This window comes from Arachis hypogaea, chromosome 11 (genome assembly GCF_003086295.3).
Source record: "Arachis hypogaea cultivar Tifrunner chromosome 11, arahy.Tifrunner.gnm2.J5K5, whole genome shotgun sequence".
In the NCBI taxonomy this organism is placed as follows: domain Eukaryota; kingdom Viridiplantae; phylum Streptophyta; class Magnoliopsida; order Fabales; family Fabaceae; genus Arachis; species Arachis hypogaea.
The window spans coordinates 94,979,839-95,051,927 of record NC_092046.1 but is presented as its reverse complement, the minus strand read 5'-3'; the positions used below and the strand labels follow the sequence as shown (position 1 = coordinate 95,051,927).

General features: G+C 38.9%; 3 non-coding genes across 3 annotated transcripts; 2 read left to right on the top strand and 1 right to left on the bottom strand.

Annotated features, from left to right (window-relative positions):
- Positions 1-17,979: 17,979 nt before the first annotated feature.
- LOC112725877 (small nucleolar RNA R71) lies at positions 17,980-18,087 on the top strand. The gene has a single exon (XR_003164958.1). It is a non-coding gene; the product is annotated as a small nucleolar RNA R71 (small nucleolar RNA).
- A 27,912-nt stretch (positions 18,088-45,999) lies between these two features.
- On the top strand, positions 46,000-46,103 carry LOC112725415 (small nucleolar RNA R71). Its single transcript, XR_003164526.1, has one exon. It is a non-coding gene; the product is annotated as a small nucleolar RNA R71 (small nucleolar RNA).
- A 17,061-nt stretch (positions 46,104-63,164) lies between these two features.
- On the bottom strand, positions 63,165-63,272 carry LOC112725213 (small nucleolar RNA R71). The gene has a single exon (XR_003164336.1). It is a non-coding gene; the product is annotated as a small nucleolar RNA R71 (small nucleolar RNA).
- Between the last annotated feature and the right edge of the window lie 8,817 nt (positions 63,273-72,089).

The window sequence follows — 72,089 nt, the reverse complement described above, 5'->3', positions numbered from 1 at the left end:
TGAAATGTAAAATTCATTAATCTAAACTTCAAGTAACACAGAATTGCAATTTGAACAAAGTAACTTAAACAAAAAGGAAATGAAAGTAAAAGTGCTTTAATTAAAGAGGAAATTGAGAGTACTTACAATTGAAGAAGTAAATTCAAAATCAAAGCTTGCTATAAAATGCTACAATGGAAATTGATAAACCCTAAGAGAGCTTTCTACTCCACACTACTCCTACTCCTATGGAAGCTTCCTAATACTAAGAAAAACTAAACTAAAAGCTAATGTAAGCTCTTATGTTGATATGTGTTGATTCTCCCCTCATATAGCACTTCAAAATCAGTATCCAAGCCTTCCAAAATGGCCCAAAAGGCCTCAGAATTTGAGAAGCACGTGCATCATTAATGAAATCATGTGTTGGGACCTGTGCAGACGCACAGATGCGTGCGTTCGCACAATTGGCTTAATGCTGACCTGTGCGTACGCACAGGTGCGTGCATATGCACACATGGAAATTCTCGGTTGTGTGTGCTTTTCCATGTTTTCTTCATGTTTTCTCCCTTGTGCATGCTTTCTTCCACTTTTGGCTATCCATTCTTGCCTCCAAGGCCTGAACTCACTCACAAACCATATCACAGCATCGAATGACATAAAAGTGGGATTAAAAATCACTAATCTAAGCATTAAAATGCATGTTTTCACATTTAGAATCAAATTAGGGATCAAACACAAAAGTATGCTATTTGAGTGCTTAAGTGTGAGTTCATGTGCTAGAATCCATCCAAATTAAGCCAAAATACATCAAAAAATATGGACTCATCAGAGATATATGGAACATTTTACAACTTTAAGACATAAATGAAAATGATCATGCAATAAGAACAAGAGAACAGACAATACAACATAACAAAAAACAGAAAAATAACATAAGAAAAGAAGATTAAGAGAACGAATCCACCTTTAATGGTGGCGGCTAGTGCTCCTCCTTGAGGATCCAATGTAGTGCTTGATCTCTTCAATGTCACTCCTTTGTCTTTGTTGTTCTTCCCTCATAGCCCTTTGGTCTTCTCTAATTTCATTTGAGGATGGTGGAACGCTCTTGATGCTCCAACCTTAATTGCTCCATATTAGAGCTCAATTCTCCCATGAAAGTATTTAGTTGATCCCAAAACTTTTGGTGGGGGAGGGGAATACATCCTTGAGGCATCTCTAACATGCTCCATCCTTCTTTTAGTGATGGGCTTGTCCACTTTCTATGACAAGTCCAGCTGAATTGCATAGGGAACACATGAGTTCCTCTTCTATTAGGTTTCACCTGTCTTTAGTATCATACTTAAGAGTGGTAGGAGTCATAAAGTAAAGCTTTTACAACACCAAACTTAAGAGTTTTGCTCATCCTCGAGCAAATATGACCAATGGGGAAGATGCTATGGGACCCACTGGTCCTGAGAGGCTAGGAATTTAAGAATCCCTGCCCTCTACATTGGCGTTGAACGCCCAGCCAGTGCTCCCTGCACTGGCTGGGCGTTCAACGCCAGTAACACTCCATCCAGAGTGTTCTATTTTCACTGCTTAACATTTCTGTCTCTGTTTTGACTACTGCATATGATCATGACCCTACAGAAAATAACTAGAAAAACAAAATTACATTAAAGAAAACATAAATAATAACTATGGTTGGGTTGCGTGGTGCATGGCAGAAGTTAACCAATTAAGAGATTTCAAATAAGAGAATAGCGTTGCATGTATAGCTCTTAACCAGCTAAGATCTGCCTCACCAATTTAAAAAGGGTTGTCACAAGTTTTAGAAATAGAAATACTGGGAGTATGAGTCCCAGGTCGTCTCCCAACGAGTTGCAGGAAAGAGTGCTAATTTATTAATCAGAAAATTCCCAGAAAGTTTGAGTTTTGATAATGAATAACTAAATTAATTGAGAATTAAAGTAATAAAAATAAACTAAGAATAATTATTGATATTCCAAATAAAAGGCCTTGACTGGGGGAATAATTAAGTGGAAGTTCTATCCTTGTTGGAATCTTCTCAAGTGTAGTGTAAAGAGGTTGTTGTTCTCACTTGGTTAACCCTTACTGAATAAAGGAAAGAATAATGATTAAACCAACTTTTACCGGCAAATCCTAGTCCTCTCCCCTGGGAAGGTCCAGCGTTAGCAGATACAGAATTAGCCAACAACGTCCAACTTAACTAGGCACTTGAGAATTCTAACTCAAGTGTCTCCTCTTAATCAATCCCCATGTCAAGTAGAGGATCTACTCCATTGACATGAAATTAATAATCATAAAAATATAAGGAGATATAATTAAATAAAATAAAATAGAGAATTAAAATTAATTAAAAATAAAAATAACTCTATATATTAATAAACTCAAAATGTAACATACTTATTTTAATAGAGTCAATAATCAACTGAAAAGAGTAAAGAATAAGGAAACAAACTAAAGTAGTATCTTTACGGAGGTAATAGCTCTTCAACATTCACAATCCAAAGCAAAAGCATAAACTATCATTGTAACACTAATCTAGATTCAGATCTAAAACTAAAGTAATCCTAATGTGATGAATCTGAATGTGTGTGGATGTGTGTTGAGTCTCTGCATGTTCCCTCGCTTTATTCTGTGTTTCTGGGCCAAAAATTAAGTTAAAATGCGGCCCAAAATCGCCCCCAGCGTATTCTGTAATTTCTGCAGATCGCGCAGGTCACGCGTATGCATCGTCTACGCGTTCGCGTCGTTCAACGATTTTCCTTGTCACGCGTTCGCGTTGTCCACGCGTTCGCGTTGTTCACACGTTCACGTCATTCGTGCAGATTCCAATCCACGCGTTTGCGTCAGGCACGCATTTGCGTCGCTGCGATTTCTTCTTTTCGCGCGCTAGCATGGGCCATGGGCTCGCGTCATTGTTCGCTGGTCATCTCCTTGGTTTCTTGTGTTCCTTCCATTTTTGCAAGCTTCCTCTCTATTCTCTAAGCCATTCCTGCCCTCTGAGGCCTGAAACACTAAACACACGGATCACGGCATCGAATGGTATAAAAGAGGATAAAAATACATAATTAAAAGATCTCTAAGAAGCAAGTTTTCAACCATGGAACAATTTTGGGAAGGAATTGTAAATACATGCTAATCATATGAATAAGTGGGTAAAGACTTGATAAAACCACACAATTAAACACAATATAAATCATAAAATAATGGTTTATCAACCTCCCCATACTTAAACATTAGCATGTCCTCATGCTTAGTTGAAGGAGATAAAATAAATGAGTAGGGAAATGCAAAACTCATGAAATGCAATGCAACCTATATATATGAATGCGACTATATGATTCTTGTTTACTTGGTTAAAATAAATAAGCTCTTCAAGATTAACATAAATTTAATTTTTACTAACTCAATTTATATAGTAAAAACAGGTAACATTGTAAGAAGACAGCTCATGAAAGTAGGGAACATAGAATTAAGCATTGAACCCTCACTGATGGTGTATGTGCACTCTAGTCTCTCAAGTGTATAGGGTAATCACTCTACTCTTCTCTAATCATGCTTTCTAAATTTTGTTCTTCACCTAACCAATCAACAATATTTAATGTACCAATGCAAATATCATGAGGTTTTTTCAAGGTTGTAATGGGGCTAAGATAAGGGTAAGGGTATATATATATATATATGGCTAAGTGAGCTATTGAATTGAATCTTTGACTAGTCTAAGCTTTTGCCTAACATACATATACTCTATATAACTCTAGAATCATTCCTAGTTACCCAAAAATTTCCCATTTTGCATTACATACTCATGCATCAACTTTCTTTTAATTTTTATCACATATGCATTGATCTTTGAACTTAACTTAATTTGGAATTGGGGTAATTTTGTCCCCTTATATATTTATTTATTGAATATTTTTGGAAATTTTTTTTAAACATGAAAATAAACATAGCTTATCAATGCACATGAAATTTTAATTTTTCTAGTTTCACATGAGTAGGTACCCAAATTCGCATTATTTTTTCATGACACATTCCCTTATTAACCCTTGTTTCCACAATTCTCCCATACTTAATTAACACACAATTTCTATCTTAAGCTAACCAAAGATTCAATTGGGATATTTAATTATTTTTCCGCTTAAGGCTAGTAATGTGGTAAAATATAGAACAGATGGGATAAAAAGGCTCAAAATGGCAAACAAAGGTAATTTAAAGGGTAGGCTTATTTGGGATAAGTGAGCTAAAATCAAATAATGGCCTCAATCATATGCATGCATATAACATATTAAACATTGGACATATAGGATGAAACAAGATAAAGATTACAATCATAGAGAAGTAAACACACAAGATTAAAATATTTATGGTTAAATAATGTAACCATATAATTAAGCTCAAATCTCACAGGTTGTGTGTTCTTAGCTTTTTAAACTATGTTCCAAATACAACTTCAAACAAATTTAATCACAAAAGTTTTGATTTAAGTTAGTGAAATTTTTCAAAAATAGGGTCTTAGAAGAAACTTATTATCTTCAATCAAGTAGAACATGCATTCAAATAACCTATTTCTATGCAATCTATCCTATTATGGACAAAAGAAAAATTAACTAAATATCCTATTTTATTGGTGTTTAGGGAAGAGAATTTACCTCCGAAAGTCAGGTACTGACCGACCTCCCCACACTTAAGGCTTTGCAATGTCCTCGGTGCCATCTGTCAGGAACAAAGGGGGGCTGGTAGCAGTATCTCCACCATCGGGACTGTCATGGCTCCCTGTGCTGGTAAATGAAGTGGAGTCCGGGGTGTTTGGGTCTTTGCCAGGTCTGTAGTTTCCCATAAATAGCTCCTTAAGGTATGTGAATTGGTGCTGGTTACGGCGCTCTCTTAGCTTTGCTTTGTGTTCCTACCGATCCAACCTTCCAAATATTTGATGGAGCAGTTGGTTTGTTGTAGGTGCTTGTGGTATGGAAAAAGAGGGGATGTCTTCTGCTGGTTCTGTGCTTCGGTTGATAGTGGCTACTGGAGGTCTGATATATTTCCCGTTAGGGATGTGTTGATCATCCCGTGGAAGCATGGCTTTGGTGTTCCCAGCTCTATAGGAGACTCCAGCTGCTGAGACGAGATCTGAAACCAAGGCGGGAAAAGGTAAGTTGCCCGCTATCTGTACGTGTCCCATAGCACCCTGAATGTGTCTTGGTAAGTTTATCCATGTCCGCAGTGAAGGAGGACTCATCAGTGCTCGGAAAGACGTAATGGGACATAATCTGTGCCCATACTCGAGCCTCCAAGGTAAGTACTGAAGCCGATATCCCTTTAGGTTGGGATGGATGGTACCCGTAGATCCATCTGCTGCCAGGTTGTGCGATAACTCTGAGAACGGCGTTCCAGTCAAATTGGTATGTCTGGCGCTTGAGTGAGGCTTCTTGGAATGCGTCCAATCCTTCTGGAGTAGGGGGAAGGTCTAAAGCTTGTTGAATGGCCTCTTCAGTTATGGGTACTTGCTTCTGACGGACATAAACAGACTGCATGGTTGGCATGTGAAAGTTGGAGTAGAATTCTACTACCCATGATAGGTTAACCTGCTGTGGCTGTCTCCATAGGAATTCCCATTGTCTTCGCTCAATGTGGGGCTCAACAAATTCAACAATTTAGGTAGGGAGGATAAGAAGATACTCATTGTTATAATTCCTTGCTGCCAGGATGGGGAACATCTGCTCACAGTAGCGGTTAGTGAACCGCGCAGTGTCCTTTGCTGGGAAGGCTTTTTCTTTTTCATCGACCTTAATGATCCTCTTGATTCGTTTTGTTGAGGGTGTCACCACTGTTGAAGATGGCTCTGCCACTAATGCTCTTTTTGTTCCTCTCCTTGCTGGTGGTTTGGGAGTAGCTTTCTCTTTACCTTTCTTGGTGGCCATCCTGAAAAAGGAAAAAGAAAGTAATATGTAAGACTAAGGGTTCGAGCAAGGGAGCGAACATTAAGGATGGTAATCAATGCACAAAAAAGAAGGATGTCGTTAACACATGGTCTAGACTGCATGTGAAAAGTTCATCAAAGGTAATATTACAAGTGCATGTGATGGCAATTAAATGCAAGATGTTTATTGGCATGCTGGCAAAGGCATGAGTAGCATAGATCAAACATTCAATGTCCAAGTTAGATTACCAAGTCTTTCAAACTAATAATCTGTTTTTATTAACAATCATATTTAATTAATAAAATAGAAAAGGGGTTTTGTGAAAAATAGGCATTAAAGTAGTAGAATAGAATAAATTAAAATAATGCACAATGCCATACGGGCTTTTTCACAAACACTTGGCATGCATGTTGAATATGTTATTGAAAGTAGTAAATTTGAACATGCAAGCAATCCTTATTAAAAGTGATATATAATTATCAAACAATTCCACAATAATTCACAAGCAAAATATAAAAGATAATAATCACCTAGTTAACTATCAAACACCAATTAAAAGAATAAAAAGAAAAGAAAAGAAAGAAAAGGAAAAATATAGATCATGAAAGTGAAAAGAAAAATAAAACATAAATAAAAGAAAAGTAAAAAGTAAAGAAAGAAAGAAAAGAACCTTGATAATGGATGTGAAAAATAAGGGAGGAGAAAGTAAAAAGTGATAATGATTAGAGAAGGAAGACAGGGGAAGAAAGAAATAATAAGGGAAAAGAAAAATTAGGAATTGGGGAAGAAAAGATAAGATATTTTTGGCTGATCTAGATAATCTATGCGCCGCATGTGACGCGGACGCGTGGTGTGCGATTTTTGTCAAGTGACACGAACGCGTGGGTCACGTGGTCGCGTGACTTTATTTGTGTGCATGGCGCGAGAGCAGCTGCGCGTTCGTGCAAGTCTCTGTCTCAAACTCATTTTGCCAAAATTTTTGGGTGACGCGATCGCGTGGGTGACGCGATCACGTGAATGGCCATATTTGGAGGATGACGCGGCCGCGTGGGGCACGCGGTCGCGTGATGGGGCTGGTGCTTCCAGCATCATTCCAGCCCAGCTCCATCATAACTCCCTGCCATACACCTCTTTTACGCCGAATTTTTGGGGCACGCATTTGCGTGGGTGACGCGGACGCGTGGAAGGCTCGTTTCCAAAATGACGCGGTCGCGTCATTGACGCGGTCGCGTCATTGACACGGTCACGTGGGCATGTTTGTGCCTAAGGCATGCCTCCAGCCACGCTTTCGCGTGACTTTCTGTCCAATTCTCTTTTCTTCAAAAAGCGTGTGTTTTTTTTTTTTTTATAAAATTAAAATATATGCAGAATGCAAATGCAACTATGAACTATATGCAGCTATATGCAGAAATTTATGAAAAGAGTCATTAACACCATAAAAATAGAAATAAAGTGAAATAAATCCAAGACTGAAACGGAACGATCATACAATAGTGGGTTGTCTCCCACCTAGCACTTTGCTTTTACGTCCTTAAGTTGGACGCTCATCAGGCTCATTCTGCATCTGTTGGTGGGTCTTCCAAGAGGAAAACCTCTAGTTCTTTGTGATCCTTCATCTTCTCACCATGATAAAGCTTCAGGCAATGTCCATTGACCTTCAGAAATTTGGAGCTAGTAGGATGACGCAGGTGGAAAACTCTGTATGGCTTTGCCTTTTCTACTCTGTAGGGGTCTTCCCATCTTGATCTTAGTTTACCTGACATAAGCCTCAGTCTAGAGTTATAAAGAAGAACTAACTCCCCTGGTCTGAATTCTCTCCTTTTTATATGCTTGTCGTGGACAGCCTTCATCTTTTCTTTGTATCTCCTAGAGTTGTCATATGCTTCTAGGCGAAGATTCTCCAGTTCTGCTAGTTGTAGTTTTCTTTCAGCACCAGCTTTTTCAAGATTCATGTTGCAGTCCCGCACAACCCAGAAAGCCTTGTGTTCCACCTCTACTGGGAGGTAGCAAGCCTTTCCGTATACCAAGCGGAAGGGGCTCATCTCAATGGGTGTCTTGTACACTGTTCTATATGCCCATAGTGCATCTTGTAGCCTGGCACTCCAGTCCTTCCTATGAGGTTTTACTATCTTTTCCAGAATATGCTTAATTTCTCTGTTAGAGACTTCTACTTGCCCATTGGTCTGGGGATGATAAGCTGTTGCTACTTTGTGAATTATCCCATGCTTCTTCAATAATCCTGTTAGTCTCCTGTTACAAAAATGGGTGCCTTGATCGCTCACGATTGCTCGTGGTGATCCAAAACGGCAAATAATATGATTTCTAACAAAGGAAACAACAGTGTTAGCAACATCAGTACGGGTAGGAATTGCTTCCACCCATTTAGAGACATAATCTATAGCTAACAGTATATAAAGGTAACCATTAGAATTTGGAAATGGACCCATGAAGTCAATGCCCCAAACATAAAAAATTTCACAGAAAAGCATAATCTGTTGAGGCATCTCATCCCTCTTGGATATATTACCAAACCTTTGGCATAGGGAACAAGATTTACAAAATTCAGCAGCGTCTTTAAAAAGAGTAGGCCACCAGAATCCACAGTCTAGAATTTTTCTAGCTGTTCTTTGAGGGCCAAAATGTCCTCCACTCTCAGATGAGTAGCATGCCTCTAAAATGGATTGGAATTCTGGTTGAGGCACACACCGTCTAATTACCTGGCCAGCACCACACCTCCATAAATATGGATCATCCCATATAAAATATTTAGACTCGCTTTTCAGCTTGTCTCTTTGATGCTTAGTAAAATTTGGAGAAAAAGTGTGGTTAACTAGATATTTAGCTACAGGTGCATACCAAGGGACTATCTCAGATACCACATGTAAGCTATCAAATGGAAAATTATCATTTATAGGAGTGGGATAATCCTTAATGTGTTCAAGGTGACTCAAGTGGTCTACCACTAAATTCTGGTTACCACTCCTATCCTTAATTTCTAAATTAAATTCTTGCAGCAGCAGTATCCAACGTATAAGCCTTGGTTTGGATTCCTTTTTAGCTAATAAGTATTTTAGAGCTGCATGATCTGAGTACATTACTACCTTAGTACCAAGTAAATAGACTCGGAATTTATCCGGAGCAAAAATAATAGCTAGAAGCTCTTTTTCAGTAGTGGTGTAATTAGATTGAGCAGCATCTAAAGTCTTAGATGCATAAGTAATTACAAAAGGATCCTTACCTTCGCGCTGAGCCAGCGCCGCTCCTACTACATGGTTGGAAGCATCACACATAATTTCAAGTGGCTGGCTCTAGTCTGGTCCTCTTACAATTGGAGCTTGAGTCAGAGCGATCTTCAGCTTATCAAATGCTTGCATACAGCTCTCACTAAACTCGAACTCAATATCTTTCTGTAGCAATCTGGATAAAGGCAATGCTACCTTACTGGAGTCCTTAATAAATCTCCTGTAAAAACATGCGTGGCCAAGGAATGAACGGACTTCCCTCACGGAGGAGGGGTAAGGTAAACTAAAAATAACCTCCACCTTTGCTGGATCTACAGAAATGCCAGTATTAGACATAACATGTCCTAGTACAATTCCTTGTTTTACCATAAAGTGACATTTTTCAAAATTTAATACAAGGTTTGTACTAACACATCTATCTAACACTCTAGATAAACTATCCAAGCAAAGGCTAAATAAATCACCATATACGCTAAAATCATCCATAAAACCCTCCATACAGTTCTCAATAAGATCTAAAAAGATACTCATCATGCATCTTTGGAAAGTAGCAGGTGCATTACACAAGACAAAAGGCATTCTTTTATAAGCATACATTCCAAAGGGACATGTAAAAGTGGTCTTCTCCTGATCTTCAGAAGCTATATGAATTTGAAAGTATCCTGTATAGCCATCTAAAAAACAATAATGAGATTTACCTGACAGGTGATCAAGCATTTGATCAATGAATGGCAAGGGGTAATGATCCTTGCGAGTGGCTTGGTTGTGACTCCTATAGTCAATGAAAACTCTCCATGAATTCTGCACTCTAGTTGTCAGGAGCTCTCTATGCTCATTTCTTACTGTTGTGACTCCAGACTTCTTTGGCACCACTTGAACTGGACTAACCCATTCGCTATCTGAGATGGAGTAAATGATATCTGCTTCAAGTAGCCTGGTCACTTCCTTCTTGACAACTTCTAAGATGGTGGGATTCAATCTTCTTTGAGGCTGACAGACAAGCTTTGCTCCCTCTTCTAAGAATATTCTATGCTCACAAATTTGGGACTGATGCCTACTATATCCACCAAGCTCCATCCAATTGCTTTCTTGTGTTTTCTCAGCACACTGAGCAGTTGCTCTTCTTGTTGAGAAATGAGTTCCTGTGCAATGATAACTGGAAACTTCTGCTTGTCCTCAAGGTAAGCATACTTCAGGTATGGAGGGAGCGGCTTTAATTCTAATTTCTGCTCATAGCTAGGCTCTGGATCATCTGGGGCTGGTGATAATGGTAAAGTGTTCTCATTATTTTCAGAAAGTGTCCTCACACTTGGACCTTGCTCCATGTACTTCTCTTCTGATTCTTCCTAGTGAACTTCAGCCACAGTTTCATTAATAATGTCACATTGGAAGATAGAATAATCTTTCGTAGGATGCTTCATAGCTTCATTTAAACTGAAACTCACTGTTTTGCCATCTATCTCAAAGGAGTAAGTTCCTGAGAATGCATCCAGCTTGAACTTTGAAGTCTTCAGGAATGGTCTTCCAAGCAGGATTGATGATGTTCTTCCTGAGTCATTAGGGGGCATTTCTAGGATGTAGAAATCAATGGGAAATGTGAGCCCCTTAATGCTCACTAATACATCTTCATCAATTCCAACTACTGTAATAATGCTTTTATCTGCTAACACAAAACGAGCTGCTGACCTTTTTAAGGGAGGGAGCCTCAAAGTATCATATATAGATAAAGGCATTATATTAACAAACACTCCTAAATCACACATACAGTCAGAAAATATCACACCTCCAATGGTACATTTAACTATACATGGACCTGGATCACTACATTTCTCAGGTATACCTCCCATCAAAGCAGATATAGAACTATCTAAAGGAATAGTTTCTAATTCATTAATCTTATCTTTATTTATGCACAAATCCTTTAGAAACTTTGTGTATTTAGGTACCTGTTGAATAACATCAAAAAGGGGAACAGTTACCTCGACTTTTTTGAATATTTCTACCATTTTGGGATCAAGTTCCATCTGCTTTCTGGGCTTCCTTGCAAGTTATGGAAAGGGGATAGGATGGGTGCGATTTACAGCTTCTGCATCCCTTGGTGCTTCATTCTGTGGTTGAGCCTCCTCTTCTTCAACTATGTCTTGTACGTCCTCTTCCTCTTCAGCATCTTCCACTTCCACCATATCCTCTGCTGGCACGTGTTCTGGTGGGCTTGGCTCCTCATAGTTCCTCTCCTGTAATATGGTTCCAGACCTCAAAGTGATGGCATTGATGCCACCTTTGGGATTATGCAGTGGTTGAGAAGGAATTTCACTGGAGCTTGAAGGTTGATGTGTGGAATTAAGTGATGAATCCATCCGAGAGACGAGAGCTTGTAAAGTGGCAGTCAAGCCATTCAGACTAGAGTTCAGCTGCGCCTGCATGTCCTGTTGCCCTTGCGCAAGAGAATGGAGCATCTCGTCATTTGATGAGGAATTAGAATAAGTGATCTGAGGAACTTGTTGTTGGTTGTGCTGGGTTCCTTGTGATTGTCTTAGGTGAGGTGCTCTGTAAGGTTGGTTCTGATTCTGCTGTCTATTATTGTTATTGTTATTCCACCTGTAGTTTCCATTGTTGTCTCTGCCTCCTCTGTTATAGTTGTCCCTCCAACCTTGGTTGGAGTTGTCTTCCCATCCTTGGTTATAGTTTCCACCTTGGTTGTAGTTGCCACCTTGTTGATTGTATCCTTGATTTGGGTGGTCATAGAAGTTATGAGTGGCTGCCACAGTGTTGTCTTCCTGTTGGAGCTGCGGACATTCATCAGTATAATGACTATAATCAGCAAAGATCCTGCACACTCTTTGTGGAACCAACTGTTGGCTTTGCTGTGGCGGGGAAGGCTGAGCTTTTTGTGCTTGTTGTTGATTCAACTGCATTTGTTTCAGTAGGTTGGTCATTTCACATATACTCTGTGTGAGAGCAGTAGTTTCAATGCTAGAAGAAACTTCGGCAACAGCCTTGGGATGGTTGCGCCTCTGTCTGTGATTCCTAGTGGACTCAGCTAAGTCGCTGATCAGCTGCCATGCTTCATCTACGGTTTTGTACTTTTTCAAAGAACCATTACTAGCACCTTCCAGTGTAGTCTTATCCTGGGGGTTCATGCCTTGAGTGAAGTAGCTGATCAATACTAGTCTATCAATCATGTGATGGGGACATGCGTCTAGGAGATTGTTGAAGCGCTCCTGGTGCACGAAATTGTGATGTCCAGGCTCAACCTATTCCTGGCACGTGAGCAACTTGGTATGCGTAATCGTGATTACACATTCATAATTTGTCACAACTTCGATACAACTAACCAGCAAGTGCACTGGGTCATCCAAGTAATACCTTACGTGAGTAAGGGTCGAATCCCACGGAGATTGTTGGTATGAAGCAAGCTATGGTCACCTTGCAAATCTCAGTTAGGCAGATATAAAGTGACAATGGTGTTTTTGAATATTATATAATAAAATAGGGATAGAGATACTTATGTAATTCATTGGTAGGAATTTCAGATAAGCGAATGGAGATACTTTCGTTCCTCTGAACCTCTGCTTTCCTGCTGTCTTCATCCAATCAGTCTTACTCCTTTCCATGGCTGGCTTTATGTGATACATCACCACTGTCAATGGCTACTTTCGGTCATCTCTCGGGAAAATGATCCAATGCCCTGTCACGGCACGGCTAATCGTCTAGAGGCATCACCCTTGCCAATGGCTTCATCTTATCCTCTCAGTGAATAATATGCTCACGCACCCTGTCACGGCACGGCTATTCATCTGTCGGTTCTCGATCATGCTGGAATAGGATTTACTATCCTTTTGCGTCTGTCACTAATGCCCTGCAATCGCGAGTTAGGAGCTCGTCACAGTCATTCAATCATTGAATCCTACTCAGAATACCACAGACAAGGTTTAGACTTTCCGGATTCTCTTGAATGCCGCCATCATTCTAGCTTACGCCATAAAGATTCTGGTTAGGAGATCTAAGATATATTCATTCTAGCTTATTTCATGTAGAACGGAAGTGTTTGTCAGGCACGTGTTCATAGGGGAGAATGGTGATGAGCGTCACACATAATCATCACCTTCATCACGTTCTTGGGTGCGAATGGATATCTTAGAAGCGAAATAAGAAGAACTGAATAGAAAACAGTAGTACTTTGCATTAATCTTTGAGGAACAGCAGAGCTCCACACCTTAATCTATGGAGTGTAGAAACTCTACCGTTAAAAATACATAAGTGAAGGTCCAGGCATGGCCGAGATGGCCAGCCCCCCTGATTTAAGAACCAGGCGTCCAAAGATGATCCTAAGATCCTAAGATCCTAAGATGATCAAAAGATGCCTAATACAATAGTAAAAGGTCCTATTTATAATAAACTAGCTACTAGGGTTTACATGAGTAAGTAATTGATGCATAAATCCACTTCCTGGGCCCACTTGGTGTGTGCTTGGGCTGGGCTTTGAGTGTTACACGTGTAGAGGTCTTGCTTGGAGTTGAACGCCAGCTTTTGTGCCAGTTTGGGCGTTCAACTCTGGTTTTGGCTCCTTTTCTGGCGCTGGACGCTAGATTTGGGTAGAAAGCTGGCGTTGAACACCCGTTTACGTCGTCTATTCTTGCCCAAAGTATGGACTATTATACATTGCTAGAAAGCCCTGGATGTCTACTTTCCAACGGAATTAGAAGCTCGCCATTTTGAGTTCTGTAGCTCCAGAAAATCCACTTTGAGTGCAGGGAGGTCAGAATCCAACAGCATCAGCAGTCCTTCTTCAACCTCTGAATCTGATTTCTGCTCAAGTCCCTCAATTTCAGCCAGAAAATACCTGAAATCACAGAAAAACACACAAACTCATAGTAAAGTCCAGAAATGTGAATTTAACATAAAAACTAATGAAATCATTCCTAAAAGTAACTAGATCCTACTAAAAACATACTAAAAACAATGCCAAAAAGCGTATAAATTATCCTCTCATCACAACACCAAACTTAAATTGTTGCTTGTCCCCAAGCAACTGAAAATCAAATAGGATAAAAAGAAGAGAATATACTATAAATTCTAAACTATCAATGAAACATAGCTCCAATCAAATGAGCGGGACTTATAGCTTTTTGCCTCTTGAATAGTTTTGGCATCTCACTTTATCCATTGAGGTTCAGAATGATTGGCATCTATAGGAACTCAGAGTTCAGATAGTGTTATTGATTCTCCTAGTTCAGTATGATGATTCTTGAACACAACTATTTTATGAGTCTTGGCCGTGGCCCTAAGCACTTTGTTTTCCAGTATTACCACCGGATACATAAATGCCACAGACACATAACTGGGTGAACCTTTTCAGATTGTGACTCAGCTTTGCTAAAGTCCCCAATTAGAGGTGTCCAGGGTTCTTAAGCACACTCTCTTTTTTTTTTTTTTGCTTTGGACCTTGACTTTAACCGCTCAGTCTCAAGTTTTCACTTGACACCTACACGCCACAAGCACATGGTTAGGGACAGCTTGGGTTAGCCGCTTAGACCAGGATTTTATTCCTTTAGGTCTTCCTATCCACTGATGCTCAAAGCCTTGGGATCCTTTTTATTTGCCCTTGCCTTTTGGTTTTAAGGGTTATTGGCTTTTTCTGCTTGCTTTTTCTTTTTCTTTCTTTTTTTTTCTATTTTTTTTGCCTATTTTTGTTTTCTGCAAGCTTTGTTCTTTGCTGCTTTTTCCTGCTTCAAGAATCATTTTTATGATTTTTCAGATTATCAAATAACATGTCTCCTAGTCATCATTCTTTCAAGAGCCAACATATTTAACATTCTTAAACAATAACTTCAAAAGACATATGCACTGTTCAAGCATACATTCAGAAAACAAGAAGCATTGTCACCACATCAATATAATTAAGCTAAGTTCAAGGATAAATTTGAAACTCATGTACTTCTTGTTCTTTTGAATTAAAACATTTTTCATTTAAGAGAGGTGATGGATTCATAGGACATTCATAACTTTAAGACATAGTAACTACTACTAATGATCATGTAATGAAGACACAAACACATATAAGCACATAACATAGAAAACGAAAAACAGAAGAATTAAGAACAAGGAATGAATCCACCTTAGTGATGGTGGCATTTCCTTCTTGAGGAACTAATGATGTCCTTGAGCTCTTCTATGTCTCTTCCTTGTCTTTGTTGCTCCTCCTTCATTGCTTTTAAATCTTCTCTGATTTCATGAAGGATGATGGAGTGCTCTTGATGTTCCACCCTTAGTTGCTTCCAATAATTGTGTGGAAGAAAATGTATCCCCTGAGGTATCTCAGGGATCTCTTGATTTGCAGTCAAATGTTCTACCACTGAGCTATAGACCCTTGATGGAAGCTTTTGTCTTCCCTTTCCTCTTTCTAGAGGTTTCTATGGCCTTAGGTGCCATCAATGGTTATGGAAAAAACAAAAAAGCTATGCTTTTACCACACCAAACTTAGAATGTTGCTCGCCCTCGAGCAAAATAAGAAAGAAAAGAAGAATAAGAAGAAGATATGGAGGAGATGGATGGGAGTGTGTATTTGGCCATATGGGTGGGATTGGGTGGGAGAGAGATGTTGAATTTTGAAGGTAGTGGGTGTATGGATGTGAGTGGTAAAAGGAAAACAGAAAGGATGATCATGAATGGAAAGAGAGATGATGAGGTAGGTGGGGATCCTGTGGGGTCCACAGATCCTGAGATGATCCTGTGGGGTCCACAGATCCTGAGGTGTCAAGGCATTTACATTCCTGCACCAATTTAGGCATGTAAAATGCCCTTGCACACAACTCTGGGCGTTCAGCACCAGGTTGGTGCCCATTTTGGGCGTTCAAAGCCCATTTGCTGCCATTTCTGGCATTGAACGCCAGAACCATGCTTGTTCTGGGCGTTCAGCGCCAGAACCATGCTCTATTCTGGTGTTTGAACGTCAGACAGATGCTCCTCCAGGGTGTGATTTTTCTTCTGCTGTTTTTGATTCTGTTTTTGATTTTTTTGTTTGTTTTGTGACTCCACATGATCATGAACCTATAAAGACATATAACTAAGAAAAATATAGTTAGATAAATAAAAATTGGGTTGCCTCCCAACAAGCGCTTCTTTAATGTCAATAGCTTGACAGTGGGCTCTCATGGAGCCTCACGGATGTTCAGAGCATTGTTGAGACTCTCCAACACCAAACTTAGAGTTTGGATATGGGAGTTCAACACCAAACTTAGAGTTTGGTTGTGGCCTCCCAACACCAAACTTAGAGTTTGACTGTGGGGGCTTTGTTTGACTCTGCTTTGGGAGAAGCTTTTTCTGCTTCCTCTCCATGGATGCAGAGAGAGATCCTTGATTTGTAAACACAAGGTTGTCCCCATTCAATTGAAGGATCAATTCTCCTCTGTCCACATCAATTACAGCTCTTGCTGTGGCTAGGAAAGGTCTTCCTAGGATGATGGATTCATCCTCTTCCTTCCCAGTATCCAGGACTATGAAATCAGCAGGGATGTAAAGGTCTTCAACCTTTACTAACACGTCCTCTACTTGTCCATAAGCCTGTTTTCTTGAACTGTCTACCATCTCTAATGAGATTTTAGCTGCTTGCACCCCATAGATTTCCAGTTTCTCTATTACAGAGAGGGGCATGAGGTTTATTCCTGAACCAAGGTCACACAGAGCCTTAAAGATCATGGTGCCTATGGTACAAGGTATTATGAACTTTCCAGGATCCTGTCTCTTCTGAGGCAATGATCACTTAGTTCATTGATGAACAAGGGAGGTTCAACTTCCCAAGTATCAATGCCAAATAATTGGGCATTCAGCTTCATGATTGCACCAAGAAACTTGGCAGTTTGCTCTTCAGTAATATCCTCATTCTCTTCAGAAGAGGAATACTCATCAGAGCTCATGAAGGGCATAAGGAGGTTCAATGGAATCTCTATGGTCTCTAGATGAGCGTCAAAGTCCTTTGGTTCCTCAGAGGGAAGCTCCTTATTGATCACTGGACGTCCCAGGAGGTCTTCCTCCTTGGGATTCACGTCCTCCACTCCCCTTGTAGGTTCGGCCATGGTGCTTATGTCAATGGCCTTGCACTCTCCTTTTGGGTTCTCTTCTGTATTGCTTGGGAGAGTACTGGGAGGGATTTCAGTGATCCTTTTACTCAGCTGGCCCACTTGTGCTTCCAAATTTCTAATGGAAGACCTTGTTTCATTCATGAAACTTACAGTGGCCTTAGACAGATCAGAGACTAAGTTTTCCAAATTAGAAGTGTTTTGTTCAGAGTTCTCTGTCTGTTGCTGAGTGGATGATGGAAAAGGTTTATTATTGCTAAACCTGTTTCTTCCACCATTATTAAAGCCTTGTTGAGGCTTTTGATCCTTCCATGAGAAATTTGGATGATTTCTCCATGATGAGTTATAGGTGTTTCCATAAGGTTCACCTAAGTAATTCACCTCTGCTATTGCAGGGTTCTCAGGATCATAAGCTTCTTCTTCATAAGAAGCCTCTTGAGTACTGTTGGATGCAGCTTGCACTCCATTCAGACTCTGAGAGATCATATTGACTTGCTGAGTCAATATTTTATTCTGAGCCAATATGGCATTCAGAGTATCAATTTCAAGAACTCCCTTCTTCATAGGCATCCCATTATTCACAGGATTCCTTTCAGAAGTGTACATGAACTGGTTATTTGCAACCATGTCAATGAGTTCTTGAGCTTCTGCAGGAGTTTTCTTTAGGTGAATGGATCCACCTGCAGAGGTATCCAATGACATCTTAGATAACTCAGACAGACCATCATAGAATATATCCAGGATGGTCCATTCTGAAAGCATGTCAGAAGGACACTTTTTGGTCAGTCCTTTGTATCTCTCCCAAGCTTCATAGAGGGATTCACCTTCCTTCTGTCTGAAGGTTTGAACATCCACTCTAAGCTTACTAAGCTTTTGAGGAGGAAAGAACTTGGCTAAGAAGGCCTTGACCAGCTTATCCCATGAGTTCAGGCTATCCTTAGGTTGAGAATCCAACCATAGTCTAGCTCTGTCTCTTATAGCAAAAGGGAAAAGCATGAGCCTGTAGACTTCAGGATCTACTCCATTAGTCTTAACAGTATCACATATCTGCAAGAATTCAGTTAAGAACTGAAAAGGATCTTCAGATGGAAGTGCATGAAACTTGCAGTTTTGCTGCATCAGAGAAACTAATTGAGGTTTCAGCTCAAAGTTGTTTGCTCCAATGGCAGGAATGGAGATGCTTCTTCCATGTAAATTGGAATTAGGTGCAGTAAAGTCACCAAGCATCCTCCTTGCATTATTATTATTTTCGGCTCCCATCTCCTCTTCCTGTTCGAAAATTTCTGAAAGGTTATCTCTGGATTGTTGTATTTTAGCTTCTCTTAGTTTCCTTTTTAGAGTTCTTTCAGGTTCTGGATCTGCTTCCACAAGAATGTTCTTGTCCTTGCTCCTGCTCATATGACAAAGAAGAGGGCACACAAAAATAATAACAATAGGGATCCTCTTTACCACAGTATAAAGGTCCTTATGTGAGTAGAAGAAAAGAAGAAGAGGAAATTCGAACACAGATGGAAGAGAGGGTTCGAATTTAGTGAGTGATGTGAAGGAAAGATGTTAGTATATCAATAAACAAATAGAAGAAGATGAGAGGGAGAAGTGAATTTTCGAAAACAATTTTTGAAAAAGAGTTAGTGATTTTTGAAAATAGTTTTTGAAAAATGTTAGTAGTTTTTCGAAAATTAAGATTTAAAAATTAAAATAATAGTTAATTAAAAAGAAATTTTGAAAAAGAAGGAAGGGATTTTTGAAAATGAGAGAGAGAGTTAGTTAGGTAATTTTGAAAAAGATAAGAAACAAACAAAAAGTTAGTTAGTTAGTTGAAACAAATTTTGAAAAGATAAGAAGTTAGGAAGTTAGAAAAGATATTTTGAAATCAAATTTTTTTGAAAAAGATAAGATGAGAAGATATTTTTGAAATTAGTTTTGAAAAAGATTTGATTTTTAAAATCTCAATTAATGACTTGATTCATAAGAAATCACAAGATATGATTCTACAACTTAAAGTTTGAATCTTTCTTAACAAGCAAGTACCAAACTTCAAATTTTTGAATCAAAACATTAATTGATTATGTTATTTTCGAAAATTTGATATAAAAATAAGAAAAAGATTTTTGAAAAATATTTTTGGAATTTTCGAAAATAACTAAGAATTTTGAAAAAGATTTGATTTTTGAAAAAGATAAGATTTTCAAATTGAAAATTTGATTTGACTCATAAGAAACAACTTGATTTTAAAATTTTTTGAAAAAGTCAACTCAAATTTTCGAATTTGATGAGAGAAAAAGGGAAAGATATTTTTTTTATTTTTGAAATTTTTTTGATGAGAGTGAAAAACATGAAAATTATGCAATGCCTGAAATTTTTAGATCAAAACATGTGATGCATGCAAGAATGCTATGAATGTCAAGATGAACACCAAGAACACTATGAAGATCATGATGAACATCAAGAACACAATTTTGAAAAATTTTTAATGCAAAGAAAACATGCAAGACACCAAACTTAGAATTCTTTAATGCTTAGACAATAAGAATTCAAGAATGCATATGAAAAACAAGAAAAGACACAAAACATGCAAATGCAAAGATCAAACAAGAAGACTTACCAAGAACAACTTGAAGATCATGAAGAACACTATGAATGCATGATATTTTCGAAAAAAAAAATGCAAGATGCATATGCAATTGACACCAAACTTATAACATGACTCAAGACTCAAACAAGAAACACAAAATATTTTTGATTTTTATGATTTTATGAATTTTTTTGGATTTTTATTTTATATTTTTCGAAAATTATATGAAAAAGAAAAAATAAGGATTCCAAAATTTTTAACATGAATTCCAGGAATCTTGCATTCTTAGTCTAAAGCTTCAGTCCAGGAATTAGACATGGCTCACTAGCCAGCCAAGCTTTCAATGAAAGCTCCAGTCCAAAACACTAGACATGGCCAATGGCCAGCCAAGTTTCAGCATTTAACACCAGAGTATATTGCTCTTGATAACAAATTGCAAGCCTCAGTCCAAATAAATTTAGACATGGCTTTACAGCCAGCCAGGCTTCAACATGCTTCATGAAACACTAGAATTCATTCTTAAAAATTCTGAAGACAAATAGATTTTTGAAAATATTTTTATTTTTATTTTTATTTTTTTTTCTAAAACAGATGAAAAATTTTTGAAAACAAAACAAAAAGAAAATTACCTAATCTGAGCAACAAGATGAACCGTCAGTTGTCCAAACTCGAACAATCCCTGGCAACGGCGCCAAAAACTTGGTGCACGAAATTGTGATGTCCAGGCTCAAACTATTCCTGGCACGTGAGCAACTTGGTATGCGTAATCGTGATTACACATTCATAATTTTTCACAACTTCGATACAACTAACCAGCAAGTGCACTGGGTCGTCCAAGTAATACCTTACGTGAGTAAGGGTCGAATCCCACGGAGATTGTTGGTATGAAGCAAGCTATGGTCACCTTGCAAATCTCAGTTAGGCAGATATAAAGTGACAATGGTGTTTTTGAATATTAAATAATAAAATAGGGATAGAGATACTTATGTAATTCATTGGTAGAAATTTCAGATAATCGAATGGAGATACTTTCGTTCCTCTGAACCTCTGCTTTCCTGCTATCTTCATCCAATCAGTCTTACTCCTTTCCATGGCTGGCTTTATGTGATACATCACCACTGTCAATGGCTACTTTCGGTCATATCTCGGGAAAATGATCCAATGCCCTGTCACGGCACGACTAATCGTCTGGAGGCATCACCCTTGCCAAATGGCTTCATCTTATCCTCTCAGTGAATAATATGCTCACGCACCCTGTCACGGCACGGCTATTCATCTGTCGATTCTCGATCATGCTGGAATAGGATTTACTATCCTTTTGCGTCTGTCACTAACGCCCTGCAATCGCGAGTTAGGAGCTCGTCACAGTCATTCAATCATTGAATCCTACTCGGAATACCACAGACAAGGTTTAGACTTTCCGGATTCTCTTGAATGCTGCCATCATTCTAGCTTACGCCACGAAGATTCTGGTTAGGAGATCTAAGAGATATTCATTCTAGCTTATTTCATGTAGAACAGAAGTGTTTGTCAGGCACGTGTTCATAGGGGAGAATGGTGATCAGCGTCACACATAATCATCACCTTCATCACGTTCTTGGGTGCGAATGGATATCTTAGAAGCGAAATAAGAAGAATTGAATAGAAAACAATAGTACTTTGCATTAATCTTTGAGGAACAGCAGAGCTCCACACCTTAATCTATGGAGTGTAGAAACTCTACCGTTAAAAATACATAAGTGAAGGTCCAGGCATGGCCGAGATGGCCAGCCCCCCTGATCTAAGAACCAGGCGTCCAAAGATGATCCTAAGATCCTAAGATGATCAAAAGATGCCTAATACAATAGTAAAAGGTCCTATTTATAATAAACTAGCTACTAGGGTTTACATGAGTAAGTAATTGATGCATAAATCCACTTCCTGGGCCCACTTGGTGTGTGCTTGGGCTGGGCTTTGAGTGTTACACGTGTAGAGGTCTTGCTTGGAGTTGAACGCCAGCTTTTGTGCCAGTTTGGGCGTTCAACTCTGGTTTTGGCTCCTTTTCTGGCGCTGGACGCCAGATTTGGGTAGAAAGCTGGCGTTGAACGCCAGTTTACATCGTCTATTCTTGGCCAAAGTATGGACTATTATACATTGCTGGAAAGCCCTGGATGTCTACTTTCCAACGCAATTAGAAGCGCGCCATTTTGAGTTCTGTAGCTCCAGAAAATCTACTTTGAGTGCAGGGAGGTCAGAATCCAACAGCATCAGCAATCCTTCTTCAACCTCTGAATCTGATTTCTGCTCAAGTCCCTCAATTTCAGACAAAAAATACCTGAAATCACAGAAAAATACACAAACTCATAGTAAAGTCCAGAAATGTGAATTTAACATAAAAACTAATGAAATCATCCCTAAAAGTAACTAGATCCTACTAAAAACATACTAAAAACAATGCCAAAAAGCGTATAAATTATCCGCTCATCAGCTCCCAATATTCATAGAGAGTCTCGGATTCGCCTTGAACAATCATTGAAATCTCTTTCCTCAATCTATCAGTAACTTCAGCTGGAAAGTATTTTTCCAAAAATTCTCTTCTAAGCGTATCCCAATTAGTAACAGTCGCTTCCGGTTGAGTGTAGTACCATTCCCTCGCCTTTCCCTCAAGAGAAAACGAGATGGCGGTTAACAGAATAGAAGTTTCATCTGCACCATGACGCCTAACAGTAGAACAGGCTGTCTGGAAATCCCTAAGATGCTTAATAGGCTCTTGAGCAGGTAAGCCATGAAACTTGGGCATCAAGTTGATTAGTGTAGTCTTTCGTTCAAAATCTGCAGCCAAAGTTGGGTGATGCACTTGATACGGTTGCAGTGCGAAGTCTGGGGCTCCTGCCTCCTGGAGGGTAATTCTCCTAGGTGCTGCCATGTTACCTGCACGTGAATCAACTGAATTAGTAGTAAATGAGCTTGTCTCGCTCTCAGATGGCGGTTCCGAGGGTGACTGGTGAATCGATAACAATCACTTCACCACCCTCAGAGGCTAACCAACGTCGAGCTCGGCTAATACGTGAAAGAGTTCTTTCAATTTCAGGATCAAAAGCGGCTAAGCTCGGATCAGGCAATGAACGCATCATTCAATGAGAAAGACATATAGCTCAAGGTAACAAAATAAAAATAAAATATGGAAATAAAATAAAATATGTACACTAATCAATAATCTAGCACACTATTGCAACTCCCCGGCAATGGCGCCAAAAATTGGTGCGTGGCAGAAGTTAACCAATTAAGAGATTTCAAATAAGAAAATAGCGTTGCACGTATAGCTCTTAACCAGCTAAGATCCACCTCACCAATTTAAAAAGGGTTGTCACAAGTTTTAGAAATACAAATACTGGGAGTATGAGTCCCATGTCGTCTCCCAACGAGTTGCAGGAAAGAGTGCTAATTTATTAATCAGAAAATTCCCAGAAAGTTTGAGTTTTGATAATGAATAACTAAATTAATTGAGAATTAAAGCAATAAAAATAAACTAAGAATAATTATTGATATTCCAAATAAAAGGCCTTGACTGGGGGAATAATTAAGTGGAAGTTCTATCCTTGTTGGAATCTTCTCAAGTGTAGTGTAAAGAGGTTGTTGTTCTCACTTGGTTAACCCTTACTGAATAAAGGAAAGTATAGTGATTAAACCAACTTTTACCGGCAAATCCTAGTCCTCTCCCCTGGGAAGGTCCAGCGTTAGCAGATACAGAATTAGCCAACAACGTCCAACTTAACTAGGCACTTGAGAATTCCAACTCAAGTGTCTCCTCTTAATCAACCCCCATGTCAAGTAGAGGATCTACTCCATTGACATGAAATTAATAATCATAAAAATATAAGGAGATATAATTAAATAAAATAAAATAGAGAATTAAAATTAATTAAAAATAAAAATAACTCTATATATTAATAAACTCAAAATGTAACATACTTATTTAAATAAAGTCAATAATCAACGGAAAAGAGTAAAGAATAAGGAAACAAACTAAAGTAGTATCTTCACGGAGGTAATGGCTCTTCAACATTCACAATCCAAAGTAAAAGCATAAACTATCAATGTAACACTAATCTAGATTCAGATCTAAAACAAAAGTAATCCTAATTTGATGAATCTGAATGTGTGTGGATGCGTGTTGAGTCTCTGCATGTTTCCTCGCTTTATTCTATGTTTCTGGGACAAAAATTAAGTTAAAACGCGGTCCAAAATTGCCCCCAGCGTATTCTATAATTTCTGCAGATCGCGCAGGTCACGCGTACACGTCGTCTACGTGTTCGCGTCGTTCAACGATTTTCCTTGTCACGCGTTCGCGTCATTCGTGCAGATTCCAATGCACGCGTTTGCGTCAGGCACGCGTTCGCGTCGCTGCGATTTCTTCTTTTTGCGCGCTCGCGTGGGCGATGCGCTCGCGTCATTGTTCGCTGGTCATCTCCTTGGTTTCTTGTGTTCCTTCCATTTTTGCAAGCTTCCTCTCCATTCTCTAAGCCATTCCTGCCCTCTGAGGCCTGAAACACTTAACACACGGATCACGGCATCGAATGGTATAAAGGAGGATAAAAATACATAATTAAAAGATCTCTAGCAAGCAAGTTTTCAACCATGAAACAATTTTGGGAAGGAAGTGTAAATACATGCTAATCATATAAATAAGTGGGTAAAGACTTGATAAAACCACACAATTAAACACAATATAAATAATAAAATAATGGTTTATCATTGCGCTTCTTTAATGTCTTTAGCTGGACTTCACTGTACATAACTTAGTACCAGTGTTGAGCCTACTGGCTCTATATCTCCTTCAAGGTAATATTTAACTCTCTGTCCATTGACAGTGAACCTGTTTTCAAGATTTTTACCTTGAAATTTCTATGTGCCCATAAGGTGATACACTAGTAATCACATAGGGTCCCTTCCAATGGGATTTGAGTTTCCCAAGAAATAATTTGAGTCTTAAGTTGAAGAGCAGGACCTTCTGTCCTGGTTCAAATACTCTTGAAGATATTTTCTTGTCATGCCACCTTTTTTATTTTTCCTTATAGATCCTTGCATTTTCAAATGCAGCTAATCGGAATTCATCCAACTCATTTAGTTGGAGCAGCCATTTCTCTCCTGCTGCTTTAGCAGCAAGGTTGAAGAATCTAGTAGCCCAATAGGCCTTGTGTTCTAGTTCCACTGGCAAATGATAGGATTTCCCACATACCAGCTGATATGGTGAGGTTCCAATGGGGTTTTGAAAGCTGTTCTGTATGCCCACAAAGCATCATCAAGCTTTTTAGCCTAATCCTTTCTAGAGGTGCTTACTATCCTCTTTAGGATCCGCTTTAGTTCTCTATTTGAGACTTCAGCTTGCCCATTTGTTTGGGGATGATACGGTATTGCTACTTTATCGCGAACTCTGTAACGGCTTATGACAGAATCTAACTGTCTATTGCAGAAATGAGTACCTCCATCACTAATTAGTGTCATAGGGACACCAAATCTACTGAAGATGTTCATTTGGAGGAACTTCATCACTACTCTAGTGTCACTAGTAGGTGTTACTATTGCTTCAACCCATTTAGACACATAATCTACTACTACAAGAATGTAGGTGTTTGAGTATGAAGGTGGGAAAGGTCCCATGAAATCTATACCCCAAACATCAAACAGCTCAATCTTTAGGATCTCTTGCTGAGGCATGCCGTGACCATAAGGGAGATTTCCAGCCCTTTGGCAAATATCACAGTTCCACTCACCTTCAAAATGTCCTCCATAGTCCGAGCCATGGCAATGCCATAGGATCCTCTGTGCCTCTTCCTCAGACTCACACCGTCGGATTATTCCATCCGAGCATCTCTTAAAGAGATATGGCTCATCCTATAAGTAGTATTTTGCATCATGCATGAGTTTCTGGGCTTGCTACCTATTAAACTCCTTTGGAATGAACTTTATGGCCTTGTAGTTTGCAATGTCTGCAAACCAAGGTGCTGTCTGGATGGCATAGAGTTGCTCATCTGGAAAGGATTCAGATATGTGAGTGGAGGGAGGAGAAGTCCCTGCTACTGGTTTAATCCTAGACAACTGGTCAGCCACTTGATTTTCTTTGCCCTTTCTGTCTCTAATTTCTATATCAAACTTTTGCAGGAGTATTACCCATCTTATGAGTCTGGGCTTAGAGTCCTGCTTAGTGAGAAGATACTTTAGAGCGGCATGGTCAGTATAGATAATGACCTTAGATCCTACTAGGTAGGATCTGAACTTGTCAATGGCATAAACCACTGTAAGTAGCTCCTTTTTTGTAGTAGTGTAGTTTTCTGCGCATCATTTAGTACACAACTAGCATACTAAATGACATACAGAAGCTTGTCATGTCTCTGCCTCAGAACCACGCCAATGGCATGATCACTGGCATCACACATTTGTTCGAATGGCAAGTCCCAATTAGGTGCAGAGATGATAGGAGTAGTGACAAGCTTGGCTTTCAGAGTTTCAAAGGCATGCAGACATTCTTGGTCAAAGACAAATGGGATGTTGATGAGCAGATATTTTACATACTTTTTGGCATCATCTTCATATAGTTTTTAGTATGTTTTATTTAGTTTTTATTAAGTTTTTATAGGTTTTAGTGTTAAATTCACATTTTTAGATTCTACCATGAGTTTTTGTGTTTTTGTACAATTTCAGGTAATTTCTGGCTGAAATTGAGGAGATGGAGCAGAAGTCTAATTCAGAGACAGAGAAAGCACTACAGATGCTGTTCGGATCTGACCTCCTTGCACTCGGAAGAGCTTTTCGGGATCTATAGATGTCCAAATGGAGAGTTCTCAACGAATATGGAAAGATGACTTCCAGAACTTTTCCAAAATATATAATAGTCCATACTTTGCTTAAGATTAGAAGGCCCAAAACTGGCGTCCAACGCCAGCTTCCTGCCCCTTTCCAGGCGTCCAGCGCCCAAAGAGCAAAACCCGGCGTCCAAACGCCCAGAGATGACCCCCTATCCAACGTTCATTGCCCTAAAAGCCTCATAGCACGTGGATCTCATCAAAACTCAGCCCAAACACTCAGCCCCAGAAGTAGATTTTAACACTAGAAAGACTGTTTTACCCTTACTAGTCAACTGTTTAGTATTTAAGGGATTATATTTATGTTATTCACATCTTTACCATAATTTAGCATATTTTCGAGTTTTACATTGTATTCTTCTTTCAATATGAGTTTCTAAACCTCCTTGGTTGAGGGAAGGAGTCCTGCTGAGTCCTATGAATTAATAAAAGTATTACTGTTTCTTCTTCGATCTGTGTCTGATTTATTCTAAGATTTATACTCGCTCTTCAACACGGTGAATAGGATGATCAGTGACAATCAGCTCTGTTCATCATACTAAGATGAACGTTCCTAATAAACACCCGCATCTACTTGGGTTTGTGTGAATACGTGATTGGAAAGCACGAGCCAACAGCTATGTTTATACATCTCTCAGACGGCTAATCCATGACTTCGTTGGGGACTTCTTGAGACACCAATTCAGCCGATTACTGGGGAGATTAGGGTCTTTGTGGTATAGGCTAGAATCCAAAGAAGCAACATTCTCTGATCCAGAAGATTCGACTGTATCTGTTACATTTTGAGTAGGATCGCCAAGAGAATGAACTGCTAGAGCTTCACCCTCCGTCAGATTGGATGACCACGGCCAATGACGTTTAATCTGGAGCAGAGGAGATTGATAACCAGGCGTCATGGCATTGATCACTTACAGCCTGCCATAGAAGAGATCTCTCACAAGCAGAGAAGACAGTACTATCAGAGTTAATTCAGAAAGACAATGTAACTCCAATCCTTAACCCTATTCCTATTACTGACTCCAATCCAATTTACAAATACAACTTATGAATAGTTTCCCCTTATCATAAAAACATAACCTTCTGATTCGCCTGACTAAGACCTGCAAGATAACCATAGCTTGCTTCAAACCACAATCCTCTTGGGATCGACCCTGACTTGCTCAGGTATTACTTGGACGACCCAGTGCACTTGCTGGTACAGCTGTACGAAAGTGTGGGGATTCATGCTACCAAGTTTTTGGCGCCGTTATAGGGGATTTTTTGAGTTTGGACAAACTGACGGATTGTCTTGCCCCCTAGATCAAGTAATTTTTATTTTTGTTTGAGTCTTTTATTTTTGTTTTCTTCTTTTTTTTTGAAAAAATTAAAAACTTTTTCAGATATATTTTTATTTTCTTTGTTTAATCTTTGTTCTTAGTTTGAGTCTTTCTGTTTGTGTCACAGGTAATTTTCTAACTCTTTGAGTCTTTTTTCTAAAAAGCTTTCAAAAATTATTGTATTTTTGTTTAAAGTCTTGTTTCGAATTTTAAGTTTGGTGTTTGAGTCTTTTATTTTTGTTCTTGTTGAGTTTTTCGTTTCTTTGAGTCTTTGTTTTTGTTCTTATTGCAATTATTGATTTTTTGGTATCTTCCTTTCAAAAATTTTTCAAAAATATTTTTTCTTTGGTTAAATCTTGTGTCAATTTTCTAAGATTGGTGTCTTTTTGTTATTTTTCTTTCAATTTTTGAAAGTTTGTGTTTAGTTTTCTAAAAATTTTAAGTTTGATGTCCTTTTTATGATTCTTGTGTTCTTTGAGTCTTTGAGTTTTGTTCTTTGTGTTCTTGTTAGTCTTCAAAGTGTTCAGGAGTTCTCTTTCTGTTTTGATCTTAAAATTTTTGAGTTTGTTGTCCCTTTGTGTTTTCCTCCAAAATTTTCAAAAATTAGGGGTGCTAGATCTAAAAATTTTAAGTCTTGTGTCTTTTACGTGTTTTTCTCTTTCATCATTAAATTCAAAAAATAAACAAAAATATCTTTTCTATTTTTCTTTTTACTTAATTTTCTAAATTTTTCAAAAAAATTCAGATTTTAATTTCAAAATTTCATCTTATCATATCTTAGTCTTCAAGTTTTCAAAAATCAAATCTTTTCAAAATAAAAAATCTCATCTTTTTCAAAAATCTTATCTATTTCTCATATTTTTCAAAATTTAAAAATCTTATCTTATCTTTTTCAAATTTTAAAATTTAAGAATTCAAATTTCAATTTTCAAAATTAAATCTTTTTCAAATCTTTTTAATTTCCTATCTTATCTTTTCTAACTACAAATTTTAAAATTCAAACTTTTTCAAATCCTTTTAGTTTCTTATCTTATCTTTTTTCAAATTTCAATTTCAAATCTTTTTTTATCTTATATCTTATCTTATTTTAAATTCAAATCTTCTCCTCTCTTCTATCTTATTTTAAATTCAAATCTTTTCTTAATTAATTATTCATCTTCTCTCTCTTCTTTTTCAAAACTTCCTAACTAACTCTTCCCTCTCAATTTCCAAAAACTTTCTCTTCTATTTTCGAAAATTCATTAACTAATTTTCAATTCTTTTTAAATTATTAACTTAATTTTTGAAAACTAATCAATAAATAAAATAAAAATAAAATATTTTAATTATTATTTATCTCTTTTATTTCTACTTTTCTTCTTTTCTACTTCTATTTATTCGAACTCATATCCCCTATTTTCAAAGTATTCTTCTTCTCTCCCATCCTCCATCTTCACTTTTATTTCTCTTTTCTTTCTCTTCTTCCTTCACATCTCACTGAAAGCTCTTTTGTCCAAGTAGCACAAAAAGCTTTTTTCTTTTCTTTCTTTCTTCTTTTCTTATTTATGACCATGAACAGAGATAAATAACCCCTCTTGACTCCTGATCCTAAACCTGAGAAGATTCTAAGGAGGCATTTACAACAAGCTAAAGGACAACACTCCGGAAGAGACCTTTCAGAAAACTTCGAACAAGAAAGGGAAGACATGGCCGAACCTCAAGAGGAGCCAAGAAAGGTCCTTGGTGACTTCACCATGACTACCTCTGACTTTTATGGCAGAAGTATCTCTGTACCTGCGATTGGAGCTAACAATTTTGAGCTTAAGCCTCAGTTAGTCTCTCTTCTTCAGCAGAAATGCAAATTCCATGGACTTTCAAAGGAAGATCCACATCAGTTCTTAGCTGATTTCTTACAGATCTGTGATACTGTAAAGACTAATGGAGTTGATCCTGAAGTCTACAAGCTTATGCTCTTTCCCTTTGCTATAAGAGACAGAGCTAAGCTATGGTTGGATGCCCAACCAAAAAAGAGCTTAGACTCTTGGGAAAAGCTGGTTAATGCTTTTTTGGCTAAAATTTTTTCTCCTTAAAAGATGAGCAAGATTAGATGGAAGTTCAAACCTCCAGACAAAGAGAAGGTGAATCCTTCTATGAAGCTTGGGAAAGATACAAGAAATTGATCAGGAGATGTCCTCCTGACAGGCTCTCAAAATGGTCTATCATAGGCGTGTTCTATGATGGTCTATCTAAGATGTCCAAAATCTCATTGGACAGCTCTGCAGGTGGATCACTCCACTTAAAGAAAACACCTGTAGAAGCGAGAGAACTCATTGAAATGGTTGCAAATAACCAGTTAATGTACACTTCTGAAAGGAATCCTATGAACCATCGGATCTCTCAGAAGAAAGGAGTTCATGAAGTTGATACTCTAAATGCTAAATTGGCTCAGAAAAGGATCTTGACCCAATAGGTCAGTATGATCTCCCAGCATCTGACTGGAATGCAAACTGCAGCTAGCAGTACTCAAAAAGCTTCTCCTGAAGTAGAAGCTTATGATCCTGATCAACCCACCATGGAGGAGGTGAATTACATGTGAGAACTGATGAGCGAATATTTTATACGCTTTTTGTCATCACTTTCATATAGTTTTTAGTAATTTTTTATTTAGTTTTTATTAAATTTTTATAGGTTTTAGTGTTAAATTCACATTTTTGGATTTTACTATGATTTTTTGTGTTTTGGGGCTATTTCAAGTATTTTCTGGCTGAAATTAATGAGCTGGAGCAGAAGTCTGATTCAGAGACAGAGAAAGCACTGCAGATGCTGTCTGGATCTGACCTACCTGCATTCGAAAGAAGTTTTCTAGAGTTACAGAAGTCCAAATGTAGCGCTCTCAACGGCTATGGAAAGTTGACTTCCAGATCTTTTCAGTAATATATAATAATCTATACTTTGCTTCGGTTTAGAAGGCCCAAAACTGGCATCCAACGTCAGTCTACTGCCCCATTCCAGGTTTCCAACGCCCAAAGAGCAGAGCCCAGCGTCTAAAGGCCCAGAGAGGACCCCCTAGCTGGCATTCCACATCCAAAGAGCCTCATAGCACGTGGATCTCATTAAAGCTCAGCCCAAACACTCACCAAGTGGGCCTCAGAAGTGGATTTTAGCACTAAATAGACTACTTTACCCTTACTAGTCATCTATTTAGTATTTAAAGTGTATTTTACATCACTTTTCAGATATCATACACCATTCACGTTTTTCCATTGTATTTTCTCTTCAACAAGAGTTTCTAAACCTCCTAGTTTGAGGGGAGGAGCCCTGCTGAATCCTATGAATTAATAAAATTATTACTATTTCTCTTCGATCCGTTTTTGATCAATTCAAAGATGTATATTCGTTCTTCATCAATATGAATGCATTGAACTACTACAAGATTATCACATTCTACATGGGGACATTGATGAACCACCAGCTTGAATATACGTCTCTCAGATGGCTAATCCACGATTTCATTGGGGACTTCTCAAGACATCAGGTAAGCCAATTTACGGGGAGATTAGGGCCTCTGTGGTAGAGGCTAGAATCCTAAGAAGCTTCACCCTCAATCAGAATGGATCCGCGCTAAACCTGGGGTTCAAATCTGGAGGGGTATTGGCAGCTGCTCGAACTAGTGTCAATTATATACAACCTGCCATTGAACAAATCTCTCACAAGCAAGGAGAGCAGTAGTGCCAGAGTTAATTCAGAAAGATAAAGCAACTCCAACTCTCAACTCTATTCCTATTACTTATTCCAATTGGTTTTACCCCTTTCGGATATTATTCTTACAACTCTATTCCTATTCTTATAATTAAACATTGTAATTCCATCTTTTAAATCAACAAACTTCTGATTTACCTCACTAAGACCTGCAAGATAACAATAGCTTACTTCAAACCACAATCCTCGTGGGATCGACCCTAACTCACTCAGGTATTACATGGACGACCCAGTGTACTTGCTGGTACAGCTGTACGAAGGTGTGGGGATTCGTGCACCAAGTTTTTGGCGCTGTTGCCGGGGATTATTGAGTTTGGACAAACTGTCGGATTGTCTTGCTCCCTAGATCAGGTACTTTATTTCTTGATCATTTTTAATTGAGTTTTGAGTCTTCTATTTTTATTTTCTTCTTCTTATTTTTTCAAAAAATTAAAAACCTTCTCTAAAATATTTTTTTCTTTTCTTTGTTCAATTTTTGTTCTTGTTGAGTCTTTGATTTTTGCAAGAGTATAACTTTGATTAGAGTCCTTTATTTTTTTTCTTCTTCAAATTTTTGAAAATTTAAAAATTTTTCAAAAATAATTTTTATTTTATTTGTTTAATTTTCGTTCTTAGTTTGAGTCTTATGTTCTTGTTCTTGTTGAATTTTTTATGTTCGTGGAGTCTTTCTTTCTAAAAATTTTCAAAAATTTTTTCTTTGGTTAAATCTTGTTTCAGATGTTTAAATTTGGTGTTTTCTTGTGTTTTTCTTTTTGTTTTTCGAATATTTCTTGTTAGTTTTCTAAAAATTTTAAGTTTGGTGTTCTTTTTATGTTCTTGTGTTCTTTGAGTCTTTGAATTTTGTTCTTTATGTTCTTGTGAGTCTTCATAATGTTCTTGAGTCTTTTTTGTGGTTTGATCTTCAAATTTTTAAGTTTGGTGTCCCTTTGTGTTTCCCTAAAAAATTTTCAAAATTAAAGGGTGCTAGATCTAAAAATTTTAAGTCTTGTGTCTTTTACTTGTTTTTTTCTTTCATTATTAAGTTCAAAAATAAAAAAATATATATTTTTTTATTTTTATTTTAAGTAATTTTCGAAATTTTAAGTTAAAAATTCAGATTTTAATTTTAAAATTTTTTACCTTATCTTAATTTTAAAATTCAAAAAAACAAATCTTTTCAAAATAAAAAATCATATCTTTTTCAAAATCTTATCTTATTTCAAATTTAACATTTTAACTTTCAAAATTTCAAAAATTAAAATTTCAAATTTTAAAATTCAATTTCAAAATCCAAAATTTAAAATTCAAATTTCAATTTTAAAAATTAAACTTTTCAAAATTCAAATCTTGTTCAAATCTTCATCTTATCTTGTTTCAAATTCAAAATTCAAAAATTAAAATTACAAAATTTAAAATTTTAAAAATTCAAATTTTAAATTCAAATCTTTTTAATTTTAAAACTTATCTTTTCTTAACTTTCTTATCTTTTCTATCTTATCTTTTCTTTTTAAATTTTAAAATTAAATCTTTTTCAAATTTTTTAACTTATTAAATTTTAATTTTAAATCTTTTCTTATCTTATCTTCTATCTTATTTTTAAAATTTAAATCTTTTCTTAATTAATCACTTCTTTCTCTCTCTTCTTTTTCAAAACTTCCTAACCAACTTATTCTCTCTTCTAATTTTCAAAAATTCTCTTCTTCTCTCTCTTCTATTTTCAAAATTTAGTAATTAAATTTTAATTTCTTTTTTTTTATTTTCGGTTTAAATAAATAAACAAAAAATATTAGTTATTATTTATCTTTTCTACTTTTATCTCTTCTTCTACTCCTTCTATCTTCTTCCTTTTCATCTTTTACCTTTCTTAATCATGAACCCAAGTGGAAATGAGGTGTTCAGGAGAACTCTGGAATCATACACAAATTCCACTGCTAACATCTATGAAAGAAGTATTAGCATACTTCACATCAGAACTAGTAGCTTTGAACTCAACCCTCAACTTATTACTCTGGTGCAGCAAAACTGCCAGTATTCTGAGCTTCCTCATGAAGAACCTATAGAATTCCTTGCAGATTTCCTATGGATTGCTGACATAGTACACAGTGAGGGAGTAGACCAAGATGGTTGGATAACCAGCCTAAAGCTAGTTTAAAAACTTGGAAACAATTACTGGACAAGTTTTTAAACCAATACTTTCCCCCAAGAAAGATGAACCAACTGAGACTGAACATCCAAGGCTTCAAACAAGGAGATGGTGAATCTCTTTATGATGCCTGGGAGAGGTATAAAAGGATGCTAAGAGAATGTTCCACTGAAATATTTTCAGAATGGGTACAGTTAGACATCTTCTACTATGGGCTTTCAGATATGGCTAGAATGTCTTTAGAATACTCTACTGGTGGCTCTGTACACATGAGAAAGACCATAGGAGAAGCTCAATAGCTTATTGATACAGTTGCCACTAATTAGCATCTGTACTCATCTCCTGAGCCTTCTATAAAAGGAGAGGTTAAGGCAGTAGCTGCTGAACCTAACCCTCCAGAGTAAGATGGCCCACTGACTCAGTAACTGCAAGCCTTTGCCCAACAAATGCTGGAACTGCAAGAGGCTCTACGAGAAACTCATGCTTCTAACAAAAATATAGAAGCCCAATTGAGTCAAACAAGGCAGCAGTTATCTAAGCAGATAACAGATGAATGCCATGCTATCCAACTGAGGAGTAGAAAAACCTTAAGCACCCAACCTCAGTATAAAAAAATGAAAAGCCCATAAAGGATAACCAGGTCGCTTCACAAGATGGTTCTGGGCATTTAAACGCCCAGAGAAGTACCACTCCTGGCATTGAACGCCAGGAAAGGGCAAAGACTGGGGGTTGAATGCCAAGAATGGGCAGAGACTGGGCGTCCAAAAGCCCAAGGGGGTGCGGCATGGGAGTTGAGCACCCTTGCAAGGGAGGTCAGTCATTCATTGATAACAACCCTCCTAAGCACGCTGGTAACCCCCCTTCCAACTCACATGGCATTCGGCCTTCATCAACCAAGGTTGATGAATACAAGGCTAAGATGCTATTTCCTCATAAACACTCTCAAGAGGAAAGGGATAAACAGTTTGCCTGCTTTGCGAAGTATCTCAGAACATTAGAGATCAAGATCTCTTTTGCAGAAGCTCTTAAACAGATACCTTCTCATGCAAAGTTCATGAAGGACATTTTGAGTTATAAGAAGGATTGGAGGGAAGTAGAGGCAGTAGCTCTTACTAAGGAGTGCAATGCAGTCATTCAGAGGAACCTTCCTCATAAGCTGTAGAAACACCCTAACACTCTTCTCAGAACCACAAAAGTAAATCCAGGAGAAGTGTGTCTGGCCCTCATTAGTACTGAGGAGGCCGAACTACAGGAGCATGCTACTGAGGGACTTAAGGCAAGTAAGGACCAAGAGGATCCTGAGACTATCGTTGAGCACGCTCTTATAGAAGAGAAGGAACTTCAAGTTGATTCCTCTTTGGGTGTACAAGAGGAGTCTGTGATGATCACAAAGCTCCCTCTTGTAGAGATGAAAAAGCCTCAAGAGCCACATTTCCTTGGCATGCAGAAAGAACTGGCAGAAAAGCAGTTAGCTCATTCCCTAGTAGCCCTTAAGGAACTGTAAGTTAATATCTCTTATACAGAGGTATTTAAAAATAAGGACCTAAGGAGAGATGAAATAGAGATACTTCCTAAGAAGTATAGTATCGTAATTCAGCCTGTACTGCCAATGAAGATGCCAGATCCATGGAGCTTTCAGATCCTATGGAGTATTAGAAAGATCATTTTTGACAAAGCCCTTTATGATCTTGGCTTAAGTTTAAATCTGGTACCTTCCACTGAGGCAGAGGCCAAGTCTGGAGAGACTGGGAAGCCATTGAATGCTAGTGAGGAAGCCCTCACTGGGCGTTCAACGCCCATACACCCAGTGAAGCTGGCGTTGAACGCCAGCAAGGACACCCTTGCTAGGTGTCCAACGCCCAGAATGCTATACAGACTGGCGTTGAATGCCAGTCAGGGTGGACAGCAAGGGCGTTCAATGCCCAATAAGCTGACAGAGTTGGCGTTGAATGCCAGTGAGAGCACACCCCTTTAGTGCTTAAAGCCCACTCAAGAACCCTCTGTCTCAGAACCAAAGGAAACCATAAAGACCATTGGGGTTCCTTTGAATGCACTTCTGTAGTGTATGAGTTCTGATGGCTGCTCATCCTCAAGTGAGGATGAAGACACTAGGGAAAAGCAAGTTGCTCGACACCTAGGAGCTCTCATGAAACTAAATGCCAAACTGTTTGGTACAAAGCCTTTGGAAGAAGAACCTCCATTGCTTTCCAAAGTCCTCAATGCTTTGGTACAACAAGAGCTACCTTAGAAGCTTCCAAACCCTGGACACTTTTTGATTCCTTGCACCATAGGCACCATGACCTTTGAGAAGGCTCTGTGTGACCTAGGGTCAAGTATAGTAATGGAGAAGCTAAGAATCCAAAAGGAAACAAGGATTACCTTGCATAAGGACTGGATGGTATTCAACGTCCTTGACCCTCCATTACCCCCGACAAGGGAGGCACTTGCATAAAAGATTCAGCATCCAAGCCTCCTCCCTTGGATGGAACTAACTCAATCCCTCCTAAGACCAAACGTAAGTTTGATATTGGATGTACACTATCCAAAAAGGAGGAAGGCCCTAAAAGGAAGATACCTAGGGGCTAGAAAAACAAGAATATCCCCACTGAGGGCTTTTCACCATGGAAGATGGTGGTATTCACTTATCTTATCATGGTATTCACCATGGAAGAGGAAAGTGAAAAAAAGGGACATCGGCATACTGTTGTAAGCCCAACCCTGCCTCAGGCAGTGAACAAAATCCTGTCTCTGGTGAGTATTACGCTATTCTTTGAGAGCACAGGAAGGAAGCTCCCAGTAAGGAGTGAGGATTTATTCCTCTATGACTATCTACCTTCTTGAAAGGAGTTGTCCGTCAAGCTAATGACATTAAAGAAGCGCTTGTTGGGAGGCAACCCAACCTTACTCAACCATGTTTATTTTCTTTTATTTTGTTTTTCTTTCAGTAGTTAGAGTCATGATCGTATGCACCAGTCAAGAGACGAAATTCACAACAGTAAAAATAGAACACTCCGGAAAGAGTGTTAAAGTTGAATGCCAGCCAAGGTATCCCTGCTGGATGTTCAACATCCCAAGAGGGGAGCATTTCTAGCATTGAATGCCAGCCAGGGAGCAGCCCCTGGGCGTTCAAATGCTAGTGCAGAAAAACAGGGAATTTGGATTCCCTAGCCTCTCAAAACCAAGAAGTCCCACAGAAGCTCCACCTAACCCACCTCCTTCTTCCCTATTGATCATATTTGCTCGAGGACGAGCAAAACTCTTATGTTTGGTTTTGCAAAAGCTTTTCTTTTTTACTTCTACCACTCCTAAGTATAGAAGAAGAGGATGGAGCAAACTAGGAAGCATGCACAAGAGCTTGTGCAGCCGCCTCGACAAAGATAAATGAGTGACATTGAAGAGATCAAGCACTACATTGGATCTTCAAAGAGGAGCACTAACCACCATCATTTAGGTGGATTCATTCTCTTTACACCCCTTTCCTATTATTTTTCTATTTTTTCTCTGTTTATTTATCTGTTCTCTAGTTCTAGTTGCATGATCATTTGCATTGATGTCTTCAAGTTGTAAAATGTTCCATATATCACTCACCTTGCTTAAATGAAAATTTTTATTGAAAAGAATTGAGAGATGCATGAATTTCAAGTTTAAAATAAGATTAGTTTAATTAGTTTGATGTGGTGTCATCTGCTTTTGTTTTCTGAATGTATGAAATAAACAGTGCCTATTTGAAGTTGAAATTTATGAATGTTAGCTCTTGAAAGAATAAGGAAAAAGGAAAAGTATTATTGGTGATTTGAAAAATCCATAAATTGATTCTTGAATCAAGAAAAAGCAGCAAAAAGAAAAAGAAAAGGCTTGCATGCGAAAAAAAAAATAAATAGAAAAAACAAGCAGAAAAAGCCAAAAGCTCTTTAAACCAAAAGGCAAGAGCAAAAAGTTAATAACCCTTTAAACCAAAAGGCAAGGGTAAAAGGGCCTAAGGCTTTGAGCATCAGTGGTTAGGAGGGCTCAAAGGAATAAAATCCTGGCCTAAACGGCTAAACCAACCTATCTCTAACCATGTACTTGTGGCGTGAAGGTGTCAAGTGAAAAGCTTGAGACTGAGTGGTTAAAGTCGTGGTCCAAAGCAAAAAGAGTGTGCTTAAGAACTCTGGACACCTCTATCTGGGGACTCTAGCAAAGCTGAGTCACAATCTGAAAAGGTTCACCCATTTAAAGTGTCTGTCACATGAATGTATTCGGTGGTAATACTGGAAAACAGAGTGCTTAGGGTCACGGCCAAAACTCAGAAAGCTGTGTTCAAGAATCAAAATAAACTAAGGATAATAAGAAAATCACTACTACGAAAAATAACTAAGGATACGAATTTATCGGGTTGCCTCCCGACAAGCGCTTCTTTAACATCACTAGCTTCACGGTCAGTTCTGCTAATTCAGCAGATGAGCGGACCTCTAGCGATCGATCTCGCCTCCAAGATAGTGCTTCAACCTCTGGCCATTCACTGTAAATTTCCTGTCAGAATTTTCTTCTTGTATTTCCACATGACCATATGGTGAAGCTCTGGTAACCACAAACGGTCCTGACCACCGGGATTTCAGCTTCCCGGGAAAGAGTTTGAGCCTTGAATTATACAGAAGCACTCTCTGTCCTAGCTCAAAGACTTTGATGGCAATCTTCTTCTCGTGCAATAAATTGGTTTTCTCCTTATAGAGCTTGGCATTCTCATAGGCTGAATATTTAAATTCATCAAGCTCATTCAACTAAAGCATTCGCTTAATTCCTGCAGCTTCTGAATCAAGATTCAGATACCTGATTGCCCAGTAAGCTTTATGCTCCGGCTCGAATGGCAAGTGACAGGATTTGCCATAGACCAACTGATAAGGGGACATGCCAATGAGAGTCTTGTACGCTGTCTGATATACCCAGAGAGCATCATCAAGCTTCCTAGACCAGTCCTTTCTTGAAACACTGACAGTCTTCTCTAGAATCCTCTTGAGTTCCCTATTGAAAACTTCAACATGTCCACTTGTCTGAGGGTGATAGGGGGTTGCCACTTTATTACGAACTCCATACCTCTGCAGAAGAGAGTCCAGCTGTCTGTTACAGAAGTGACTTCCTCCATCACTAATGAGTGTCCTTGGAACACCAAACCGGCTAAAGATATATCTCTGAAGAAAACTCATTACCACCTTGGCATCATTGGTGGGTAGAGCCACAACTTCCACCCACTTGGACACATAAATAACTGCCACTAAAATATAGTTGTTTGAATGTGAGGGTGGGAAAGGTCCCATGAAATCAATACCCCATACATCAAACAACTCAACCTCAAGAATGCCCTGCTATGGCATTTCATGGTTGGCAGGGAGATTCATGGCTTTTTTACATCTGTCACAGTGCTTCACAAATGCTCTTGAGTCCCTGAAGAGAGTCGACCAGTAGAACTCGCTCTAAAGGACCTTTGTAGCTGTCCATTCACCACCAAAGTGGCCTCCATAATCAGAACCATGACAGTGCCAAAGAATTCACTACTTTTCCTCATCCGGGACACATCTCCAGATTATACCATCTGAACACCTTTTAAAAAGGTACGGTTCCTCCAAAATGTAGTACTTTGCATCAGTCAATAGCTTCTTTACTTGTTGCCTACTGGTGCACGAAATTGTGATCTCTCAACGGCACCAAAAACTTGGTACGCACATTCATAATCTCAATTCTTTTTCACAACTCCGCACAACTAACCAGCAAGTGCACTGGGTCGTCCAAGTAATAAACCTTACATGAGTATGGGTCGATCCCACGGAGATTGTCTGCTTAAAGCAAGCTATGTTCATCTTGTAAATCTCAGTCAGGCAGATTCAAATGGCTATGAGGTTTCGATAAATAAACTAAAATATAAAATAAGATAGAAATACTTATGTAATTCATTGGTGGGATTTCAGATAAGCGTATGGAGATGCTTGTTGCTTCTAAATCTCTGCTTTCCTACTGTCTTCATTCAATCATTCATACTCCTTTCCATGGCAAACTGTATGTTGGGGGATCACCGTTGTCAATGGCTACCGTCTGTCCTCTCAGTGAAAATGGTCTAAATGCACTGTCACCGCACGGCTAATCATCTGTCGGTTCTCACTCATGTTGGAATAGGATCCATTGATCCTTTTGCGTTTGTCACTACGCCCAACACTTGCGAGTTTGAAGCTTGTCACAGTCATCCCTTTCCAGATCCTACTCGGAATACCACATACAAGGTTTAGACTTTCCGGATCTCAGGAATGCTGCCAATTTATGCTAGCTTATACCACGAAGACTCCGATCTTTTGGAATGGAGGCTAAGAGATACACATTCAAGCTTGTTTTCATGTAGAACGGAAGTGTTTGTCAGGCACGTGTTCATAAGCGAGAATGGTGATGAGTGTCACATAATCATCACATTCATCATGTTCTTGGGTGCGAATGAATATCTTAGAATAAAAAGAAGCTTGAATTGAATAGAAAAACAATAGTACTTTGCATTAATTCATGAAAAACATTAGAGCTCCACACCTTAATCTATGGGGTGTAGAAACTCCACCGTTGAAAATACATAAGAACAAGGTCCAGGCATGGCCGAATGGCCAGCCCCCTAAACGTGATCAAGAGATCAAAAGTGATACAGAGATAGTCTCAAAAATGATCCAAATATGTGAAATAAATCACTAAAAGTAGTTTTTATACCAAACTAGTAGCTCGGGTTACAGAAAATAAGTAAATTATGTAGAAATCCAGTTCCGGGCCCACTTGGTGTGTGCTTGGACTGAGCATTGAGCTTTACACGTGTAGAGACTTCTCTTGGAGTTAAACGCCAGGTTGTAGCCTGTTTGTAGCGTTTAACTCTGGTTTGTAACCTGTTTCTGGCATTTAACTTCATAATAGGGCAGGAAGTTGTTGTTTGAATGCCAGTTTGCGTCCTCAAAAATCGAGCAAAGTATGGACTATTATATATTGCTGGAAAGCCCTGGATTTCTACTTTCCAACGCAATTTAAAGCGCGCCAATTGGGTTTCTGTAGCTCTAGAAAACCCATTTCGAGTGCAGGGAGGTCAGAATCCAACAGCATCTGCAGTCCTTTTTCAGCCTCTGAATCAGATTTTTGCTCTAGTCCCTCAATTTTAGCCATAAAATATCTAAAATCATAGAAAAACACACAAACTCATAGTAAAGTCTAGAAATGTGAATTTTGCTTGAAAACTTATAAAAATATAATAAAAATTAACTAAAACATATTAAAAATTACCTAAAAACAATGCCAAAAAGCATATAAATTATCCGCTCATCACAACACCAAACTTAAATTGTTGCTTGTCCCCAAGCAACTGAAAATAAAATAGGAAAAAAAGAAGAGAATATACTATAAATTCCAAAATATCAATGAAACTTAGCTCCAATTAGATGAGCGGGACCAGTAGCTTTTTGCCTCTGAAGAGTTTTGGCATCTCACTTTATCCTTTGAAGTTCAGAATGATTGGCATTTATAGGAACTCAGAATTTAGATAGTGTTATTGATTCTCCTAGTTCAGTATGTTGATTCTTGAACACAGCTACTTTATGAGTCTTTGCTGTGGCCCTAAGCACTTTGTTTTCCAGTATTACCACCGGATACATAAATGCCACAGACACATAACTAGGTGAACCTTTTCAGATTGTGACTCAGCTTTGCTAGAGTCCCAAATTAGAGGTGTCCAGGGTTCTTAAGCACACTCTTTTTGCTTTTGATCACGACTTAAACCGCTCATTCTCAAGCTTTTTACTTAATACCTTCACGCCACAAGCACATGGTTAGGGACAGCTTGGTTTAGCCGCTTAGGCCAGGATTTTATTCCTTTGGGCCCTCCTATCCATTAATGCTCAAAGCCTTGGATCCTTTTTACCCTTGCCTTTTAGTTTAAAGGGTTACTGGCTTTTTGCTCTTGCCTTTTGGTTTAAAGAGCTCTTGGCTTTTTCTGCTTGCTTTTTCTTTTTCTTTCTTCTTTTTTTCTTTTATTTTCGCCCTTTTTTTTCGCAAGCCTTGTTATTCCCTACTTTTTCTTGCTTAAAGAATCAATTTTATGATTTTTTATATTATCAATAACATTTCTCTTTTTCATTATTCTTTCAAGAGACAACAATTTTAACATTCATAAACAACAAATTCAAAAGACATATGCACTGTTCAAGCATTTATTCAGAAAATAAAAAGTATTGTCACCACATCAAAATAATTAAACTAATTTCAAGGATGAATTCGAAATCATGTACTTCTTGTTCTTTTGTTTTTTAGAACATTTTTCATTTAAGAGAGGTGATGGATTCATAGGACATTCACATATTTAAGGCATAGACACTAGACACTAATGATCATGTAATGAAAACACAAACATAGATAAATATAAAGCATAGAGAACAAAAACAGAAGAAAAAAAATAAATAGACAAGGAGATTAAGGAACGGGTCCACCTTAGTGAGGGTGGCGTCTTCTTCCTCTTGAAGAAGCAATGGTGCTCTTAAGCTCCTCTATGTCTCTTCCTTGCCTTTGTTGCTCCTCCCTCATAGCTCTTTGATGTTCTCTAATCTCATGGAGAATGATGGAGTGCTCTTGGTGCTCCACCCTTAGTTGTCCCATGTTGGAACTTAATTCTCATAGGGAGGTGTTAATTTGCTCCCAATAGTTTTGTGGAGGAAAGTGCATCCCTTGAGGCATTTCAGGGATTTCATGATGAGGTACTTTCTCATGTTCTTGTTGAGGTCCATGAGTGGGCTCTCTTGTTTGCTCCATCCTCTTTTTAGTGATGTGCTTATCCTCTTCAATGAAGATGTCTCCCTGTATGACAATCCCAGCCGAATTACAGAGGTGACAAATGAGGTGAGGAAAGGCTAACCTTGCCAAAGTGGAGGACTTGTCAGCCACCTTGTACAGTTCTTGAGGTATAATCTCATGAACTTCCACTTCGTTCCCAATCATGATACTATGGATCATGATGGCCCAATCAACAGTTACTTCGGATCGGTTGCTAGTAGGAATGATAGAGTGTTGTATGAACTCTAACCATCCTCTATCCACAGGCTTAAGGTCTGGTCTTCTCTATTGAACCGGGTTGCCTCTTGAGTCAATTTTCCATTGAGCTCCTTCGACACATATGTCCATGAGGACTTGGTCCAACCTTTGATCAAAGTTGACCCTTCAAGTGTAGGGGCGTGCATTTTCTTGCATCATTGGCATGTTAAACGCCAACCTTACATTTTTCGGACTGAAATCTAAGTATTTCTCCTGAACCATTGTAAGCCAATTCTTTGGATTCAGGTTCATACTTTAATCATGGTTCCTAGTGATCCATGCGTTTGCAAAGAACTCTTGAACCATTAAGATTCCGACTTGTTGAATAGGATTGGAGAGAACTTCCCATCCTCTCCTTCTAATCTCATGTTGGATTTCCGGATACTTACTCCTTTTGAGCTTAAAAGGGACCTCAGGGATCACCTTTTTCTTGGCGACAACTTCATAGAAGTGGTCTTGATGGACCTTTGAGATGAATCTTTCCATTTCCCATGACTCAGAGGTGGAAGCAATTGCCTTCCCTTTCCTCTTTCTTGAGGTTTTTCTGGCCTTAGGTGCCATTAATGGTTATGGAAAAACAAAAAGCAATGCTTTTACCACACCAAACTTAAAAGGTTTGCTCGTCCTCGAGCAAAAGAAGAAAGAAAGTAGTAGAAGAAGAAAATAGAGGAGATGGAGGGGGATATGTGGTTTTGCCAAGGGGTAGAAGTAGTGGTTATAATGTATGAAAATGAAGGAGTGGTGGGGGGTTTATATAGGGGTCGGGGAAGGGTTAGGTTTTGTGTATTTGGGTTGGGTTTGAGAGGGAAAGGATTTCGAATTTTGAGGTAGGTGGGGTTTTTGGGAAAGAGTGAATAAGGTGATTGGTGAAGGGTATTTGGGGAAGAGATATGGAGGTGATTGGTTAAGGGTATTTGGGGAAGAGTGTTATGAAGAGGTGTGAAGATGAGAGAAGAAGAGGTGGGGTAGGTGGGGATCCTGTGAGGTCCACAGATCCTGAGGGGTCAAGGACTTAGCATCCCTACTCCATTTAGGCGTGCAAAATGCCCTTAGAGTGCAATTCTGGTGTTAAACGCCAGGTTGCTGCTTGTTTCTGGCATTTAACGCCAGCTTTTCTCCCTTTCTTGGCGTTTAACGCCAACTTGGTGCCCTGTTCTGGCGTTTAACGCCAGCTTGATGCTTCTTTCTGGCATTAAACGCCAGTCTAATGCTTCTTACTGGCGTTTAAATGCCAATAAGCTCTTCCTCCAGGGTGAGCTATTTTTAATGCTGTTTTTCATTCTATTTTTGATTTTTCAGTTGTTTTTGTGACTTCACATGATCATCAACCTAAAGAAAACATAAAATAACAAAGGGAAAATAAATAAATATAATTAGATAACATTGGGTTGCCTTCCAATAAGCGCTTCTTTAATGTCAATAGCTTGACAGTGAGCTCTCATGGAGCCTCATAGATAATCAGAGCAGGGTTGGGGCCTCTCAACACCAAACTTAGAGTTTGGTTGTGGCCTCCCAACACCAAACTTAGAGTTTGAACGTGGGGGTTTTGTTTGACTCTGTATTGAGAGAAGCTTTTCATGCTTCCTCTCCATGGTTACAAAAGGAGAACCTTGAGTCTTGAATACAAGGTAGTCCTCATTCAACTTAAGGACCAACTCTCCTCTGTCAACATCAATCACAGCTTTTGCTGTGGCTAGGAAGGGTCTGCCATGGAATGATGGATTCATCCTCATCCTTCCCAGTGTCTAGGATTATGAAATCAGCAGGGATGTAACGGCCTTCAACCTTCACTAGCATGTCCTCTACTAGTCCATAAGCCTGTTTCATTGATTTGTCTGCCATCTCTAGTGAGATTCTTACAGCTTGTACCTCAAAGATTCCCAGTTTCTCCATTACAGATAGTGGCATGAGGTTTATCCCTGACCCCAGGTCACATAGAGCCTTCTCAAAGGTCATGGTGCCTATGGTACAAAGTATGAAGAATTTTCCGGGATCCGGTTTCTTCTGAGGTAATGTCTGCCTCATTAATGCATTCAGTTCATTGGTGAACAAGCGGGGTTCATCCTCCCAAGTCTCATTACCAAATAACTTGGCATTCAGCTTCACGATTGTTCCTAGATATTTAGCAACTTTCTCTTCAGTGATGTCTTCATCCTCTTCAGAGGAAGAATATTCATCAGAGCTCATGAATGGCAGAAGGAGGTCCAATAGAATCTCTATGGTCTCTATATGAGCCTCAGATTCTTTTGGTTCCTCAAAGGAAAACTCCTTTCTGTCTGGAGGACATCCCACGAGGCTTTTCTCATTGGGACTCACGTCGTCCTCACTCTCTCCAGGTTTGGCCATGTTGGTCATGGTTATGGCCTTGCACTCTCTCTTGGGGTGTTCTTCTATATTGCTTGGGAGAGTACTGGGAGGAGTTTCAGTAATCTTCTTACTCAGCTGACCCACCTGTGCCTCCAAATTTCTAATAAAGGACCTTGTTTCATTCATGGAACTTAGTGTGGTCTTGGATTGATTAGAGACTATGGTTGCCAAGCCAGAATGGCTCTATTCAGAATTCTCTGTCTGTTGCTGAGAATTTGATGGAAAAGGCTTGCTATTGCTAAACCTATTTCTTCCACCATTATTATTAAAGCCTTGTTGAGGCTTCTATTGGTCCTTACATGAGAGATTTAGATTATTTCTCCATGAAGGATTATAGGTGTTTCCATAGGGTTCTCCCATGTAATTCACCTCTGCCATTGCAGGGTTCTCAGGATCATAAGCTTCTTCTTCAGAAGATGCTTCTTTAGTATTGTTGGATGCAGCTTACAATCCATTCACACTCTGAGAAATCATATTGACTTGCTGAGTTAATATTTTGTTCTGAGCCAATATGGCATTCAGAGTATCAATTTCAAGAACTCCCTTTTTCTGAGGTGTCCCATTGTTTACAGGACTCCTTTCAGAGATGTACATGAACTGGTTATTTGCAACCATTTCAATGAGTTTTTGAGCTTTTGCAGGGTTTTCAGATGAAGAGATCCTCCTACAGAATGGTCCAATGACATTTTTTACAACTCAGACAGACCATCATAGAATATACATATTATGCTCTATTCTGGAAGTATGTCAGTAGGACACCGTTTGATCAATTGCTTATATCTTTCCCAAGCTTCATAGAGGGACTCACCTTCCTTCTATCTGAAGGTTTGGATTTCCACTCTAAGCTTGCTCATCTTTTGAGGTGGAAAGAATTTGGCCAGGAAAGCACTGAGCAGCTTTTTCCAAGAGTTCAGGCTTTCCTTAGGTTGTGAATCCAACCATGTTCTAGCTCTGTCTCTTACAGCAAAAGGGAAAAACATAAGCCTGTAGACCTCGGGATCAACTCCATTGGTCTTGACAGTGTCACAAATTTGCAAGAATTCAGCTAAGAACTGATGAGGATCTTCCAACGGAAGTCCATGAAACTTGTAATTCTGCTACATTAGAGAAACTAATTGAGGCTTAAGCTCAAAGTTGTTTGCTCCAATTGCAGAAATTGAGATGCTTCTTCCATAGAAGTTGGAAGAGGGTACAATAAAGTCACCAAGCATCTTCCTTGCATCTCCACCATTGTTATTGAGTTCGGCCATGTCTCCTTCTTTTTCGAAAATTTTTGTCAGGTCCTCTCCAGAGGGTTTTGCTTTAGCTTCTCTTAGTTTCTTCTTAAGAGTCCTTTCAGGTTCAGGATCAGCTTCAATAAGAATATCTTTATTCCTGTTCCTGCTCATATAAAAAAGAAGAGAACAGAAAAGAAGAGGAATCCTCTATGTCACAGTATAGAGATTCCTTTATGTGAGTAGAAGAAGAGAAGAATAGAAGAAGGAGAAGAGAAAAATTCGAACACAGAGAAGAAGAGAGGGTTCAAATTTTGAGTGGAAGAGAAGTGTTAGTAGATAAATAAATAAATAGAAATGGATGAGAGAGAGATAGAATTCGAAATTTAAATTAAAATAAAAGAAACATATTTTTGTTTTTATTTTAATTATTGGTTAGTATTCGAAAATTAAGAGAAGAAATAAAATCAGAATTAAAATTTGAAACAATTAGTTAATTAAAAAGAATTTTGAAAAAGTGGTGAGGAGTTTTCGAAAATTAGAGAGAGAAAAGTAGCTAGATGGTTTTAAAAAAGATAAGAATTTTAAAAATCAAACAAAAAGTTAAGTAGTTAATTGAAAAAGATTTGAAAATCAATTTTGAAAAGATAAGAGGTTAGGAAAGATTTTGAAATTAAGTTTTGAAAAAGACATGATTAAAATTTAGTTTGAAAAAGAAATTTAAAAAGATTTGATTTTTGAAATTAAAGTTGATTACTTGACTACAAGAAATTAAAAGATATGATTTTAAAATTCAAAGATTGATCCTTTCTGAATAGGCAAGTAACAACTTGAAAAATTTTGAATTAAAACATTAAATGTTAGTGAAATTTTTGAAAATATGAAGTAAGAATAAGAAAAAGATTTTGAAAATAAAAAAAAATTTCGAAAATATGTAAAAATAATTGAAAAAGATTTGATTTTTGAAAAAGATTTGAAAAGATAGAATTTTGAAATTGAAAATTTGACTTGATTCATAAGAAACAATTAAATTTTAAAACTTTATGACTAAATCAATTCAAATTTTCGAAATTTATGAAAAGAATAAGGGAAAGATATTTTTTTATTTTTGAATTTTTAAGAAGAGAGAGAAAAACACAAAAATGATGCAAAACATGAAAATTCAAGATCAAAACACATGATGCATGCAAGAACACTTTGAATGTCAAGATGAACACCAATAACTTATTTTTGAAAATTTTTAAGAAAAGACATACATGCAAGACACCAAACTTAGAAATTTTCAATGTTTAGACACTAACAAATTGAAAATGCATATGAAAAACAAGAAAAGACACAAAACATGAAAATGCAAAGATCAAACAAAGAAAATCATCAAGAACAACTTGAAGATTATAAAGAACACATGATGAATTTTCGAAAATTAAAGGGAAATTAAAACACATGCAATTGACACCAAACTTAAAAATTGACAGTAGACTCAAACAAGAAACATCAAATTATTTTTGGTTTTATGATTTTATTAATTTTTTTGGATTTTTCGAAAATTAAATGGAGAAAGAAAAATAAGGATTTCAAAATTTTTAATAAGAATTCCAGGAATCATGCAATGTTAGTCTAAAGCTTCAGTCTAAAAAGATTAGACATGGCTAGCCAAGCTTCAGCAGGACATTACATACAACAGCCAAATTGATGGGAATCAACTAGCTCCTGTGATGATAAAAGCATCATCTGAAACTCTAGAATTCATTTTTAAAAATTCTAAAGAACATAGAATAATTTTTTTTTTTGAAATTTTTTTCGAAAATAAAAAGCTTTAAAAATAAAATAAAATTACCTAATCTGAGCAACAAGATGAACCGTCAGTTGTCCAAACTCGAACAATCCCCGGCAACGGCGCCAAAAACCTGGTGCACGAAATTGTGATCTCTCAACGGTGCCAAAAATTTGGTACGCACATTCATAATCTCAATTCTTTTTCACAACTCCACACAACTAACCAGCAAGTGCACTGGGTTGTCCAAGTAATAAACCTTATGTGAGTAAGGGTCGATCCTATGGATATTGTCAGCTTGAAGCAAGATATGGTGATCTTGTAAATCTCAGTCAGGCAGATTCAAATGGTTATGAGATTTTGATAATTAAAATAAAATATAAAATAAGATAGAATTACTTATGTAATTCATTGGTGGGATTTCAGATAAGCGTATGGAGATGCTTGTTGCTTCTGAATCTCTGCTTTCCTACTGTCTTCATTCAATCATTCATACTCCTTTCCATGGCAAGCTGTATGTTGGCGGATCACCGTTGTCAATGGCTACCGTCCGTCCTCTCAGTGAAAATGGTCCAAATGCGCTGTCACCGCACGGCTAATCATCTGTCGATTCTCACTCATATTGGAATAGGATCCATTGATCCTTTTGCGTCTGTCACTACGCCCAACACTCGCGAGTTTGAAGCTCGTCACAGTCATCCCTTCCCAGATCCTTCTCGGAATACCACAGACAAGGTTTAGACTTTCCGGATCTCAGGAATGCTGCCAATTTATGCTAGCTTATACCACGAAGACTCCGATCTTTCGGAATGGAGGCTAAGAGATACACATTCAAGCTTGTTTTCATGTAGAACGGAAGTGTTTGTCAGGCACGCGTTCATAAGCAAGAATGGTGATGAGTGTCACATAATCATCACATTCATCATGTTCTTGGGTGCGAATGAATATCTTAGAATAAGAAGAAGCTTGAATTGAATAGAAAGACAATAGTACTTTGCATTAATTCATGAAGAACAGTAGAGCTCCACACCTTAATGATCCAAAGTGATACGGAGATAGTCTCAAAAATGATCCAAAGATGTGAAATAAATCACTAAAAGTAGTTTTTATACTAAACTAGTAGCTCGGGTTACAGAAAATAAGTAAATGATGCAGAAATCCACTTCCGGGCCCACTTGGTGTGTGCTTGGACTAAGCATTGAGCTTTACACGTGTAGAAACTTCTCTTGGAGTTAATCGCCAGGTTGCAGCCTATTTGTGGCATTTAACTCTGGTTTGTAACCTGTTTCTGGCGTTTAACTTCATAATAGGGCATGAAATTGGCGTTTGAACGCCGGTTTGCGTCGTCAAAACTCGAGCAAAGTATGGACTATTATATATTGCTGAAAAGCCCTGGATGTCTACTTTCCAACGCAATTGAGTGCGCGCCAATTGGTTTCTGTAGCTCCAGAAAATCATTTCGAGTGCAGGGAGGTCAGAATCCAACAGCATCTGCAGTCCTTTTTCAGCCTCTGAATCAGATTTTTGCTCAAGTCCCTCAATTTCAGCCAGAAAATACCTGAAATCATAGAAAAACACAAACTCATAGTAAAGTCCAGAAATGTGAATTTTTCTTGAAAACTAATAAAAATATAATAAAAATTAACTAAAACATATTGAAAACTACCTAAAAACAATGCCAAAAAGCGTATAAATTATCCGCTCATCACCTACTGTACTCCTTTGGAATAAAATTCATGGCCTTGTAATTAGCAATGTCTACAAACCCTGGAGCCTGCTGAATGAGGAACAATTGCTCATCAGGAAATGTTTCAGTCACAGCTGTGGGTGGTTGTACTCCTACATCAGGCTCAATTCTGGAGAGATGGTTAGCTACTTGATTTTCTGCTTTCTTGTCTTTTATATCAAACTCCTGAAAGAGTAACACCCATCTGATTAATCTTGGTTTAGAGTCCTGCTTGGTTAGAAGGTACTTCAAAGCAGCATGGTCAGTATAAACAATAACCTTAGAACCAATAAAATAGGATCTAAACTTATCAACAGCATACACAATAGCTAATAATTCCTTTTCTGTAGTTGTGTAATTCTTTTGGGCATCATTTAACACACGGTTGGCATAGTAAATGACATGTATAAGCTTGCCGTGCCTTTGTCTTAAAACAGCTCCTGTAGAAAAATCACTAGCATCACACATCAACTCAAATGGTAAATCCTAGTCAGGGGGAGCTATGATGGGAGCAGAGGTAAGGTTTGCTTTCAGAGTTTCAAAAGCATGCAGGCAATCAGAGTCAAAGACAAAAGGAACATCAACAACCAACAGGTTGCTTAATGGTTTAGCAATTTTAGAAAAATCCTTTATAAATCTACTATAAAATCCTGCATGACCCAAGAAACTCCTGATTGCCTTAACATTAGCTGGTGGTGGTAATTTTTCAATTACCTCCACCTTAGCTCTATCAACCTCAATTCCCTTACTTGAAATCCAGTGCCCAGGAACAATACCTTTTGTAACCATAAAATGACATTTTTCCCAATTTAAAACAAGGTTTGATTCTTGACACCGTTTCAAGACAACAGATAAAGGCTTAAGGCAGGATTCGAAAGAATTACCAAAAACAGAAAAATTATCCATAAATACCTCAATGAACTTTTCAACCATATCAGAAAAATTGAAAACATACACCTCTAAAAAGTTGCTAGAGCATTACAAAGTCCAAAAGGCATTCTCCTGTAGGCAAATACTCCAAAGGGGCATGTGAATGCTGTCTTCCCTTGATCCTGAGGGTCCACTGCAATTTGATTATATCCAGAATATCCATCTAGAAAACAATAAAAAGCATGACTGGCTAACCTCTCAAGCATCTGATCAATGAAAGGTAGGGGGAAGTGATCCTTCCTTGTAGCAGTGTTTAGCCTCCTGTAGTCTATACACATTCTCCAACCTGTGACTGTTCTTGTAGGAATAAGCTCATTCTTTTCATTCTTGATCACTGTCATCCCTCCTTTCTTGGGAACTACCGGCACAGGACTTACCCAATGACTGTCAGAAATAGGGTAAATAATACCTGCTTCCCATAATTTCATTACCTCTTTTTGGACCACCTCTTTCATGGTTGGATTGAGTCTCCTTTGTGGTTGCACAACTGGTTTAGCATCATCTTCAAGGAGGATCTTGTGCATACACTTGGTTGGACTAATCCCCTTTAAGTCACTAATGGTCGACCCAAGAGCTGTTTTATGGCTCCTGAGCACTGAAATAAGCGCCTCTTCCTCTTCAGGCTCAGGGAAGAGCTAATAATCATTGGATATGAATCATTTTCACCCAAGAACACATATTTTAGAGAAGGAGGTAAAGGTTTGAGCTCAAGCTTGAAGGCTTCCTCCTCTGCTTTAGGCGTGTGAACCACAGCCTTCTGGGGTGGGGAATCATCAACTTCTACTAATTCATACTCAGGAATAGGATCCAGAATGTCATCAGGTACCTCAGCTTTCAGTACCTCTTGAACAAGTAGTTCAATAACATCTATTTTCATACACCCTTCAGAATCATTAGGGTGCTTGAAGGCTTCAAACACATTAAGGACCACCTGCTCTTCATTGACCCTCAGGGTTAATTCACCCTTTTGCACATCAATTAGAGCTCTACCTGTAGCTAAAAAGGGTCTACCAAGTATAATAGAGGATTTTACCTCCTCTTCCATGTCTAATATAACAAAATCAACAGGAAAAATAAATGGTCCTACTTTCACAAGTAAATCCTCAATAACACCCACAGGTAATTTAATAGAAAGATCAGCAAGTTGAAGAGAAATACGAGTGGGTTTTACCTGCTCAATTTTAAGCTTTTTCATCAATGAAAGTGGCATGAGATTGATGCTAGCTCCAAGATCACATAAAGCTCTCTGAATGGTGACATCTCCAATGGTGCAAGGAATTACAAAGCTCCTTCGATCTGGCATCTTCTCAGGAAGGTTGTGTTGGATAATGGCACTACATTCCTTGGTTAACACCACTGTTTCTTGTTCCTTCCAATTCCTCTTGTGGGTTAACAATTCTTTCATAAATTTTGCATAGAGAGGCATTTGCTCAAGAGCCTCTGTAAAAGGAATGTTGATCTATAGCTTCTTGAAGACATCTAAAAATTTAGAGAATTTCTTTTCTTTGGAAGCCTTCTGAAGCCTCTGAGGATATGGCATTTTTGGCTTGTATTCAGGAGCCTTTGGCAATGTAGGATTAGTGTCAAGAGAGTCAGGGAATGGGTTGTCTGCATGCTTTGGAGGGGCGTGCTCCACTTCTTCCTTCTTCTCTTCTGGAGCTTCCTTTTAAACTAGCTCTTCATTGGCCTTTGTCTCAGAGCCAGCTGTTTTACCACTTCTCAATTGAATAACCTAGCAATCTTCTCTTGGGTTCACCACTGTATCACCTGGAAATGTACTTGCAGACCTCTCAGGTATTTGCTTGCTCAGTTGGCCCATTTGCACCTCCAAATTTCTAATGGAGGCTCTGGTTTCATGAATAAAACTCCTCATCATCTCCCAATTAGAATCTTCTTGGGATTTAGAGTTTGCCTGCTGAGGTGGTTGTTATTGATGAGACTGAAATTGGTGGTTATTGTGATTGTTCTGTTGGAAGCCGCCCTGAGAACTATTATTGAAATTCTGAGGTCTCTGAGGTTGGTCCCTCCACCCAAAATTTGGGTGATTTCTCCACCCCTGATTGTATGTCTTAGAATATGGATCATTATTGGAATTTTTAGGACCACTCCCCATGTAATTGACCTGTTCAGAAGAGGATTGAGCATAATCATAATTACCATTTTGCATAAAATTACCTATCATGTCATAAGGGACCTCTTGAGGTGGGTTTTGGGTGTTGATAGCTGAGACTTTCATGCCACCCATCTGTTGAGTAAGTAGACTTATTTGCTGAGACATAAGCTTGTTCTGAGCAAGGATAGCATTAAGAGCTTCTACTTCCATAACACCCTTCTTCTGAGGAGCCTCAGAGTTCACAGGATTCCTATTCGATGAGTATAAATATTGGTTGCTAGCAACCAATTCAATAAGCTCAATAGTCTCCTCCGGTGTCTTCTTCTTGTGCAATGAACCACCTACAGAATTATCTAAGCACATCTTGGACATTTCACCTAAACCTTCATAAAAGATATCTAGTTGGGTCCATTTGGAGAACATATTCCGAGGACATTGCCTAGTCACTAGCTTGTATCTCTCCCAAGCTTCATAAAGAGTTTCACCATCCTTCTGCTTGAAGGTCTGAACCCCACCCTAAGCTTAGTCAGCTTCTTTGGTGGGAAAAATTTAGTAAGAAACTCAGTAACAACCTTGTCCCAAGTATCCAAACTCTCCTTGGATTGGGAATCTAGTAATAGCTTTGCTCCATCCCTCAGAGCAAACGGGAAGAGCATGAGTTTGTACACCTCAGGTTTCACTCCATTTGTCTTCACAGTATAACAAATCTGCAAAAAATTAGAAATAAATTGATTTAGGTCTTCGTGGGGAAGACCATGATACTGGCAGTTTTGTTGCACCAGGGTGACCAATTGTGGCTTCAACTCAAAGTTGTTCGCAGCTATAGGAGGCACCACAATGCTTTTCCCATAAAGATCTGCAGTAGGAGCAGAGTAAGACCCAAGTACTCTCTTATGTTGTTCATTCCCATTCGGATTTGCCACATTGGCATTAGCAGCATTGTTAGGATCCATAGTGGATTCTACAGCCTTATAAATTATTGCTTGTTGCAAACACCGCCTGAAAGTTCTTTCAAGTTTAGGATCAAAGTCTAAGAGATGTTCCTTGTCTCTGTTCCTGCGCATAAACAAACAGAAGACAAGAAAAGATGGCACTCTCTACGTCAGAGTGCAAAGAATTCCTAGTGAGGTAACCTGAGTAAAGAGATAAAAATATTGAATAAAATAAACAAACACTAAAATTCGAAAATTACTAGTAAAATTAAGACAAACAAAATTGAAATTATTAGGCAAATTAAATAAGAAAAATTAAAATAAGACTAACTAGGGAACACCAAACTTAAATTCAGAAATTAAGAAAAATATTAGTGCAAATTTTTTTATTTATTTATTTTTAAATTTAAATAAAATTGGTGCCAAAAACTAATAGTTGTTAATCACTATCAATCCCCGGCAACGGTGCCAAAAACTTGGTGCGGAATTTATAACCACAAACTAACCGGCAAGTGCACCGGGTCATACCAAGTAATACCTCAGTTGAGTGAGGGTCGATCCCACGAGGATTGAGGGTCTAAGCAACAATGGTTGATTAATTTACTTAGTTAGACAAGCAGAAAATAGTGTTTGAGAGTTCAAAAGCATTAAACAGTAAATTCAGAATATCAGAAAACAGGCAAGTAAATTAGTTGGAAAAATAATATGCAGAAGGCAGTTAAGGTTTCAGAGTTATCTATTTTCTGGATTGACTTTTCTTATTAATTTATTTTAATCATGGAAGAATTAATTCATGGCAAACTATATGTGACTAGACCCTAATTCCTTAGACCTTTCTAGTCTCCTCTAACTTTCATCAACCGCCGATTCCTTGGTCAATTAATTCCAATTAGGGGGTGAAGTTTAATTCTAGTTATTATGCCACAAAAATCCAAATTATCCAAATATAAGAGGATTATATGTCACGTATCCTGTTAAGTCCAGATAATTAGATTTTAGGAGAAATTATTTTCAAGCTGTTGTTCAAGTAAAGAGCTTTTCCAAGTTATACAAGAACTCAATTAGAAAGAGGGTCATACTTCCGTTCCAGCCAAATTCATAAGATACATGAATTCTTAAATTATAAATCAGTACATGAATTAAAATACAAAAACAATAGAATCAATCCATACAAATAGACAGAGTTCCTAACCTTAATAGTGGAGGTTTAGTTGCTCGTGGAAAAGAGTGAGAACTTGGATTCTGGTAAACTGTAAATTGGGCTGAGGTGGAAATATCCCCCTGAAGAGAAGTTTCTTTTCTCTTTTATATCTAATCCTTATTAATTTAAGATCTATTTTCTAAAACTAATATAATATCTTTTCCTATATATCAAAATTAAAGTTTAAATCAGAATTAATTATAGCAATCAGAGTTTTGATGACGTGGCGCATGTCACGCGTACGCGTCGATGGTCTTCTTCGCGTGTCATGCGTACGCGTCAGGTACGCGCACGCGTCGCTTTGCAAATCTCAAAATCACGTGCACGCATCAGGTACGCGCACGCATCACTTCTCACTGGTCATCTCCTTTAATTCTTGTGCTCCTTCCATTTGTGCAAGCTTCCCCTCCATCCTCTAAGCCATTCCTGTCCTATATAGCCTTCTCTTTTCTGCGGAAACACCATCAAATCCAACCAATTGCTACCTATAATAAACAAAATTGCGCACGAATCAAAGTAGCATCCATAGTGGCTAAAAGATAATTAATTCTTGATTAAACTCGACAATTTAAATGTAAATTCACTAGGAAAAGATAGGAAAGATGCTCACGCATCACTATCCGGATCTGACCTACCTGCATTCAGAAGAGCTTTTCTGGAGTTACAGAAGTCCAAATGGAGCGCTCTCAATGGCTATGGAACGCTGACTTCCAGATCTTTCCAGAAATATATAATAGTTCATACTTTGCTTCGGATTAGAAGACCCAAAACTGGCATCTAACACCAGCCTTCTGCCTCCTTCTAGGTGTTCAGCGCCCAAAGAGCAGAGCCCAGCGTCCAAAGGTCCAGAGAGGACCCCCTAGCTGGAGTTCCACACCCAAAGAGCTTCATAGCACGTGGATTTCATTAAAGCTCAGCCCAAACACTCACCAAGTGGGCCTCAGAAGTAGATTTTAGCACTAAATACACTACTTTACCCTTACTAGTCATCTGTTTAGGGTTTAGGGTGTATTTTACATCGCATTTTGGATATCATACACCATTCACATTTTTCCATTGTATTTTCTCTTCACATGAGTTTCTAAACCTTCTAGTTTGAGGGGAGGAGCCCTGCTGAATCATATGAATTAATAAAAGTATTACTATTTCTCTTCGATTCGTGTTTGATAAATTCAAAGATGTATATTCGTTCTTTATCAATATAAATGGGTTGAACTGGCATAAGGTTATCACATTCTACATGGGTTCAGAGTGCGTCTTTCATCAGACAATGATGAACCACCAGCTTGAATATACGTCTCTCAGACGGCTAATCCACGATTTCGTTGGGGACTTCTCTAAACATCAGTTCAGTCGATTTACGGGGAGATTAGGGTTTCTGTGGTAGAGGCTAGAATCCTAAGAAGCTTCACCCTCAATCAGAGTGGATATGCACTAAACCTGGGGTTCAGATCTGGAAGAGTATTGGCAGCTACTCAAACCAGTGTCAATCACATACAGCCTGCCACTGAAGAAATCTCTCATAAGCAAGGAGAGCAGTAGTACCAGAGTTAATTCAGAAAGACAAAGCAATTCCAACTCTCAACTCTATTCATATTACTTATTCCAATTGGTTTTACCCCTTTCGGATATTATTCTTACATCTCTATTCCTATTCTTATAATTAAACATTGTAATTCCATCTTTCAAATCAACAACCTTCTGATCTGCCTGACTAAGATCTGCAAGATAACCATAATCCTCATGGGATTGACCCTGACTCGCTCAGATATTTCTTGGACGACCCAGTGCACTTGCTGGTACAGCTATACGAATGTATGGGGATTCGTGGACCAAGAACCCTATGGAAACACCTATAACCCTTCATGGAGGAACCATCCTAACCTCTCATAGAAGGATCAACAGAAACCTCAGTAAGGTTTCAATAACAATCAAGGTGGAAGGAACCAAAATAGGTTCAGCAACAGACCACCATTCCCATCTTCTCAAGGAAATATGGGAACCTCTAAGCAGAGCCTTTCTGACTTAGTCACTCTGGTATCCAACCACTCTAAGACCACTCTTAGTTTCATGAATGAAACAAGGTCCGCCATTAGAAACTTGGAGGTACAAGTTGGTCAACTGAGCAAAAAGATCCCTGAGACTCCTCCTGACACTCTTCCAAGTAACGCTGAGGTGAATCCTAGAGAAGAGTGCAAGGCCATAACCATGGAGGTAGCGGTCAAATCTGAGGAGAATGGAAAGGCATTGAATGCCAGTAAAGAAGTACTCACTGGGCGTTAAACGCCCAATTTGGCAGCAAGCCTGGCACTAAACGCCAGTGAGGAACCCCTCACTGGGAATTCAATGCCCATCCTGGCAGCAGAGCTGGCATTGAACACCAGCCAGGGAGCACTGGCTGGGCGTTTAACACCCAAACATCCAGGCTTTCTGGCACTGAATGCTAGTGAGGAACCCCTAACTGGGTGTTCAACGCCCAACCAAGCAGGCTTTCTGGTGCTAAACACCAGTGAGGAACCCCTCACTGGGAGTTCAACGCCCAACCAGGCAGGCTTCCTGGCTCTGAACACTAGTGATGAACCCCTCCCTGGGCATTCAACACCCACACACCTAGGGAAGCTGGCGTTGAATGCCATCAAAGGTATCCCTGCTGGGCGTTCAACGCCGAAAACACTAGAGGGACTGGCGTTTAATGCTAGTAAGGGTGCACAGCAAGGGAGTTCAATGCCCAAAGAGGTATCAAAGCTGGCATTGAATGCTAGTGAAAGCACAACCTTTGAGTGCTTAAGTCCCACTCAAGAAACCTCTAGCCCAGAACCAAAGGAAACTATAAAGACCATTGAGGTTCTTTTGCATGCACTTCTGCAGTGCATGAGTTCTGATAACTACTCATCCTCTGATGAGGATAAAGACACTAGTGAAGAGCAAGTTGCTCGATAGTTAGGAGCTCTTATGAAGCTGAATGACAAGTTATTTGGTACAAGCCCATTGGAGGAAGAACCTCCACTACTTACCAAAGAACTCTATGCTTTGGTTCAGTAGAGGCTACCTCTGAAGCTTCCAGATCCTGGACGCATTCTTATTCCTTGCACCACAGGCACTATGACCTTTGAAAAGGCTCTGTGTGACCTAGGGTCAAGCATAAACCTCATGCCAATCTCTGTAATGGAGAATTTGGGAATCCTTGAGGTACAAGCTGCAAACATCTCATTAGAGATGTGATGAGCGGATATTTTATAAGCTTTTTGGTGGTATTTTCATATAGATTTTAGTATGATTTAGCTACTTTTTAGTATATTTTTATTAGTTTTTAAATAAAAATCATATTTCTGGACTTTACTATGAGTTTGTGTGTTTTTTTGTAATTTCAGGCATTTTCTGGCTGAAATTGAGGGTTCTGAGCAAAAGTCTGATTCAGAGGCTGAGAAAGGACTGCAGATGCTGTTGGATTTTGACCTCCCTGTACTCGAAATGGATTTTCTGCAGCTACAGAAGCCCAATTGGTGCGCTCTCAATTGCGTTGGAAAGTAGACATCTTGGGCTTTCCAGCAATATATAATAGTCCATACTTTGTCCGAGTTTTGATAATGACAACTGGCGTCTAAACGCCAATTTTCTACCCTTTTCTAGCGTTAAACGCCAGAACTGGCATAAAAGTTGGAGTTAAACGCCCAAACTGGCACAAAAGGTGGAGTTCAACGCCAGGAATAGCCTATGCACGTGAAAGCTTTAGTGCTCAGCCCAAACACACACCAAGTGGGCCCCGAAAGTGTATTTCTGCACTATCTATCTTAGCTTACTCATTTTCTGTAAACCTAGGTCACTGGTTTATTATAAAAACCACTTTTAGAGATTCATTTTGTACCTCATGACATTTTACATCAGAACTTGTATTTTCTACGGCATGAGTCTCTAAACTCCATAGTTGGGGCTGAGGAGCTCTATTGTGTCTTGATGGATTAATGCAATTACTACTGTTTTCCATTCAATCATGCTTGTTTCTATTCTAAGATATTCACTCGCACTTCAACAGGATGAATGTGATGATCCATGACACTCATCACCATTCTTAACCTATGAACGCGTGCCTGACAACCACTTCCGTTCTACCTTAGATTGAGTGTGTATCTCTTGGGTTCCTGGTTCACGAGTTTGATTGCATCTCCTGACAACAGAGCATTCGAATCCGTGAGACCAGAGTCTTCGTGGTATAAGCTAGAATCAATTGGCAGCATTCTTGAGATCTGGAAAGTCTAAACCTTGTCTGTGGTATTCTGAGTAGGATTCGGGAAGGAATGACTGTGACGAGCTTCAAACTCACAAATGTTGGGCGCAGTGACAGTGTGCAAAAGGATCAACGGATCTTATTCCAACACTAGTGAGAACCGACAGATGATTAGCCCTACAAAACCCGTAGCTGGACCATTTTCACTGAGAGGACGAATGGTAGCCATTGACAACGGTGATCCACCAACATACAGCTTGCCATGGAAGGAGCCTTGCGTGCGTGAAGAAGAAGACAGTAGGAAAGCAGATACTCAAAAAACAGAGCATCTCCAAAACCTCATCCTATTCTCCATTACTGCATAATAAGTATTATTTAATCCATGTTCTTTTACTCATTCCAATTAAAACTGAGAATTATTATTAACATCCTGACTAAGTTTTACAAAATAACCATAGCTTGCTTCAAGCCGACAATCTCCGTGGGATCGACCCTTACTCACGTAAGGTATTACTTGGACGACCCAGTGCACTTGCTGGTTAGTTGTGCGGAATTGCAAAAGTGTGATTGTGATTTCGTTTACCAAGTTTTTGGCACCGTTGCCGGGGATTGTTCGAGTTTGGACAACTAACGGTTTATTTGGTTTAGAGTCTTCCGTTTGAGTTTAGTTTTATATCTTAAGTTTGGTGTCAATTGCATAAGTTTATTTTTCTTTCATTTTTCGAATTATTAGTATTTAAAGTATAAAAAATTTTAAGATTGGTGTCCTTTGTGTTTTAGTTTTCTTAAAAATTTTTCAAAAGTTACTTTTGGTAATCATCTTGATATTCAAAGTTTTCCTATTTGTTTTCTTTGTTTTGATCTAAAAATTCCAAGTTTGGTGTCATTTAATTGTTTTTCTCTTTACTCATTAAATTCAAAAAAATATCTTTCATATTTATTTAATTGAGATTTCAAAGTTCAAAATCTTTTTTTTTAAAAATCATATCCAAAGTTTTCAAATTTTCTTAATTAATCAATTATTTTAGTTTTTTAAACTTTTATTTTATTTTTCAATTATTTTATCTTAATTTTTTTATTTATTTATTCGGTTATTTTTAATTAAATAAAATAAAAATAAAATATAATTTTTTTGCAATTCATATCAATTCCTTTTTCTCCATCATGGACCTAAATGGAAATGAACAGTCCAAGAGGACTCTGGGATCATATGCTAACCCCGTTACTGCTGTATACGGGAGTAGTATCTGTATACCTCCCATCAAAGCAAGCAGTTTTGAGCTAAATTCTCAGCTCATCATCATGGTGCAGCATAATTGCTAGTATTCCAGTCTCCCACAGGAAGAACCTACTGTGTTTCTGGCACAGTTCTTGCAAATCGCTGACACAGTACGTGATAAGGAAGTAGATCAGGATGTCTACAGATTATTACTGTTTCCATTTGCTGTAAAAGATCAAGCTAAGAGGTGGTTAAATAACCAACCCATAGCAAGCATAAGAACATGGAAACAGTTATCAGAGAAATTCCTGAATCAATATTTCCCTCCAAAAAGGATGACACAGCTAAGGCTGGACATCCAAGGCTTTAAACAAGAGAATAAGGAATCCCTTTATAACACCTGGGAGAGGTACAGAGGGATGCTAAGGAAATGCCCCTCTGAAATATTTTCAGAGTGGGTGCAGTTAGACATCTTCTACTACGGGGTTACAGAAAAAGCCCAGATGTCTTTAGACCACTCAGCTGGTGGATCTATACAAATGAGAAAGACAATTGAAAAGGCTCAAGAGCTCATTGATATAGTTGCTAGAAATTAACATCTGTATTCAAGCAGTGAGTCTTCCATAAAAGGAGAGGCTAGGGCAGTATCTACTGATCCTAGTCCTCAAGAACAAGTTGTTGAACTTAATCAGCAATTGCTTCTTATGACAAAATAATTAGCAGAATTTAAAGAGATGCTCCAAGACACTAAAAATGCTAACAAGAATATGGAAGTACAATTGAATTAGACAAGACAGCAGCTATCTAAACAGATAACAGAAGAATGCCAAGCTATTCAACTAAGGAGTGGAAAGGCATTGAATAATTCAGCTCAAGGTAACAGAAAGCCAAGAAAGGAACAACTGACAGAGGACGACCAAACCATTGGCCAAAATCCCTCTGAGGAAAGTAAGAGCCCATAGAGGAATACTTCTGGCGTTCAAACGCCAGAAAAGGGTGAAAAATTAGCATTAAATGCCCAGTGGATGCCACTTCTGGCGTCCAAACGCTAGAAAAGGGTGAAAAACTGGCGTTAAACGCCCATTCCATGCCCAATTCTGGCGTTCAAATGCCAGAAAAGGGTGGAAAATTGGCGTTGAATGCCCATCCAACCCCTAATCCTGGCGTTCAAACGCCAATGAGGGATCAGACACCTGCAAGTGCTGATTGTAACCCTCCTAAGAAGGCTTCTCCAACCACCTCTGTAGGAAATAAACCTGCAGCAACTAAGGTTGAGAAATACAAAGCCAAGATGCCTTATCCTCAGAAACTTCGCCAAGCGGAACTGGATAAACAATTTGCCCGCTTTGCAGACTATCTCAGGACTCTTGAAATAAAGATCCCGTTTGCAGAGGCACTTGAGCAAATACCCTCTTATGCTAAGTTCATGAAAGAGATCTTAAGTCATAAGAAAGATTGCAGAGAAACTGAAAAATTTTTTCTCATTGAAGAATGCAGTGCAGTCATTCTAACAAGCTTACCAGAGAAGCTTAAGGATCTCGGAAGCTTTATGATACCATGCACATTAGAGGGTACTTGTACCAAGACAGCTCTATGTGACCTAGGGGCAAGTATCAACCTAAACCCTGCATCCACTATCAGAAAGCTTGGCTTGACTAAAGAGGTCAAACCAACCCGGATATGTCTTCAACTTGCTAATGGCTCCATTAAATATCCATCAGGAATAATTGAGGAAATGATTTTCAAGGTTGGGCCATTTGCCTTTCCCACTGACTTTGTAGTGCTGGAAATGGAAGAGCACAAGAGTGCAACTCTCATTCTAGGAAGACCCTTCCTATCAACTGGACGAACTCTCATTGATGTCCAAAAAGGGGAAGTGACCTTGAGAGTCAATGAGGATGAGTTCAAGTTAAATTCTGTCAAAGCTATGCAGCATCCAGACACATCAAATGACTGCATGAGCGTTGACATAATTGACTCCTTGGTGGAAGAGATTAATATGACTGAGAATCTCGAATCAGAGCTAGAGGACATCTTTAAAGATGTTCAGCCTAATCTGGAGGAACCAGAGGAAACAGAAAAGCCTCTGAAAACTCTTCAGGAAGAGGATTAGCCTCCTAAACCCAAGCTCAAACCACTACCACCAACCCTGAAATATGCTTTTCTGGGAGAGGATGGCACTTTTCTTGTGATCATGAGCTCTGCCTTAGAGCCACAGGAAGAGAAAGCACTACTTCAGGTGCTAAGGACACACAAGACAGCTCTTGGGTGGTCCATAAGTGACCTTAAGGGCATTAGCCTAGCCAGATGCATGCACAAGAACCTATTGGAGGATGATGCTAAGCCAGTGGTTCAACCACAGAGGCGGTTAAATCCGGCCATGAAGGAAGTGGTGCAGAAAGAGGTCACTAAATTACTAGAGGTTGGGACTATTTATCCTATTTCTGATAGCCCCAGGGGGTGAGCCCTGTCCAAGTTGTACCCAAAAAGGGAGGCATGACAGTGGTTCACAATGAAAAGAATGAACTGGTTCACGGCTTTCTTAGCCAAGTACTTTCCTCCTGAAAAGCTGAGCAAGCTTAGAGCTCATGTTCAAACCTTCAGACAGAAAGAAGGTGAATCCCTCTATGAAGCTTGGGAAAGATACAAACAGTTGACCAAAAAGTGTCCTTCTGACATGCTTTCAGAATGGACCATCCTGGATATATTCTATGATGGTTTATCTGAGCTATCAAAGATGTCACTGGACACCTCTGCAGGTGGATCCATTCACCTAAAGAAAACGCCTGCAGAAGCTCAAGAACTCATTGACATGGTTGCTAATAACCAGTTCATGTACACTTCTGAAAGGAATCCTGTGAGTAATGGGACGCCTATGAAGAAGGGAGTTCTTGAGGTTGATACTCTGAATGCCATATTGGCTCAGAACAAAGTATTGACTCAGCAAGTCAATATGATTTCTCAGAGTCTGAATGGAATGCAAGCTGCATCCAACAGTACTCAAGAGGCTTCTTATGAAGAAGAAGCTTATGATCCTGAGAACCCTGCAATAGCAGAGGTGAATTACTTAGGTGAACCTTATGGAAACACCTATAACTCATCATGGAGAAATCATCCCAATTTCTCATGGAAGGATCAAAAGCCCCAACAAGGCTTTAATAATGGTGGAAGAAACAGGTTTAGCAATAGCAAGCCTTTTCCATCATCAACTCAGCAATAGACAGAGAACTCTGAACAAAATGCTTCTAATTTAGCAAATCTAGTCTCTGATCTATCTAAGGCCACTGTAAGTTTCATGAATGAAACAAGGTCTTCCATTAGAAATCTGGAAGCACAAGTGGGCCAGCTGAGTAAAAGGATCACTGAAATCCCTCCTAGTACTCTCCCAAGCAATACAGAAGAGAACCCAAAAGGAGAGTGCAAGGCCATTGACATAAGCGCCATGGCCGAACCTGTGAGGAGAGGAGAGGACGTGAATCCCAAGGAGGAAGACCTCCTGGGACGTCCAGTGGTCAATAAGGAGCTTCCCTCTGAGGAACCAAAGGAATCTGAGACTCATCTAGAGACCATAGAGATTCCATTGAACCTCCTTATGCCCTTCATGAGCTCTGATAAGTATTCCTCTTCTGAAGAGAATGAGGATGTTACTGAAGAGCAAACTGCCAAGTTTCTTGGTGCAATCATGAAGCTGAATGCCAAATTGTTTGGAATTGATACTTGGGAAGTTGAACCTCCCTTGTTCATCAATGAACTAAGTGATCTGGATCAACTGACATTGCCTCAGAAGAGACAGGATCTTGGAAAGTTCATAATCTCTTGTACCATAGGCACCATGATCTTTAAGGCTCTGTGTGACCTTGGTTCAGGGATAAACCTCATGCCCCTCTCTGTGATAGAGAAACTGGGAATCTATGGGGTGCAAGCTGCTAAAATCTCAATAGAGATGGCAGACAGCTCAAGAAAACAGGCTTAGGGACAAGTAGAAGATGTATTAGTAAAGGTTGAGGGCCTTTACATACCTACTGATTTCATAGTCCTGGATACTGGAAAGGAAGAGGATGAATCCATCATCCTAGGAAGACCTTTCCTGGCCACAGCAAGAGCTGTGATTGATGTTGACAGAGGTGAAATATTCCTTCAATGGAATGAGAACTCCCTTGTGTTTAAAACTCAAGGATCTCCCTCTGCAACCATGGAGAGGAAGCAGAAAAAGCTTCTCTCCAAGCAGAGTCAACCAGAGCCCCCACAGTCAAACTCTAAGTTTGGTGTTGGGAGGCCACAACCAAACTCTAAGTTTGGTGTTGAACTCCCATATCCAAACTCTAAGTTTGGTGTTGGAGAGTCTCAACAAAGCTCTGCACATCTGTAAGGCTCCATGAGAGCCCACTGTCAAGCTATTGACATTAAAGAAGCGCTTGTTGGGAGGCAACCCAATGTTTATTTATCTAACTATATTTTTCTTAGTTATGTGTCTTTATAGGTTCATGATCATGAGGAGTCATAAAATAAATATAAAAATTGAAAACAGAATCAAAAACAGCAGAAGAAAAATCACACACTGGAGGAGCATCTGTCTGGCGTTCAAACGCCAGAACAGAGCATAGTTCTGGCGCTGAACGCCCAGAATGGGAGCATCCTGGTGCTGAACGCCCAGAACAAGCATGGTTCTGGCGTTCAACGCCAGAAATGGCAGCAAAGGGGCGTTGAACGCCCAAAATGGGCACCAACCTGGCGCTGAACGCCCAGAGTTGTGTGCAAGGGCATTTTACATGCCTAAATTGGTGCAGGGATATAAATGCCTTGACACCTCAGGATCTGTGGACCCCACAGGATCATCTCAGGATCTGTGGACCCCACAGTATCCCCACCTACCTCATCATCTCTCTTCCCATTCATGATCATCCCTTCTACTTTCCATTTACCACTCACATCCATACACCCACTACCTTCAAAATTCAACATCTCTCTCCCACCCAATCCCACCCATATGGCCGGATACAAACTCCCATCCATCTCCTCCATATCTTCTTCTTATTCTTCTATTCTTTCTTCTTTTGCTCGAGGGCGAGCAACATTCTAAGTTTGGTGTGGTAAAAGCATAGCTTTTTTGTTTTTTCCATAACCATTGATGGCACCTAAGGCCAGAGAAACCTCTAGAAAGAGGAAAGGGAAGACAAAAGCTTCCATCAAGGGTCTATAGCTCAGTGGTAGAACATTTGACTGCAAATCAAGAGATCCCTGAGATACCTCAGGGGATACATTTTCTTCCACACAATTATTGGAAGCAACTAAGGGTGGAACCTCAAGAGCACTCCATCATCCTTCATGAAATCAGAGAAGATCTAAAAGCAATGAAGGAGGAGCAGCCAAGGCAAGGAAGAGACATAGAAGAGCTCAAGGACATCACTAAGGTGGACTCATTCCTTGTTCTTACTTTCTCTGTTTTTCGTTTTCTATGTTATGTGCTTATCTATGTTTGTGTCTTCATTACATGATCATTAGTAGTTAGTAACTTTGTCTTAAAGTTATGAATGTCCTATGAATCCATCACCTCTCTTAAAATAAAAACTGTTTTAATTCAAAAGAACAAGAAGTACATGAGTTTTGAATTTATCCTTGAACTTAGTTTAATTATATTGATGTGGTGATAATGCTTCTTGTTTTCTGAATGTATGCTTGAACAGCGCATAAGTCTTTTGAAGTTATTGTTTAAGAATGTTAAATATGTTGGCTCTTGAAAGAATGATGACTAGGAGACATGTTATTTGATAATCTGAAAAATCATAAAAATGATTCTTGAAGCAAGAAAAAGCAGCAAAGAACAAAGCTTGCACAAAAAAAAAAAAAAAAAAAAAGAAGAAAAAAATAGGCGAAAAAAAAAATAGAAAGAAAAAGAAAAAGCAAGCAGAAAAAGCCAATAACCCTTAAAACCAAAAGGCAAGGGCAATTAAAAAGGATCCCAAGGCTTTGAGCATCAGTGGATAGGAGGGCCTAAAGGAATAAAATCCTGGTCTAAGCGGCTAAACCAAGCTGTCCCTAACCATGTGCTTGTGGCGTGTAGGTGTCAAGTGAAAACTTGAGACTGAGCGGTTAAAGTCAAGGTCCAAAGCAAAAAAGAGAGTGTGCTTAAGAACCCTGGACACCTCTAATTGGGGACTTTAGCAAAGCTGAGTCACAATCTAAAAAGGTTCACCCAGTTATGTGTCTGTGGCATTTATGTATCCGGTGGTAATACTGGAAAACAAAGTGCTTAGGGCCACGGCCAAGACTCATAAAGAAGCTGTGTTCAAGAATCATCATACTGAACTAGGAGAATCAATAACACTATCTGAAATCTGAGTTCCTATAGAGGCCAACCATTCTGAACCTCAATGGATGAAGTGAGATGCCAAAACTATTTAAGAGGCAAAAAGCTATAAGTCCCGCTCATATGATTGAAGCTCTGTTTCACTGATAGTTTGGAATTTATAGTATATTCTCTTCTTTTTATCCTATTTGATTTTCAGTTGCTTGGGGACAAGCAACAATTTAAGTTTGGACTTCTGATGAGTGGATAATTTATACGCTTTTTGACACTGTTTTTAGTATGTTTTTAGTAGGATCTAGTTACTTTTAGGGATGTTTTCATTAGTTTTTATGTTAAATTCACATTTCTGGACTTTACTATGAGTTTGTGTGTTTTTCTATGATTTCAGGTATTTTCTGGCTGAAATTGAGGGACTTGAGCAAAAATCAGATTCAGAGGTTGAAGAAGGACTGCTGATGCTGTTGGATTCTGACCTCCCTGCACTCAAAGTGGATTTGCTAGAGCTACAGAACTCGAAATGGCGCGCTTCCAATTGCGTTGGAAAGTAGACATCCAGGGCGTTCCAGCAATATATAATAGTCCATACGTTGGCCAAGAATTGACGACGTAAACTGGCGTTCAACGCCAGCCTTCTGCCCAAATCTGGCGTCCAGCGCCAGAAAAGGATCCAAAACCAGAGTTGAACGCCCAAACTGGCACAGAAACTGGCGTTCAACTCCACAAATGGCCTCTGCACGTTCTACACTTAAGCTCAGCCCAAACACACACCAAGTGGGCCCCGGAAGTGGATTTATGCATCAATTACTTACTCATGTAAACCCTAGTAGCTAGTTTATTATAAATAGGACCTCTTACTATTGTATTAGGCGTCTTTTAGACGATCTTTGGATCTTTGGATTACCTTATGATCCTTTGATCACGTTTTAGGGGGCTGGCCATCTCGGCCATGCCTGGACCTTCACTTATGTATTTTCATACGGTAGAGTTTCTACACTCCATAGATTAAGGTGTGGAGCTCTGCTGTTCCTCAAAGATTAATGCAAAGTACTACTGTTTTCTATTCAATTCTTCTTATTTCTCTTCTAAGATATCCATTCGCACCCAAGAACGTGATGAAGGTGATGATTATGTGTGACGCTCATCATCCTTCTCCCTTATGAACGCGTGTCTGACAAACACTTCTGTTCTACATGAAATAAGCTAGAATGAGTATCTCTTAGATCTCCTAACCAGAATCTTCGTGGCGTAAGCTAGAATGATGGCGGCATTCAAGAGAATCCGGAAGGTCTAAACCTTGTCTGTGGTATTCTGAGTAGGATTCAATGATTGAATGACTGTGACGAGCTTCAAACTCGCGATTGTTGGGCGTTAGTGACAGACGCAAAAGGAGGGTGAATCCTATTCCAACATGATCGGGAACCGACAGATGAATAGCCGTGCCGTGACAGGGTGCGTAAGCATATTATTCACTGAGAGGAGGGGATGTAGCCACTGACAACGGTGATGCCCTTGCATAAAGCCAGCCATGGAAAGGAGTAAGACTGATTGGATGAAGATAGTAGGAAAGCAGAGGTCCAGAGGAACGAAAGCACCTCCATTCGCTTATCTGAAATTCCTACCAATGAATTACATAAGTATCTCTATCCCTCTTTTATTATATCATATTCGAAAACACCATTATCACTTTATATCTGCCTGACTGAGATTTACAAGGTGACCATAGCTTGCTTCATACCAACAATCTCCGTGGGATTCGACCCTTACTCATGTAAGGTATTACTTGGACGACCCAGTGCACCTGCTGGTTAGTTGTATCGAAGTTGTGACAGACTGTAAAACTAGATCAGAGTATCTGGCCTAAGAAGCCATTACCAAAGATCACAATTTCGTACACCAACTTCTCAGAATTTGGAGAATCATTCAGCTCCTATCTTCATCATCTAGCACTTGTTCTGAAAAGGTGCCAAGAGACTAACCTGGTTTTAAACTAGGAAAAATGTCACTTTATGGTGACTAAAGGAATTGTCCTTGGGCATAAAATTTCGAACAAAGGAATAGAAGTGGATCAAGCTAAGGTAGAAGTAACTGAAAAATTACCACCTCCCACCAATGTTAAGGCAACCAGAAGCCTTCTGGGACATCCAGGATTCTATAGGAGGTTTATAAAGAATTTTTCAAAAATCGCAAAACCTCTGAATGATCTTCTAGCTACTGATACACCATTTGTCTTTGACACAGAGTGTTTGCAGGCCTTCGAGACTCTGAAGGCTAAGCTGGTCACAACACCTGTCATTTCTGCACCAGACAGGACATTACTATTCAAATTAATGTGTGATGCCAGTGACCATGCTATTGGTCCAGTATTAGGACAAAGGCATAAAAAGCTTCTGCACGTCATTTACTATGCCAACTGTGTTCTAAATGACGCACAAAAGAATTACACAACCACAAAAAAACAGCTGCTTGCAGTGGTTTATGCCATTGACAAGTTTAGATCCTATTTAGTAGGATCAAAAGTGATTGTGTACACTGACCATGCTACTCTTAAATATCTACTCACAAAGCAAGATGGGTGTTGCTTCTGCAAGAGTTTGATATAGAAATAAGAGACAGAAAAGGGACAGAGAACCATGTAGCTGATCACCTGTCCCGGATAGAACCAGTAGCAGAGGCGTCCCTCCCTCCTACTGAGATCTCTGAGACCTTTCCGGATGAGCAACTCTGTGCCATTTAGGAAGTACCATAGTTTGCAGACATTGCAAACTATAAAGCTGTGAGATTCATACCCAAGGAGTACAGCAGGTAGCAAATGAAAAAATTAATTTCTGATGCAAAGTACTACTTGTGGGATGAGTCATATCTATTTAAGAGATGTGCAGACGGAGTAATCCGTAGATGTGTACCTAGAGAAGAGGTGTAGAAGATCCTATGGCACTGCCATGGATCACAATATGGAGGACATTTCGGAGGTGAGCGAACAGCCACTAAGGTCCTCCAATGTGGTTTCTACTGGCCTACTCTCTATAGAGATTCCCGAGAGTTTGTGCGTAACTGTGATAGTTGCCAGAGAGCTGGTAACCTACCTCATGGTTATGCCATACCTCAACAAGGGATCTTAGAGATTGAGTTGTTTGATGTATGGGGTATTGACTTCATGGGGCCATTCCCACTATCATACTCAAACACTTACATTCTAGTGGCAGTAGACTATGTATCTAAATGGGTAGAGGCAATTGCCACAGCCACTAACGATACTAAGACAGTGCTGAAGTTCCTCCAGAAGCATATCTTCAGCAGATTTGGTGTCCCTAGAATACTAATCAGTGATGGAGAGACTCATTTCTACAATAAACAGCTTGACTCTGCTCTGATCCGATATGGAATTAACCACAAAGTGGCAACTCCATATCATCCACAGACAAATGGGCAGGCTGAAGTCTCAAATAGAGAACTAAAACGAATCCTGGAATGGACTATAAGTACCCGTAGAAAGGATTGGGCAAGGAGTCTGGATGATGCTCTATGGGTATACAAAACTGCATTCAAAACTCCTATAGGGACCTCTCCAAACCAGCTTGTGTATGGAAAAGCCTATCACCTGCCTGTGGAACTGGAACACAAGGCCTACTGGGCAACCAGATTCCTAAACCTTGATGCCAAATTAGTTGGATAGAAAATATTGCTCCAGTTGAATGAGCTAGAGGAATTCAGATTCAATGCTTTCGAAAATGCAAAAATTTATAAGGAGAAAGCAAAAAGGTGGCATGACAAGAAACTGTTATCCAGAGTCTTTGAGCCAGGACAGAAGGTTCTGCTGTTTAACTCTAGGCTCAGATTATTCCCTGGGAAATTAAAATCCCGGTGGAGGGGACCATATGTGATTACAAGTGTGTCACCATATGGATATGTAGAGCTTCAGGATATTGACTCTGACAAAAAGTTCATTGTTAATGGACAGAGAGTAAAGCATTATCTTGAAAGCAATGTTGAGCAAGAGTGTTGATGAGAGGAATTTTGCGTGGTCTAGAATCTCATAGATAAATCCTCGTTGCAAGTATAGTTTCTAAACCAACAAGAGTCCTTTCATACAAAAGTTTTTGTTGTCACAAGTAACAAACCCCTAAATAAATTGATAACCGAAGTATTTAAACCTCGGGTCGTCTCTCAAGGAATCGCAGGGAGGTGTTCTTATTATTGGTTATGAGTCCTTTAAATTGGGGTTTTTGGTTGAGAAATAGGAAGAGAAAATTGCAAGGAAAATAAAATAATAACTAATAAAGTTCTTAGCAAGATATGAGAACTAGACGTCCTATCCTAATTATCCTTATCAATTGTGATGAGAATTGGATTTTGCTCCTACTTTGTTAACCTCTAACTATGAAGGTAAGTTAAGTGGATGAATCAATTTGATTCCTCAGGTCCTAGTCAATTCCTAAGAAAAGACTAGAGTTATTGGAATTCAAATCAATCAGCAAAGATAACAATCATCAATCACAAAGAGTTTGATAACTCAAGTGCCTTTAATTAATCAATTCAAGCTAAGAATGTAAAAAGCTAAATTAAAAATCATAAACCTAAAATACCTCAAATTGTATTTAATAGAAAATCAATCTAAACATAAAGAGTTCATAAACCAAATTGAGAAAATAAATAAAAGGAACATTGAACCTGAAAATTGAGAAGAAGAAATCCTAGATCCTTTAAGAGGAATCCTAATCCTAAATCCTAAGAGAGTGGAGAGAGCCTCTCTCTCTAAAAACTACATCTAAACATAAAATTATGAATTATCAGAACATCTTGAGTCTCTTCATGTTCCTTGACTTAAATCTGTGTTTCTAGGCCAAAAACTGGGTCAAAACGTGGCCCAAAGTCGCCCCCAGCATTTTCTGAATTTTCTACAAATCGCACATGCCACGCGTATGCGTTGTCCACGCGTTCGCGTCACTGGCCGAATTCCCTTTCCATGCGTGCGCATCAGGCGCGCACTCGCATCGTTGTGCTGATCTGCTTCCACGCGTACGTGTCAAGCACGCGTACGCGTCGCTGTAATTTTCCCCGTTTTGCGCGCACGCGTGAGCCATACGTGCGGTCACTTTTCGCTGGTTGTCTCCTTTATTTCTTATGCTCCTTCCATTTTTGCAAGCTTCCTCTCCATTCTCTAAGCCATTCCTGCCCTATGAGGCCTAAAACATT